The sequence below is a fragment of the Quercus robur genome, chromosome 5, assembly GCF_932294415.1.
Source record: "Quercus robur chromosome 5, dhQueRobu3.1, whole genome shotgun sequence".
In the NCBI taxonomy this organism is placed as follows: Eukaryota; Viridiplantae; Streptophyta; class Magnoliopsida; order Fagales; family Fagaceae; genus Quercus; species Quercus robur.
Window position 1 is genome coordinate 29,454,331 of NC_065538.1, and position 72,089 is coordinate 29,526,419.

The 72,089-nt window shown below is 34.8% G+C and overlaps 3 protein-coding genes across 3 annotated transcripts; 1 reads left to right on the forward strand and 2 right to left on the reverse strand.

The window, feature by feature from the left end:
* The first annotated feature begins 3,371 nt into the window (after positions 1–3,371).
* Positions 3,372–7,617, forward strand: LOC126725729 (26S proteasome non-ATPase regulatory subunit 8 homolog A-like). The gene is made up of 6 exons (XM_050430596.1): positions 3,372–3,728; positions 4,294–4,372; positions 5,378–5,480; positions 6,006–6,269; positions 6,565–6,676; positions 7,167–7,617. The coding sequence occupies exons 1-6, from the start codon at positions 3,624–3,626 to the stop codon at positions 7,305–7,307; spliced, it is 804 nt and encodes a 267-aa protein (XP_050286553.1). The 5' UTR covers positions 3,372–3,623; the 3' UTR covers positions 7,308–7,617.
* Positions 7,618–25,347: 17,730 nt separating this feature from the next.
* On the reverse strand, positions 25,348–37,541 carry LOC126725730 (uncharacterized). Its single transcript, XM_050430597.1, has 5 exons — positions 37,204–37,541; positions 35,641–35,773; positions 34,323–34,543; positions 27,236–27,409; positions 25,348–25,765 (listed from the first exon to the last, which is right to left on the reverse strand). The coding sequence occupies exons 1-5, from the start codon at positions 37,396–37,398 to the stop codon at positions 25,679–25,681; spliced, it is 810 nt and encodes a 269-aa protein (XP_050286554.1). The 5' UTR covers positions 37,399–37,541; the 3' UTR covers positions 25,348–25,678.
* A 3,027-nt stretch (positions 37,542–40,568) lies between these two features.
* LOC126728080 (probable polygalacturonase At1g80170) lies at positions 40,569–45,497 on the reverse strand. Its single transcript, XM_050433952.1, has 9 exons — positions 45,384–45,497; positions 44,046–44,177; positions 42,938–43,114; positions 42,798–42,821; positions 42,358–42,565; positions 41,783–41,864; positions 41,372–41,480; positions 40,963–41,079; positions 40,569–40,805 (listed from the first exon to the last, which is right to left on the reverse strand). The coding sequence occupies exons 1-9, from the start codon at positions 45,495–45,497 to the stop codon at positions 40,569–40,571; spliced, it is 1,200 nt and encodes a 399-aa protein (XP_050289909.1).
* Positions 45,498–72,089: the final 26,592 nt, after the last annotated feature.

Consider the following 72,089-nt stretch of genomic DNA (forward strand, 5'->3'; position numbering starts at 1 on the left):
TCTATGACCTAATCAGATTCCCTAAAAGCCTCTCTATTGATAATTTTGCAAAAAAGATAGAATGTGTTAGATTTGGAATGTAAGGTATCTGGGAAGAAGTACCTGACATGAGATTGGAGCAAGATGAGAGGTTGGTTTGTGGTTGTGAAGAAACCACATCAAGAGCACCACTAGGATCTCCTTCCATACCAACCACATTGGAAGCCCTCACAGTAGTTGCATGGTGTGCATCACCAACTCCAGATCCAGTAGTAAGATAAGCCAATAACTGCTCACATTGTGCCTTAGAGATAGGACACAAATTGCTTGTAGTTGAGTGATTCTCTGCTCCATTGCTTAGATTTGAAGAAACCTGACTTGCAGTGGCATTGCCCTTTCCTTTTGGCTTATATCCTGGTGGATATCCATGTAGCTTATAACACTTCTCAATGGCATGTCTAGGTATATTGCAATGAGTGCAAAATGGCCTCTCTTTCTTTCCATTCCCTTTGTTCCAAGTAGTGTTTCCAAAGTTGCTCTTTGAATTAGCATACATTGCTACTACATCAGCCTCAGTTGAACTAGAACCTCCATGACCAAAGCTTTTATGTGATTCTTCTTGAAGAACCAGAGAGTAAACTTTGCTCATGGAAGGAAATGGATCATACATGAGAATTTGACTGTGAAGAGTCTCAAAATTCTCATTTAGTCCCATCAGAAACCTCATGACATAGGCCTTGTTGTATGAAACATTCAACAACTTCATAGCACCACAAGAACACTCTAGAAATGGTTCATAATTGAGCAATTGATCCCAAAGCCTCTTGAATTTGGTGTAATACTCTGTCACTGACATCTAATTCTGAGAAATATGAGAAATTTCTCTCTATAAATTGTAAATCTTGGGACCATTGCCTTGTGAGAAGAGATTTTGCAATTCAATCCACATCTCCCTAGCTGTTTCACAGTACGTGATGCTACTGGACACTTCCACATGCATTGAATTGATCATCCAAGAAAGCGCCATGGTGTTACACCTCTCCCAATCTTCATATAAGGGCGAATCCAAATCTGGTTTTGTGATCTTTCCATTAACAAAACCAATCTTCTTCTTTGCAGTAAGAGCTAGAATCATTGCTCTGGACCAAGATTGATAGTTCTTCATTTCTAAGCAATGGTTGAGTAACCAAAATGTTGCCTAGATTTTCACTTGAACTAAGAAAATAGGGATTAGGAGGATTAGGAGTAGCAGAATCATTGCTTGAGTTCAAAGTAGATTGTGAAGGTTGAACGTGAGTTGGATTAGATGGATTGGTTGACTCAGTGGACGCCATTGTTGTGCTTCTCTGAGCTCTGATACCAAGTAAAATTCTAGAACCCTCTCTCTAAATAGAAATTCTGATCATATTGATTAAGGAAAAATGAATACAATGAATTGAGAAATAGATAACTACTCCTATATATACAATCTAAGCAAGTAAGGAAAGTAACTAACTCTGGAATTAAAGGAAAAAACTGTTACAGATGATCCTAACTATTTGACCACGTGTAAGTTGACTAAAACTTGTAACTGCTTCTTCTATCCACGTGGCATAGCTTCTTCAGAGGTATGGATGACGTGTTCATGGTAAGGGACTTCCTCAATCAAGTCTAGCTGCTCTGCACTAGCCCAATCAGTCCGTGTGTTAGTTGCTTTATCAGTGCTCACTTCTTCAATTCTGTTTCTATGCTTGCTGTTATCCTGAGTGCATCCCTTTTTACTTTCAACAATTTTGATTATAAAAAGTACAAGGAAGACAAAGAAAAGATAAGAAAATAAGGACTGAACATGAGAGAGAGAGAGGTACATTGTTTGTGTTTTGGATTTGGGTTCTCATGTTCTCCCCAAAAAAATAATGAAAAGCCAAAAAAAAATTTATAAGATGAACATGACCAGTCATGTTCTTCGGAAATTAAAAATTGGGAAGGCAAAAGATTCTTAGAACATCTTTTTGATATTAAACTTAGAGCATTAAATACAAATATCTTGATTTTCATAATTTGGAAGTTACTGGAGGCATTATCAGAAATACCTGGAGATGTGTTTAGTGGATGATAATGACAAATGGGTTAGCATTCATGAAGATTTGTTCATTTTCTTCTCTACCTCTCAGAATAAGCATGTTCTTCGGGAAAACTAATGAATTTTTTTTTAATTAAATTTAATTAGATTTTAATGTTTTTTTAATTAATTTTTTAAAAAACTTTTTTGAGATTTTTTTTAAATTAAAATGCTGGTTTAAAAAAAATTAAAATTCTGACATGGTATTTAAAAAATGTAAAATTATTTTTTAAAATATTTTTTTAATGACTACGTTAGCATTTAATGTGTCAGCAGTGTACTCAGTTTGCCACATAAGCAATTTCCATTAGTGGGCTAACGGTAAGGACCAATATAATTTGCGTTTTTCATTTTGAGGAGGGTCTGTTTGCGATCCATTTATTTTGCTGAAACTGAAAACTTTTTGCTGAAAGTACTGTAGATAAAGGTAAATGTTAGTTGAAATAATACAATGAGACCTATGAATAGTACCAAAAAATGCAATGAAGCTCATAAATAGTAACAAAAATAAGTTGAATAGTAAAATAAGTTAACTTTTTAATTTAGAGTTAAACACATATTCAAAATGGTAAAATAAAAAAGTAGGAACAAAATGAGGTTAAAATATAGGTACTAAAATCCCTCATTATAATCTTGTTTGATTTTGATTTTATAAATGGGCTGATAGCCTGATACCTCGATTTGTGAAAACAGGATAGGGATTTTAAGGCCAAAATGGCCCAATACCATGTTTTTTTGAAATATTTAGCAACAGAGCATTGTTTCGGAAATAATTACGGAAATACCACTTTTTCTGATACCTGAGCATGGTGAGCTCGAGTACCATCTTTTCATTGGTCAAACATCTTCTAAAAAAAAAAAAAGGCCGCTATAGGGCCTGAAAACGTCACTATAGGGTTTAAAAACGCCACTATAGGGCCCCTTGAACCTGTTATGGGGACTTATAAAAATTTTTTTGCAGGAAAACGCCGCTATAGGGCCCAAAAACGTCACTATAGGGCCCCTTAACCTGGTATGGGGGCTTAAAAACGCCGCTATAGGGCCCGAAAACGTCACTGTAGGGCTTAAAAACGCCACTATAGGGCTCCTTGAATATGGGGCCCCACTATAGGGCTCCTTGAATATGGGGCGACAGTGGATTAAAAAAACATGGTACTCGAGCTCACCAAGCTCGAGTACCAGAAAAAGTGGTATTTCCCTAATTATTTTCAAAACAGTGCTCTGTTGCTAAATATTTCAAAAATTAATGCTAATGGGCCATTTTGGCCGGGATTTTAAAGAGTTGCGTGAGTAGAAGAATTCTAACGAATTACGACCCAGCCCAATACAAGCGGGTGGGACCATTATTTTGCCTCAGTTTGCGGATTGCAGCTGAACAACCCAACCCGGGCCCAAATTGTTTTTGCTCTTTTTTTGATTAAAAACATAGTAAATAGGAAATTCTGTCTTCAGAACCAAGCAAACCTAAACAACATCAGAAAAAATTTTCAGAGAGACGAGGAGCGAGAGAGAGAGAGAGACACATTCACACATCACAACAGCAATGGATCCGAAGCTCACAGAGGTCTCTCAGCTCTTCCAGCGCTTCAAAGCCGCCTTCTTAAGGAGTGATTTCGATACCTGCACCACTTTCCTCTCACAACTCAAGGTTTAATTTCCCATTAATTCTATATATATATATATATATATATATATTTTTTTTATTCTATACATTACGGAATTTTGTGTGCTTTTGGGTATAAAGGATAGTGATCGATAATGGGTTTTTGTTAAATCTGTGTACAAAATTGTTAATCCGAAGATTTGGTGTTTTGTGATTTAATATTGGGTTTTGCTTTAGGGAGGAAATATCTTTTGGCACATTGCTTTGATATGGTATGAATTGGTGTTGTGTCTGAGTTTGTGTGTGTGTGTTTATATTTAACCATGGATTAGTGAATTGAGTATATGGGATTTTATATGGATTTATGTTTTCTAGAGTGGAGTTTTAGGCATTGAGTATTTGTGTTGTGAATTGTGAAATCATAATTAGTGCTGTGGCAATTTGGGTTAGGCGTGGGATTTTGTGTTATTGGTAGAGTGCTAGATGGGAGTGCTACTAGGACTTAGTTTTGAGCCTGTGGAAAGCTGTTTTGGATGTGAATTATGATGAGCGAATGCATTGAGCTGAAGGCCATAAGTTTGAGTCATATTGCTGTTCTCTGTTTTTTCAGGTCTCACTGACAAAATTCAGAAGCCTGCCACCATTGTTCGAAGACACACCCAATGCTATCCGTGAATTAAACTTAGCAAGTAACGTTCTTGGCTCAAAAAAATTATTGGTGTTGCAGTTGTTTTCACTTACCTTTAGATTTTGGCGATACAAGCGTTTCTAGTTACTCAATCATTAAAATATGTTTCCACTTCAATTTTTGGTGTTGCATGAAAAAATTTGGTCCACAGTGGGTTTGAGTATATGTTATGGTTTAAAAAGTATTAGAATTCATGTTTATGTGGTCATTATCTTGATATCCTAGAGTAGGCATGAATTAGTAGTTCTTAATTCATTATAAGATGGACAGAGTTTGGCTACAAATTTGGTTGTAGCCCTTAGGCTACAACCAACAATAAGAAGATGTGTGTTCAGTTTTCACTTAATAAACAACACTTAAGTGATTGTATATAGTCATTTTAAGTGAGTCATATGCAATGCACATGACAGGGACATATGTCATCTTCCTATTGTTTGTTTGTAGCCAAACTTTGTCCTTATAAGAAATGAAGAATACTCCAATAATGGGAAATCTTTTAGTCACCAGTGTAGCAGTGGGGTTGAAAATAACCTCTTTCACATTCTTGCCATAGCTGATTTGATTTACCTATCATCTAGAACAGGTAATATTAACATTTTTTTTATAAGTTAAGAAGAGGAATTAGAACAGGTAATATTAACAATGATGAAAAAGAGAACAATAATCAAATTTAGAGATAGAGAAACCATAGATGTATCTAATATATAAAATATTCAAGTTTGATATATGAAATAGACCCTCAAGTGTGTTTTGATGTGTGAAACATAATGTAATGAACATGAAATACACATTAGTGTAAATGATTTAAGTGAGAATAAGTTCCATTGTTTTTCTGCCATGTCAAGACACCGTATTATTGAAGCATTCTGTTCACTGTTAATTTAAACCTCGAATCATCTTGTATCTGAATGTATTAGATTGAAGTTGTGTATAGCTAATGTAGTTGCTTTTAATTCTTTGTTCCTAAGCTATTTCCTCATGATATATTGCGTCTGAGAACTTTCAGGGGATATATATGAGCATGCCGTTGTTCTCAGTGTGAAGACAGAGGATCAAGATGCATTTGAGAGGGATTTCTTTCAGTTGAAGCCATATTACACGGATGCTGGGTAACATTGTGTTGCCTTCAGTTATTTATTAAGTTTTGATTTGTTTTTTGGGAAAAAAATGAGTCTGGCGCCCATTCTATGCTTGTGGAGCCAAGCCATATCCTTGATTAAAAGAAAAATTTATATATTTAAGTGCCATGTTCTTTTAATTAAATATTGATGTCTATCTCCAACCAATCAGATCCTCCTATACGTTAAACAAGGGTAAAACTTAGGTATTGTTCCAATGATGCATGAAATTTAATTGTACTTGGAATAGATAACACAGTCTGTGCTTCATTTATCAATGTAACCATGTTTGAATTTAATTGAGAAAGTACAACACTTAAGGAATTGTACCTAAGTTTTGCCTTTCAATGTGAGGTTACTAGAACATAGAATTAAACATGAGGCAATAAAAAAGTATCTGGATCAAACATGCTTGTTGCTGAATTTTTTCTTCTATTTAGTCTTTCTGACTATTTTGGTAGTTTCATATATTTTTTTTGAGGATCTGCTAATGAATTTACATTTCTTTTGGAGCAGCAACCGTCTTCCACCATCCCCTCAGGAGTATCCAATCTTAGGGCTCAACCTGTTGAGACTCCTTGTTCAGAACCGAATTGCAGAATTCCATACAGAACTAGAACTTCTTTCCCCGACTGCTTTGGAGAATCCTTGCATTAAGCATGCAGTGGAGTTAGAGCAGTCCTTTATGGAAGGGGCTTACAACCGTGTGTTGAGTGCTCGACAGACGGTGCCGCATGAGACTTATGTCTACTTCATGGATCTTCTGGCAAAGACAGTCAGGTAGTTGGTCAATTGCTATCTTTGGGAATACTTTAATGGGTAAAAATGAATTTGAAGTGATATGTGATAACTAATAACAAAATGTAAGAGCAAATGAGTAATTTATTATGGAGTATTTAGCTCTAAAGTATTACTTAAATTTAACTCTTTTGACTGCTTGGCTGATGTGATTAGTGGAATTATTAAGCCTTTTCATCCTATTCCATCAGTTTTTAATTTATATGTTCATATTACTCTCTAAAAACATGTTTAATTTGGTGTTCTTATTAATTGATTTCTCTTCTGCCACTTTCAGAGATGAAATAGCTGGATGCAGTGAGAAGGCATATGATTATCTTTCAATCAATGATGTGCGGGAAATTTTGTTGTTCTCTTCTGAACGAGAATTGTTGGAATATATCAAGGAGGTACTCATTATTGTCAAATGTTTATTTCCCTCTCTTTTATATTTAACAATTCCAAATTTCTGACCAACTTGGGAGCAAAATAATTGATCTCATGGTCCTACAATTATCTTGTTCTTGCTGAAAACCTTGAGGCTTGAGTTCTGTGAGAAGCCATATCCAAACTCTTGCCACCAGCCCTTTGTTTAAATATGGGGAATGCTGCAACCCAAAGTGGAATATTAAGGAGTTGCCAATGGCTTGGGATGAATAGTGAATGAGGCCCTAGCTAGTTAAAGGGCTTCAGTTGGATCTTGGATATCTGAAGTGGCAGATATGCCTCCAATGCTTGGTGGCTCTAGTTTTCTGAGATTTGGTTTAACTATAAAAAGTACTATTATATGTTCTATCATTTATGATTTTCACCATAATAGAATGGCACCCTACCCACCACCAACTAAATATACCATTACTTTTCCATTTATGTTCCTTATAATCTTCTGCTTGAATGCAGGAGCATTCGGAGTGGGAGATCAAGAATAAGATTGTCTATTTCCAGAAGGCAAAAGAATCTGCACCTTGTAAAGAAATACCCTCTCTGCATTTGATTAACCAGACACTCAGTTATGCAAGAGAGTTGGAGCGGATTGTGTAAAAGAGAGCTTAACTGGCAATGGATATTTAGTCTGCTTTCAATTCCAGTACCCCAACAACTGATTCTGTTAAAATTACTATGAAAACCATTTTGGAACAAAGTGTGAGTCAATGGTATAAGTGAGACTGGCTTTAGATAAAGAGGTGGGGTGGTTGTGCACACCACGCTGGATGTTACAATGAAACTGTACTACTTGCCGTTTACAGATTAGGTCGTCGTTTACATTATTTCATTTCATTTTATTTATCTTACTGTTAGACTTATGAGTTACCCAATACATATATGAAAGGGAATGGAATTCGTTCTATAATTTAAACACTCTTTTCATAATTATATTTGAGCTTCACATTATTTCCTTTCTTCTTCTTCTTCTTCTTTCCCCCCATTCTTTCTGGTTCTTGATTATATTTGATATGAGAAAAAGACAAACAGAGAGAGAGAAATAATGAGAGATAAAAAGAATGGGATGATGGTTACAAGAAAAATAAAATTGGAAAACTGAAATGGATCTATGCTAAATTTGAAAAGAAAAGGGATCTATGCTTGTTATAATACCTTACCTCTTGTTGTTTACATCTTTTTTTATCCCTTGTTGGTAGACTTTTATATTTATATATATTTTTGCCCATATGGTTAGAATTAAAAACTACACAGGAAATATGGAATGGAATGGAATGGTATACAATGTTTTGTTTTTTTTTTTCCTTGATTATATAATATGTGATTTAAAAAAAAGATGCAGAGAAATAAATATAAAGAGGGAAAAAAAAAAAAAAAAAAAAAAGAGGAAAGGAAGGGTGGGATAAATTCATTTTTAGATTGAAGAGAAATAATATAGGGATTTTTTTTTAAAAAAAAAAAAGGATTTTTTCCCTTGCATACCATATACTAAGAAAAGAAAGGAAAAATCCAAAAAAAAAAAAAAAAAAACTCCATAGATTTATTATTTTATACCTGTATCAAATTAATTCCTATACTTTTTATTGTGCTATTTAAACCTCACATCTTGTTTAGTGTGAAAATCAAAACCCCTAACCCACTTCATTAAACTTTGTCTTAAACAACAAAAATTTTGACACAAATACACACAAAAATGGCGGTGTGTGTTGGAAGAGAGAGCAGTAATGATTTTCCAAATGAGTTTTGGTTTGATTATCATAATAATAATAAAAAAAATGTGGATTTTAAGCTAACACAAACAAAAGTATAGGGTTTTATTTATCAGAAGAATTATAGTTTTTATTTTTATTTTTATTTTTTGAGGATTTTCTCAAAAAACAATTATCATTTCTCCTTTCCTCGGTCCCTTTTCTTTCTCCCCACACCTCTGTTTTGGCATGTAGGTTATTTCCTTAAATCCTCATTTTTTATTTTTTATTTTTTACTATAGGTTGCAGATCAATTTGAGTTGTTATATGATTATCAAATACTTGAATTGAGCTTGTTTATAATTTTTAGGGTAACTCTATATGAAATTCTTAAAATCATAATTATTTATGATTAAATAAAGGGTCATGCTAATGGGCGCTCTTAGGACAATGGTTAACAATTCATTTTAGAAAAGTTTTGACACAAATTTTAAGAGAAATGGAAAAAGCTGTTAATATATATATATATATATATATATTTTTTCCATAAAAACTTTATTTAAATGGATTATTAACCATTGCCCTAAGAGCATCCGTTAGAATTTCCCAAATTATAAATTCTAATGAAATGAAATATGCCATTAAATATTCACCATGGAATGCATTAAAAGTAATGCCCTTAAATATTCACCATTAAATGTAATCATTTTCTACCAAATCTAACCATATTTAATGGAAAATTATTAGGTACTCTCGGAGTACCATAAATGCGTACTTCCTCATTTCACATGAATGGTGGGTCCCACCATGAATTTAATTAATGGGACCTACCATTCATGTGAGAAGAGAGAGTACATATTTATGGTACTCCGGAAGTACACAATAATTTCTTGTATTTAATACTAGTAATTTTCACCATCGCCCTTGTAGGGCAAAGTGATACCTCCCCAACCCATGGGTTTGCATGTTTGAGCTCGAGGTGGGGTTTAGGATATTAGAATTTCTAACCAAATTATATATAAAAAAAACTAATAATTATGGTTACAAAGATCTACACATTTTTGGCTATTTCTACTCATAGGCATAGTTGTCAAAATGTGAATCGTATCGCGAATCGATTCTTAATTTTTTTGTATCCTGTATCGTATCATATCGTGTATTGTAAGATACACAAGCACTTAATAAAATTTATTAAAAATTATAAATATACATATATAAAGGGTATATTCATTATAAATTTTGAATATATTCAACTAATGACTAATTTATTCATCACTTATGTAATAATATTTAACAAGCTAACTAAATAAATTAAACTAGCATGTGTTCATAAAATACACATTCAAATTACTTAAATTCAAAAGTGGCAATATATTACAAATGACTCCAAAATAATAATTTATTTTCATCACATACATCAAACTGCCTAATCAACTCTGTGGGGCCCAATAGTTTGTGGGTTCGGCCCGCTCGCTTATGGGGAGTCCCCAGACTCCAAACTGAAGGAGGCCAGGGCCCAAGCTCAAAAATAGTAAGCCCAAAGTGGCCCGAAGATACAGCCGAGGATAGCTTAGTCCTCGGCAGGCCTAAGATCCCTTTGACGAAAGTGGAATACAAGCAAACTTAAAAGATCAGAAAATATCTCGGGGAAATAGTCCTTAATACCCTTCATTGACATGACATAGCACCTAACAGAACCGGATTCCCAGGCTTTATTGACCATCTCCCACAATTTCGGGATTAGACTGATGGGACAAATATCTGGTCCTGGAAAAGTCGACCCTACACGTGGACGAGGGACAACGAACGTAGGCTAGTATAAAAGAAAACGTAAGGTAACAAAGAAAAGGATCCCCATCTCACTTCCTGGAAAAAACTCCAGGAATGAGAATGCCCGGATAGTATATGCGCTCCACCATGGAAAACCCATCGACGGGTAACCGGAGAAAAACACTAGTGCTCCTCGGACAGGATCCGAGGAGCCCGATCCCTCAATTTATAAAGTTATTTGGCTTGGATATCCGGGCTAAAGCCTTTTCTAGTTTAGGTTTATCTAAGGTCCGGCCTGTATTAACGCCCCGTGACCTAACGCTAGCCTTTCAAGCCCACGCTCTACAAATATTATTGTGAGGGATCTTTCACGTGCGAGCCCAACATCACCGTCGGGCTGCTCCAGAATCATGACCCCACAATTGGCGCCGTCTGTGGGAAGGCTTGCGCGTTGGCCCGGGTGGCGCATGAGCCAACTCTTTAGCAAGCAGAGATTCGTGAGTTTTTCCCATCTCCGGTGACATGCAGTTTTTGCTCTGACATAAGCTTCTGCTAGGGGCTACGCCTTGCACTGCTAACGGCGCGGGCAGCTTTAGGGGCTTCCAGCCTCAAGCCAACTCTCCCCTCCCTTGCCTAGGGGTTAACCTTCGAAAAATAAATAAGTATAGAAAAAAAAAAATTACTTAAGAAGAAATCTTACAAGTTTTGGACAGAACTAAGGCCTTGTATGGTCCTCGGATCCAAGCCTATGGGGAAACCAAGTACAAAGAAGAAATCTTACAAGTTTTGGACAGAACCAAGGCCTTGTATGGTCCTCGGACCCAAGCCTATGGGGAAACCAAGTACAAAGAAGAAATCTTACAAGTTTTGGACAGAACCAAGGCCTTGTATGGTCCTCGGACCCAAGCCTATGGGGAAACCAAGTACAAAGAAGAAATCTTACAAGTTTTGGACAGAACCAAGGCCTTGTATGGTCCTCGGACCCAAGCCTATGGGGAAACCAAGTACAAAGAAGAAATCTTACAAGTTTTGGACAGAACCAAGGCCTTGTATGGTCCTCGGACCCAAGCCTATGGGGAAACCAAGTACAAAGAAAAAATCTTACAAGTTTTGGACAGAACCAAGGCCTTGTATGGTCCTCGGACCCAAGCCTATGGGGAAACCAAGTACAAAGAAGAAATCTTACAAGTTTTGGATAGAATCAAGGCCTTGTATGGTCCTCGGACCCAAGCCTATGGGGAAACCAAGTACACAAAAGAAAAACAAAAAAGTTTTGGACAGAACCAAGGCCTTGCATGGTCCTCGGACTCAAGCCTATGGGGAAGCCAAGTACATATACGCAAAGCACAGTCGGAGTACCCTACTTCCCAGTCGACAGCTCGGATGGATTACCTAGAGATCATCAGCCTTGGACGATATTCACGCGCTTATCACAGGATATTCAACTGTTATCCCGGTTAGTTTCCTAAGTTTGATTTACTATGAATTATCAATATAATGCCTCGTAGTATTGGTAAATTGGAGTTAGATAGATTATGTTTCAAGCTATTTTGCTCTAAATATACTTGAAGAAACACACACATAGGGCACACCCATTCACGAAGTAGCGTTGTCAAAGGAACAGTATTCAAAACAAGTAAAGAAAGTTCCATTCTTATTAAAACAAAGAAATAGTATAGCGTAAAATGAAAAAGCTGGAATCAGTTGGTGTCAAAGCCTACTGCATAACCAAACAGAAAGGAAGATACAAGAGAATAAAATAAAGCTGAGGAAGTAGATCAGAGGAGAGGTTGGCTACAGCTCCAAGACCTTGTTCTTCCTCAGTGCTTTCACATGCCCATAACTCAAACAGCAAAAGAGACCCAACTTGAGCCTGACACCGCTGAAGGAAAGGTGCAGGGAGTGGGAAGTTGAGGGGCTTTCTCTAAATATCCGCCTGCCGCAAAGCAGAGGCGCTGATGGCGGAAAATCTTTCTTTTGACATACCAAAATTCTGGCATGAACAGAACCTGCTTCGGATTTTGACTGAAAGAGGGAGAGACACCCTTCCCCCCCGGTCGAAATGGAGTACTCTCCTGAACTTATGCTTCCTGTGCCCATACCTTACCATTTTGAGTCTCATGAGGACACTGTGCTTCTGCGGCGGAGAGAGTTCTTTCTTCCCAACCCTCGCCTTAAACATGCTGTGCTAAGGGAGGATAGCACCAGATATGGGATTTATGATGTGGGAGAAAACTAAAGGACTGGTTCGTATATAAAGCAACTCTCTCTCCCTCCTATTTATTTGAAAAGATAAGGTGGTGGCAGTCAACTCACGCAGCATCCCAAGGTACGCTACAGACAAAACAGTTCTGGTTCAACTTCCAACATCAACTGCCACCACAAGATTAAAGAAGCCTCGTAAAGGCGCACCTCGATCATTGTGACATCAGAGAGTACCGCGTGGCCAGAGGTTGCAGAAATATCTCTTAATTCATGGGCTAAGTGGATTCGCGGCCCAGGCCCGCTCTGCGTGAGGGCCCAGGGACTGCGACCCACGCCGAGCAATAGCCGTTGCCGAGGACAACCCCTGCTCGGCGCCTTATGAAATGCCTGATGAAAGGGAGAATCTGAACTCGAAGAGTTTTGGACAGAACCTAGGACTTGTATGATCCTCGGACTCAAGCCTATGGGGAAACCAAGGACATAAAAGTCTTAGACAGAACCTGGGACTTGTATGATCCTCGGACTCAAGCCTATGGGGAAACCAAGGACATAAAAGTTTTGGACAGAACCTAGGGCTTGCATGGTCCTCGGACTCAAGTCTATGGGGAAGCCAAGTACATAAAAGAAAAAGCGTAAGTTTTAAATAAAACCCAGGCTTTGCGAAGTCCTCGGACTCAGGCCTTTTGGGAAATCAACTGCTCGGATGGAGAAGTTTCTCGGCTCAAATATGGAAAAAAGTTAAGGCCAGTGTGTTAAGAAGATGGCGAAACGAACTGATGATCGTTAGCCTAAGGAAATTGTTCATTGGGAAGGTGACATGTCCTCGGATAACTACTTCTTACACCTTATCGAGCACTTAGTCCCCATCTCGACTAATTTTAAGGTAAGTCTCGTTCCTCATTGGTCGGATTGTTATGTCGAATAATAATTTTGTTAAAGTTATTATGGCGTCTTTTTATTAGCGAGTATTTAGCCTTAGTTGTCATTGGTTCAAATGCTGTACTACTGTGTCGAGCAGAACTTGCAAATTTATTAAAACATATAAACAGAACATGTGAAATAGAATAACAGTAATTTCTATTAATATAAAAAAATTATTACTACGTACAAAGAAGGGCTTAAGCAAGCCTATACAAAAAATGAACTGCCGAACCAGTAATAACATCCGTAATACAGCTAAGTAAACCGCCAGGTGTCCTTTAAACTCGCCTTCAAAGTCTCTCTAAAATCTCTGCCTCAGTACTGCTCATATCAGAAGAAGAACCTTATATAGAAAAGGAGAAGGAGAAGGAAGAAGAATTGGAACACATGGAAGCACTTCAGCAAGCTCTTGTCGCTGAGGAGAGCAAAGGGAAAAGAAGATGGAGGACATGAGCAGGAAGGAGGAGAAGAAGAGGGAAGAGATGAAGAAAATAGAAAGGAGCAAAAGAGGGAGAAAGGGAATCAAAGGATGGCGCCAGTGAACAAAGAGAGGAAGAAGCAAGGGCATTTAGTCCCTGCCTCAATCCTAACTCTTAGCACACTGGAGCCATATTAGGTATGCTCATGAGAGAGCAGGTGGAGATGATATTGAAGATTTTCGACTCAGTCACACCGGAAGTGAGATGTGACGAGTCCTTGCTTCGGATTTTGGCTAAAAGAGTGGGGAGGCAAATCTTGAGTCTCCGCCACCCTTGCCCTGACCGAGCCATCTCAAGTTTTGTTAGGACATGGCGTTTCTGGGGAAGGAAGGGCTTATTCATGGCTGACTGCTATGATGGACACGTTATTGGATAGGATATAACCAGAGGAAAGAAGTGAACTTGGGGAAGAGCCTGAGGGGTTCGAATATGAGAGAATCACCTTTTGTCTTCTCTCTTTATATAGGGGAGGAAGACAAGGGTACATGACACGATTCTAATCCCCAAGGAAATCTGCAGATAAATGTACATCCGTTTCGTTCCTCACGCTGTCATTAACCGTTAGATCTGGGAGGTCTCGTAAAAGGAAGACATTAAAGGCGTGCTTCGAATAACCAAACGGCATAAACGCATCACGCGTAAATTGAGGGAAACGTCTTGTAGACCGGCGCATACCTCTGGGAGGTGAAGAGTCGCCAACGTTGGTCAAAGGCTGAATTAAATGAACTGCAGTAAAGGCTTGGTATTATCAAAACCCACCTTTCCAACCAAGACGTTGGACAGCAGGGTTTTGAGGGGCTAATGTGGGGCCCAATAGTTTGTGGGTTCGGCCCGCTCGCTTATGGGGAGTCCCCAGACTCCAAACTGAAGGAGGCCAGGGCCCAAGCTCAAAAATAGTAAGCCCAAAGTGGCCCGAAGATACAGCCGAGGACAGCTTAGTCCTCGGCAGGCCTAAGATCCCTTTGACGAAAGTGGAATACAAGCAAACTTAAAAGATCAGAAAATATCTCGGGGAAATAGTCCTTAATACCCTTCATTGACATGACATAGCACCTAACAGAACCGGATTCCTAGGCTTTATTGACCATCTCCCACATTTTCGGGATTAGACTGATGGGACAAATATCTAGTCCTGGAAAAGTCGACCCTACACGTGGACAAGGGACAACGAACGTAGGCTAGTATAAAAGAGAACGTAAGGTAACAAAGAAAAGGATCCCCATCTCACTTCCTGGAAAAAACTCCAGGAATGAGAATGCCCGGATAGTATATGCGCTCCACCATGGAAAACCCATCGACGGGTAACCGGAGAAAAACACTAGTGCTCCTCGGACAGGATCCGAGGAGCCCAATCCCTCAATTTATAAAGTTATTTGGCTTGGATATCCGGGCTAAAGTCTTTTCTAGTCTAGGTTTATCTAAGGTTCGGCCTGTATTAACGCCCCGTGACCCAACGCTAGCCTTTCAAGCCCACGCTCTACAAATATTATTGTGAGGGATCTTTCACGTGCGAGCCCAACATCACCGTCGGGCCGCTCCAGAATCGTGACCCCACAAACTCCATCTAAGTCAACGCTATCATCATGTTTATAATTTTGCAAATTTATTTCTTCATTAAAATTTTCTTCATCGCCATTCGTCATTAACATTTACTATCTCTTCTTGTTCTTTTTATTTTAATAATTTTTTATAAATTTTTTTTTGGCATTCTAGTTTCCTGGACTTATAACAATAACAATAGCAATAAAAAGAAAAATAAATTTTAAAATATTAAAGTGAAAGGTAAGTGTTTACTGTGTAGTCTAATTGTAGGAGAGAGGGGAAAAAAAATTTATGAATATGTTATTTTAGTAGGCTACATTAAGTAAACTAATAATAATTTTGTGTTCAAAACAAGTCAAACAACTTGTTAGATTCAAATAAGAGTACAAATTTTAACAAAAAATCTCATTTTAAAGCATTTGTCTATATATCGTACGATACGTTCGATTTTATGATACGATACAATTCATACGATACATATACTGTATCGTACGATTTATGAATACTTACGATACGGAACTTTTTACACACGATACGATACGCATCGTATGATATATATCGCATATCGTACGATATATATCGCATATCGTACGATACTGATAACTATGCTCATAGGAAACGTCTAATCCATTAAAAAAAAAAAAAACCAAATTGGAAGTTTAAAACACCCCCAGTTTATTTCATAGACTCACAAAACAAAATAAAAATACAACATAAACACCCATCTATTACAACCAACAAATTGAATAAGAGATTTGGGATTCAATTTCTGCCTACACCAAAAACTGATTGGTTTCTTGATTTGATGATAAAGAACTACTATCAAGAGCGAATGCCATAGGTTGAAATTCTCTCAAAAAAAAAAAAAAAAAAAAAAACCAAATTGAACCAAAATAATTTATATAAAAAATTTACTCTTTCAGCTGTTCTCACTTGTTTCTTTGTATTGTCTTCACGTCTTCAATAAAATCACTTAATATAGTAACAAGACATATTTCATGATATTATAGAATCCCATTTCTCAATTTTTCTCATACCAGACTGAGGTTCAGTTCCCAATTGAACTGGCTAATTAGGTCCAATTTTTAAAACTATGACAAGAACATTGGAAAAGCTATTAAAATAAGATTTATTAAAAAAAGGGGGACTAAGACTAAGACTGTGTCTATCAAACTAAATTGTTATCACATTCCTAAGTAATTTTGTGATTGGAAAATGCATTAAACCCAAATTGGGAAATATAGAAACTATTGATATTACCATTGCACACTCTTAGTGTAATGGTCACTTCACAAGTACACGTTAATGTGGGGTGTGGAGGAGTTCAAGTCTCTAGGAGGGAACTCACACATATACATTTAGATTAGGCTAGAGTGAGATTTTTGTCTCAGATATAAAAAGAGAAACTATTTACATTAATACACACACACACACACACACATAGAGAGAGAAAGAGAGTCTAGTCTAATATATATATATATATATATAAGACTAAGACTGTGTCTATCAAATTAAATTGTTATCACATTCCTAAGTAATTTTGTGATTGGAAAATGCATTAAACCCAAATTGGGAAATATAGAAACTATTGATATTACCATTGCACACTCTTAGTGTAATGGTCACTCCACAAGTACACGTTAATGTGGGGTGTGGAGGAGTTCAAGTCTCTGGTAGGGAACTCACACATGTACATTTAGATTAGGTTAGAGTGAGATTTTTGTCTCAGATATAAAAAGAGAAACTATTTACATTAATACACACACACACACACACACACACACACACACACACACACATAGAGAGAGAGAGAGAGAGAGAAAGAGAGAGAGAGAGAGAGAGAGAGAGAGAGAGAGAGGCCTCAAAAGTCTAGTCTAATATATATATACACAGGGTTGGGTTCAAGTTACTTTAAGTTATATTATACCACCTAATATTTTTTAATTGGATCTAAATATTGACAAATCCACCATTAGATTACATTATCTTCGCATACTCTCCATGTTTACAAAATTTCAAGGTGATCAAAGATTAATAGTCATATCATCAATCAATTGTTAAAATTCAAGTTTTTGTAGTTTAAAATAATGCATAAGCTTATGGATCAAATAATAAATAACATCCGATTAATATGAAAATTGACATGCATGTTAAGAACATATAAAACATGTAATTTAATGATTGGATTTTCAAAATGTGTAACATTGCTTAGAGTTACAGCAGGTGTAACTTGAATCCAACTCATATATATATATATATATATATATAAAACATGCCATTAAAAGAGTTGGGAAATGTAGATTGTTAAGATTAACATGATTAAAAATATGAACATACTAAATTTAGAAATATTTAATTATCAACTAAATTAAGTGCACAATTATTTTTAAGGATAAATATATATTTTTTCACTTATAAGGTTTTCATGAAGTTTTTTTTTTTAGTTAGAAAATGACAAAATGTTACCCTTGTTAATTTTTATCATGTGTCTAGCGAAATTTTTAAGTGGCCCTATACTTAGTATTAAAAATTTGACATGGACTACTGAAAAAAAGAAAAATGCTAAAAGTACTTAAATTTTTTTTTTTTACATAAAACTTACAAATTGATGTGATGATGTATGTGATTGGTAACACGTTAGTTTGTAAACTTTTTGTTATAAAAGTTGTAGTATCCTTAGCATTACTCTAAAAAAAGAAAAAAAGAAAAGAAGAAGAATTAAAACACAAAATAGGAGACATGGCAAAAAATTATTGGTCCCCTGCACGAAGAAAATGAATTTACAAAAATGCCTCCAAATCATCTAAAATAAAACCCCATTCTGGGCTCATACATCCCCTGATCCACAATCTAAAATTTTATTTATTGAAACAAATATCACATTCCAGTCCAGCCTATGTTATATTTACAAAACTAAATTCCTAATAATCATAATTTTTTTTCTCTCTCTAAGTGCTAGTTCTTCTAGATTTATATTTTTTGAAACAAAATATCAAAATGCAAACTGCAACCTCTCACCTATTATCCTATATATATACAAAATTGAAGTCCTCTTTTTGATAAGAGAAATGTGAAACACAATTGTACGGGGTATGATCCCAGGCCCATTGAACTTTGGGCCCCGGCCTTATGGTACCGTACATGATCCCATGCCCATTGGACCTTTGGCCTTTGTTTGGACTCCCTCCAAGGCCCAATCTAAGCCTAAAAGCCATAATGAATCCACTTAGTCTTAAACGTATCAGGAGCAAGCCCATATCGATCAATTATAGCTTGATCGGGGATGTGCCTGCTTGGGCACATCCCATATTCTTGGCAGCCCAGTATTGCCTTGGAGAATATCATTGTCGAGTAATCTTTTGGAGGTTGGAACTAGTTCCAATGCTATTACCACCGTTCCCAACAGAGCATATTCATATCAGGAATAATTAGATTGGACCCTACTCACATGAGTGGGATCAGAAAATAATTATAACACCTCCACCCATCTCAAGTTATAAATAGGAGAATAGAATGAGAGGATGGGGTTGGCAATTTGAGGAAGAAAATAGAGAGTGAAAGAGAGAGATAGAGCGGAGATCACAAAGGGTGAGAACAGCTTAGAGAGGAGAAGAAAGGGAGTTCGTGAGAGCTAAAGGGTGTTATTGGCTTACTTGACAAGGAACTACCCTTAGTAGGAAACACTAAGCCCATTATACAAGTAAGTTGTGAGCCCAATTTTAAGCTTGGTCCATTGAGCAGAAGTTGGGTATGCACAACAACCGAATAAAAATCCTGAGAAATTGAGGAATGAAGATCGATTACCTTTTTCATGCCTTTCAAATAACGTTTGTCACTGGGGGCGACCGGATTTTCATCTATCTACTTCTTCTTTGTTTTGTAAATATCTTTATTTCATTATTTAGTAATACATTTTTAACGAATATTCGATTGTGCATATTAATTTTTATTCTTTTTTTTTTAATTTGACGTGACACAATATTATTGGATGTTGTAAATTGAGTTTTTAACATCTTCTCCATATTCAATTTAATCTTGTCATTTTTTAGGGGTCATTCTACCGTAACCCCTACTATTTTAGTGGGAACGGTACCCACCCCAATCTCTAACCACAAATTTGGTGATGTTTTAATCTTGGCCTTTCTTTTAACTTTATTGGGATACCAGATACTGACACAATAGGTAAGTGAATAAAAAAAAAAAAAAAAAACAACGTTCTCTCTGAGCGCTCTTGTTGTCTCCGTGTTTTCACTTGCATTGTTGGGTCTGTTTGGATTGAGTTTATTTTTGCTGAAACTGAATATTGAAACTGAAAACATTGTTGGGTCTCCGTGTGACCCATTTTTAATGAAAAAGTTGCTGAAAAGTGAAGTTTGTGGGACCTATGAACAGTACACGGTGCACTGGTCACAGGAAAAGTCAACGTTAACGGCTAAAAAAAAAAAAAAAAAAAAAGAAGAAGGACACGTTTACTGCGTGCAACTGTAGTGTGGGTCTCATGCCCAAAACGCAAACGCTGAAACGCAGTAAACGTTGAAACCAAACGGATACCTAGTCTTCCAATCCCTCTATGGTCTCTCTGGTGAAGGCTCTCAAAATGCTCAATATCTTTTTGATATTGTTAAAGGTAAGGCTCAAAACGATAAAACCCTGATTTTAGTGTCATTGTTTTGCTTCCCCTTTTTCTTTATTTGTTTTTTGGGCAACACATTTGTAAAAGTAGATATATGCGATTTTAAATTATTAGAGTTGACATTCTTGAGGGTACGGGGTGGGTGGGGAGGATTCCTTAACCTACTCCATGATTTTTGAATTTGATTCTATTTGTTCTTTTGATGTAGCACGTGTATGTGGGTTTGTGTTGTTTTTTTGGAATAAAGTTTTTGTGAATTAAATCAATAATATGATTTTGTTTTTCTATGCCAATAGAATTGGCTTTATTCTTTCAATTATGACTGCTTGGTGCTTAAAGATTGATTTTTTTAAGGTATGTGGACTTAAAAAATTGCATCAATTTTATGAGTTTTAGGCTGTGTCGGTGTGAATAGTTATTTCTTTTAGAAAGGGTTTTCAATCCTCAATCCCTTCATTGGAAAGTGATTAAAGTGTTCTAAGCATCAAAAAAAAAATTCTCTTTAATGAAGAATTTCTTCAGTTGCTTTATTTGAGAATGGTGAGGTCAACTATATCATATTTGAACTAGATATATTCTATTCCTGTATGCAGACAATATAATTGTGACAAAACTTCCGCAAACAAATCTCAACATTCTAAAGAAAATAGAACAACAAATCGGACTAAGATAGTTTGGGGTATGAAAACATTTACCACTTAATTTTGTTAAAAAAATTCTTTCCATTTCTTCTAGAAGTAAGCTGAGACAAGCTGACTTGAGTCCACTAGCACTATAACTTATTTCACTATATATATATATATATATATATGAAATAAATTTTCCACTCTATTGTGCCACATTATCCTCTTATTTTCAACCTCTATTTTTTATATTCCTTTTTAAACTTTTCTTCTCCATATCCTTATATATATATATATATATGTATATATATATTTAAAAAAAAAAAAAAAAACTGTTCTTCTCTCTATTAGTTGACATTTATTGTTACACTTTTTCCAACATTTTCCCTTTTTCATTGTCTCTTTATCTCCTTGCTACTTTTTACTTTATTGTTAAACTTCTTTCATCATTTCCTCTTTATTTTATTTTGATTCTTCTTTTCTCTATCTTATTTTGTATAAATTTGATATCATTTCTTCTATTCAATCTTTTTTTTTTTTTTTCCACACAAAAACTATGAGTACTCTCTCTCTCTCTCTCTCTTGGTGGATTTTTGTTCTTTTTTTATAACTCTAATTTAGATTAATGGTTTTTTTTTAATATGTGTTTTCGTGTTGTGTTTTTTAAATTTTCCATCACAAATCCCACTTATAGTTTTGATTGAATTTTGACTTGGGTTAATTCTTACCCTTTTTTATTTTTGTTTTTGGAAATAGGAATTTGAGTTAATATAAAAATAAAATCTACATGGCTACGAATTCGAATGTGTCTACCAATTTTTTGAGTCATAAATCATTATAAAGTGTATCTTTTATTCTTATGGTTTCATTTTAATTTTGGTTAAGACAATATTATAGTTTTGTGATAAGTTTTGATTATCATGATAATCCCCTTATTCCTTTAGAGTTAAGAGATGAGAAATTTGAATAATAAATTTGAAACTTATAAAGTTTAGTTTTATATTAGGCAAATATAACCAACTATAATAGAAGTTAGAAGAATATGGTTCAACTTAAAAAAATATTAATCAAACACACCAAAAATAATAAACTTATTTGTAAGGATTAAAAAAAAAAAAATACTTGTAGAAATCTCTTATATCAAAAAAAAGGAAAAAAAGAAGACTATACTTAAGTAATTTTAGCTTTTAATATATTACATCTCATTACATAATATTTACATATTCCTACGCATCTCCTAAATCTGCGACTAGTATACAACAACATGCAGCACAATATTAATTATACCAAACGAAGCAGGCAAATCTTTAAACCGTGACAACCATATTTCCTTTGAAGTACAAAAGGTGCAACCAAAATGACTTGGTGCAAGTTGCCCAACCAAAGTGCCAGGTTGAACACTTCTTTAGCTTTCCGTCTTTGTATAGAATATATTCCATTATGGTCAACTAATTGATGCAGTTGACAAATGGAAGAAGGAAAAATAAATGCAAGACCAAGATAAGGACTAGGAAATTTAGTCAGAGGGACAAAATTATGTAAGGATCCCAATTTGATTCATTCATTTCCTATAAATAGAGACTCTAAGATGTAGTATTTGCAGGAACCACTGGGTTTATGGAATATTATTTGCGAGGAAGAGAGATCTAACATGAGGATAAGTTAGTCTTGTTTGGTAGCCAGGGATGAATTGCCTGCTTCTCCTAGAGGTTTCAAGTATTGAGTCTAGAAACTATCTGTGGTTTGTAGGCAGTCTCCTTGGCTAGTCTAACAGGCTCTTCTTTCTCATGCTGGGCCTTCTCTTCTTCTAATTAGCAAGCCTTCAACGTTATTTTGCAATTCGCATGCATGATTTATACTAGAGTGTAAGCAATTATCCTACTTATATGGGGCTAGAGTTTAAAGACCAAGAATAAAGGGTATATAAAATTGAAATTCTTTTTAATGGCTTGCAATGCCTTCTCCTCCAAATAGGTTTAAGTGTATGGTTATGTACTAATTACTCTTTCTCTCACTGAGCTAACAGGCTTTTATCAATCTCTAATGTTAGGCCTTCTTTCGCAACAAGCCCTGGACCTTAACTCTAATGCGCTAGAAAACCATTTGCATGCATGGTAAATACGAGAAATTCTAGGACCACAACCTTTTGTGCCACAACTTTGATGTGATAGATTATGATTGGTGGAGAAAAAATAAAAATTCATGTGAAAGTAACAAGCAATTTGTCACATAAGATAGTTGAAAAAAATAGTGTGATAAAAGTTGTAATATATACGAAGAATTAGCATACAAACACATGACATAGTACTTGCTGGTTTTAGTTGCATTTGTTTTTTTTTTTTTTTTTTTGGTAGTCTTAATTAATTTTCATTGTTGCTAGTACGCTCTGATTTAGTACCTGTAATTTATTTTCTTCAACTCTTCAAGAGGGCTCAAATGCTCACTGCTGCTACTTAATAATCATTTATTTTCCCTTTTGCAAGGTACTGGATAATTTTCAACCCACACACATTGCAGAATGAGTTGTCCTTCTGTATAACTTGGGAAATATGGACCGAAGAGCCCACAGGAAGTTGTGCGAGAACCTACTATATAAACAATTTTTATTCAGCCCTAGATCCAGACCCTGAGTATATACGTGCACCACTCCAACAAAGTGCATGCAGATCAGTTGGCGGGATCAGCTACTGCAGATTTTTATAAAATGCGTAACCCTTTTGTTTTTCGCTTGCTAAATGTGGGGTTGGAAGATTTAAATCCAAGCTCTCCCATTAAGAGAAATTGGCAATACCATTGAATTATAATGCCCTTTACAAATGACAAAACTTAAGTATAATATTTTAGATATAGTTTCTTAATTAAGTTCTCCGATTAAATCACTACACGTGGTTAATTTATCCACATCAGCCTAAACGGTGTTTACTCATCCCGAATCCTATTAAATATTTTTGTTGCTGAATAAAAAACAAGACCAAGCAGCCACCGTTTCTCAAACCTCCACCCCTTCTCCTTTTTCCCTCACAACCTCTCCAAGTTCCACCACACCGCCGCCAACATCCTCTTCCTCGCCAAAATCAGAACCCACTTTCAATTTCAAAAACCAAGTAGCCCAAATATCCAACTGTGTCAACCAAGCCCGCCGCATGCACCGGCCAGATTATTAACACCATGTCTCTTCCTTGCATGGACAACAGCCATTGACAGCAATTGCAAACCCATGATTTGTAACAAAAACTTACGGAAGCACGAAGCTTTTCCAGGGGCTGAACCTGGGTTTCAGCCATGATGTGGAATGATTGTGAATATGCGGTGCTTGTGGCTGTTTGGGTGGTCGTGGGTTTCTGGGTTTGGGTTTGGTGAGACAAAACTGGGTTTCGACAGTTGTAGATTGTTGAATTTGGGATAGGGTGACTATGGGTGATAGTGTTTGGGATAGACTAATGGATAAATGGCCATGGCCATGGACAACTTGGTTTAGGTTGTTGAATTTGAGTTAGGGTGATCATGGGTGGTAGTGTTTGGGATAGACTAACAAGCCAAATGGCCATGTACCACCTGGGTTTAGGTGGCAGTGACGTACGTCACTAGGTTTTTGATTCAAGCACAAGGGTTGAGCAATCATGGAGATGCCATTAAGATCAAATTTACACGGTGAATAAATTGGCCCAAGTGAGGTAATTTAATTACAGAACTTAAGCCCCGTTTGGATTTTTTTTTTCATCACTCGTCACTCTTCACTCAATTTTCGTCACTCATTACTCATCACTCATCACTTAAAATACTCAACTCCTTACACGAAGTTTGTTTGATACCATCACTCAACTTGTCATTGCTCAAATTTTTCAACTATTTGTAGATCCCATACTTGTAACTTGGTGTAGCTTTTATTTATTTATTTATTTTTTTCCTTCAACCCCTAGTGTCCAAACTCACTGAACCCAGTGAAAGAAGAAGAAAAAAAAAAAAACCCAGTGAAAGAAAAAAAAAAAAAAAAACCAAAAACCCGAACCCAGTGAATGAAAAAAAAAAAAAAAAAAAAACCTTAATGAAGAAGACCAAGAAGCAGCGTGAAAGGGAAAAGAAAAAGAAGAAGAAGCCATCTAGCGTGAAAGAAAAAAGAAAAAAAACAGAAGATGAAGAAACCAAACTCATTGGACCCAGTGAAAAAAAAAAGGTCAAAAGTTGCAGTTGACTCTGACCATGAGACCCAGTATGTAGTTTTAATTACAAAAATGCCATTGAAAACAGAATTATGGAAATTGAAAACACCTAATTTTTGAGTGATGAGTTATGGAAACAATAACTGGAAACAAAATCCAAACAAGCCTCTCTGTCATGGGTCTTACCATTTTTGAGTTATAGGTGATGAAAATAAGGTTATGAATTATGGAAACGTGAAGTCTAAACACCCCCTAAGTAATTTAATTAGAGAAGCTAAGGAATTGGCCCAAGTGAGGTAATTTAATTAAAGAACCAAAGTAATTTAATTAAAGAACCTAAGAAACCAAGAAACCATAATTTAATTTGAGAACCTAAGGAACCATACCTAGTACTGTATCTAAGCTTTACCCCTTTATTACAAATAGCTTGAACTTGGGAGTATATTTTGCATAGTAATTAGTTGTTATATCTTTTCGTATAATTTATCTGTTCCTGGGAATGCTGGGAAGTGCTTGTAACTTGTTAGCTTTCCTCTGTATCTATTTTCGAGGGGGAAAAAAAGGAGAGACTGAGAGAGAGAGAAAGAAAGATAGGGAGATATTGTCTAGGCCACCAAGATGCAAAAGAAATGGAGCCTAAAGCGCCAGTAATGTATAGTTCAAGTATAGGGAACTTTCTTCAGAATCTACGAGAGTATTAGCAAGTACCGTTACAACTTTCAACCCCGTAGGCAAGCCCATAGAACAAAATAAAGCCAGTGCCCAGTTGTATACCTTCTCCAGTAATGTATTTTATGATCTAAATTTGCAAAAGATACAGAAAACTTCATCTAATACATATTATACCAGATGTAAGTACTCATTGGAACCAGAAATTATAGAATGATTTGTTGAGCTAAGGATGCAGCATAATTCCTGACCCTATATTATTAAATGCTAGTTTCAGTCTCTTAGAAGACATCAGGATGGAAACGTCCAGGAATGGAGCTGCTTTGTTGCGCCTGCTTCAAATGCATTGACAAGGCATAGTTGTTCACCTGCTCCAGTCACATAATAATTGAAACAGATTAGTATGCATATAAAAACAATTTTCTGATAGATTTCACAAGGCATGAAATATATATTCATTGATCTACTATTCTTAGTTTCATGGATCTAAATTTTAATAGTGAGGGAAGTGCTTCGGTGTTGGCAAAGAAGACCCCTTATTTCTTTCTAAAAGAAATAGGGTATGGTTCCACAATGTTTGAAGTGGAAAATTTGGAGGAAAGGGATATGAGGATTTTATTTGTTCGGACTCTTTTCATTTGGATGCCTTTGGATGAAAGTAGGCCTTCAAAGTTTGACTTCTTAGATTCCTTGTACTCTTGAAATTGTAAGGGGCCTTTTCAGTATATTGTTGATGTCCTCCATTACCCTTCATCTTTCTTCTTCATACATCTTTTTTTTTTATGCTATTTTACTAATAAAACATATAAAATATTTTTAGGATCTTTGATTTGTATCACTTTTCATAATATTGTCAAATTGAAGAAAACTAGAATCTTTTAATTAATCTTTACTGTTTTTTTAGTTAAAGGAGGATGCTTACTTTACACTGTAAACTAAACAAATGAGTACAATGTTGTAAATGCAAAAAGATTGTACACTTTTTACAAATATGTACAACATTGTACACATTTGTTTAGTCTACAATGTAAGAATTAGATTGCTAGTACAATGTAAACCTATAATTAACCTTAGTTTAATATATTTGTTCATCCTAAACCATGAAACATTTGCAAGAGATGCCCTAAACTTTAATGTACACCTGTACCTTCCATATGAATTTCTAAATTAACAAACTATTGGGAAAATTTATCTTGAAACAGAGTATTGATCATATATTTTTTTTTTGATAGGTAGAGTATTGATCATATAATTTTACATTTTAAGATACACATTACAAATGCATCCATATTTTTGAGGGTAAATAATTATCCATTAATCTATAATTTAGAAACTAATATGAATGATAAGAGTACATTAAAAATTAACCCCGCCCAAAATATAGATAGTGTAGAATTTTGGAGTTTAGGGTTGATGACTTCAATCACTCCTATCTTTTTCTTATTCTTTTTCAATTCACATAACAAGATTTAAAGGACTCATTTCAACACAATTCAATAAATATATTGCTATGGAACATTAAGATTAGTCAATGTGTATCTCATTCAGAAAAATAATTTTTTTAATCCAATTTTTAATTTTTGTATTAATTTTTTAATGTTATGGATTAAAGTTGTAATTTACATATCCATATGAAAGCATAAGAAATTTTGCAATTTTTCATACCAAACACCAAAAATGTTCTCTAGAGCATTGTGAGGGATGTAAGCATAACACTGCAAATAAGCAACTTTCCAACAAAAAACATTTTAAACCAAAACAAACAAAACCTTAAATTGAAAACAAATAAAGAAATGATTGAGGGGAGGAGGGGGGGAAACAAAGGTTTTAACTCTAACCTCAAGTGCTCTCAACTGCTCTTGATACTGAGACAACAACTGCTTCAAATGCTGCAGCTCGCGGTTCTTATCTTCATACTCTTTCTGACGTTCATGCTGAATAGCCACAGCACGCTTGAGAATGGAATTCTCCCGCATGAATGCTTCAATTTGCTCCTTCAACATCACATTTTCCTATATTTGGAAACATTTCAATTTCACAATGCCAATCTACATTACAATTAGATCTGAGAAGTTGCAACGAGAATCATGGGTGAGGAACGAGAACAAAAAAAAATCAGGTCTAGAAAATTGCTTGCAAATCCTTATGTTGTGTGAGGGTTGGGGTTCAGAAAGTCCAACGCCTTTGTCTCTGCTGGGCAAGTGGTTAAGGGAGGTTTACTCTAGGGAAAAGGTCATTTATGAAGAAGGTTTGATACAGAACAAATCTGGCAGAGCTCTCTTGGGACCTTGCTTAGTCATTCTAAAGTTGAATTGAGTTATTTTATTGTTCTTTTTTGTTTATTTGTTGCTGAATCAGTTTTAATCCAGATTTACTAGAATAAGGGCAATTTAGTAATTATAAAAAAAAACTGGGTATTTTATGTTTTGAGACGTTTTCCTATTTGGTTTATAAGTTCTGAAGTACTTTTTTTTATTTGTTATTAATAACGTAGTCATTCTAAGAATAGATTATTTAGTCCTAATCCTTCTATGAAAGGATTCAACAATAATCTATATAAAGGCTTTATTGTAGGAATAGTATTGATAGAAAGATTTATTTTAATAAAACTCTAGCAGCTTATTTTAAGCTTTGAGGGTGTGATTGCTTTCTCCTACCTAAGTGTGATTGCTTAAGAAAACCTAGGTGTGATTGCCTATTGTTTTTTTTTTTTTTTTTTTTTATAAGTAAGAATGATATATATACGAAAGGCTACTCTATGCATGAAGAAACATAGAGCGAACCTAGAAAATACAAGAAAAGGAAAACAGAGAAAAACAAAAAAGAAAACCAAACAATAGAAAAATTACAAAAGAGAAAGGGAGCAAAGAAAAGAAGGGAGGGAATCACTAGACGTAAGTCCCCAAGCCCGAGACCAATCAAAAAGAGTTCCACTAAAAGAAACAAGCATCTGATTGCCTATTGTTTTCCTTTTTATTTCTTCTAATATTCACTGTTTTAACACCAAACAACCATCAAACTATTCAAGATTCAATCTTTTCTTCACCCAAGTCCTTAAACATCAATCCATATTCAAGAAACCTTTAAAGATTTCATCAAAGAATCTTTTTTTGAGTAACTCAAAAAAAAGTTACTCATCAAAGAATCTAATTTAGTACTGAATTCCCACATATCCTACATTAAAATTTGTATCAGAACCCATTAAGCTTTCATCCTGCATCAAAGTTAACAATAATAATATCTGAGGTAGGAGAAAGGGATTGGACTCTCCAATTCACATGGGCTATGAGATTGACTTTGTGGATGGTAAAGATCATAGAATTCGATTGGGCATGATGAGTCTGAAAGTGTCTTATTGTCTTTATTTCCGAAGCTCTCAAGATTGGTAGTTAGAATAGTTTGCTAATTATTTTGACCTGCTATATTCAGCCAAGATCTAAGTGGGAATGGTGGATAAGGTATTTGGAAGCTTAATAAAAATGGTATTATTAGGCTTTAATAGGGACAATCATGTTTAGCTTTCCTTGAAAGACTATTTGAAATGCATTAGTTTCCTTGGAAGGTCATTTGATATGGATTGTGACCTTGGGGAAAGTTCTCACCATAGATAATCTTATTATTCTATCTTATTAAAAAGGGAATGACTTTGACGGATCAGCATTGTATGTGCAAATGGAAGGACTGAGTCTATTGACCATTTTCTTTTTTATATTGTCCAATAACTAGGGAGTTTGGGACTTTGTATTTATGATGTTAAGAGTAGAATGGAAAACATGAACAGAAAGCTCAATATGGAGGCAAAATCGCTCTTCCAAACTTATTGTATGGAATATAGTTCCAACATGCTACGTGCAGTATGCAGATAGGACATTCTAGGAGCAAGATTTATCTAGAGGAAGGATGAAATCATGATTTGATGGGTCTCTTGTAATTTGATGTCTTTGGATGTAGACCATCTGGTGTGTATAATTTCATAGACTTATTGTATTACAGGCTTCTTAGAAGAATTGTTGGGCAATATACACTTTGTTCCCCATTGTCTTTAATGAAATTACATGGTTCGGATTTATTTGTTAAATGGAAGTGAATGACTAAGAAACCAGGGTAATTAAAGGTTGCTAATAGCCTCTATTGATTCAAATTAAGGGAACAAAAAAAGGAAAAGGAAGAAAAAAAATCACGTTAATAGAAGTAATAAAAAAAGAAGCACGTGTCTATCAAAATACCGATTTGCCCAAAAGCTAAAGCCCCCCTTAATAAGCCAAATGAATGGGATTTTTAACATTTTAAATGAGAGGTAGAGTAAAACCAGGGATAGAACTCAAGATCTCTTGCTTTGAGACCATGTTAAAATACCGATTCTTCCAAAAACTCAAGTTGTTAGGAAATGGTGAATTTGATCATTTAACCATATTTCTAACAATGTCAATTAAGAGAGTAATAGAGAGTATGACTTTAAATAGGATAGAATGGAGAAAAAAAAATCCATATGACCGAACCTAACTAATCTGTAGAGATTTATAGCTAACTCCAAGTATTGGGACTAAGGCATTGTTTGTTGTTGTTTTAATAGCTTCTATTGAGTCCCTTAGAGCCTAGAAATTGATATTTTATTTTTCCAACTTCATTCATATTGGCTTCTCTTTGCTATATTCTTGTCCAACTTCAAGCCTATTACCTTCTCTTTGATATATTCTCATTTTATGGTGGGGCTTTTGATGTAGGACAATTAGGAAATTTGTCTACATGTGATTGTGTAGGTTTAGAGTAAGAAGAGTTGATGCGAGAGATGCAAGAAAATTATTATTTAATATTATTTATGTTTGCAAGTCAATTGTATTTTTATGTTTTAGGTCTTAGTAGTTTATTGGGCTATTAGTATTTTAATTTAGGAAGCAAGGTTATTTTCGTAATAAGGCAATTAGGGTTTCCTAACCAATTAGAACTAGGGTTTAGTAATCCTTTATAAGTAACCTATTGTACTCCTTGAGGAGATAGTTGATATTTTGATAAATGAAAAAAATGGCCGTTTGGTCTTTCTTTGGTCTGGTGTTGACTCTAGGTCTACCCTAGGTGTTGACTCTTAGTGGTTTTCCCGCTTGGTGCTGACTCCAAGCAAGGCTAAGGTGCTGACTCCTATGTCATATCCATTTATTTTATTGTTATTTCAGTTTTGTTTTGGTTGTTCTGCGTCATATTTGGTATCAGAGCAAACACCGATCTGTTTGAAGCATCATCGCAGTCAATCCAAAACCAAAAAAAAAAAATCCTACTAGCACCACCACCATGTCGCCACCATTGACAATTTGACACAAACATCCCAATCACTCCAAGACCCCAACCCCACGGCCACAGATCCTAAGCCCATTCACCAAACCAGTTGCAACCACGAAGACAAAGAAGTTCTATCACTGCTGACCCTGGTTCATCAATTTTTGGTCTTCCTCATGCCGGAGATCCACCTCCATCGGTTCTCGCTTGCCGCCGTGACTATTGCCATACACATTCGCAAGCCCCAGTTACAGCGATTCACTGCCACAAACCACAAAAAAAAAAAAAAAAAAAAAGGTGACCCACGCAAACCCATCAGCCACCACACCAGAAACAGAGGAGTTTGAAAGTCAATGAGAGCCGCCAATGGGATCAGGCCGCTGAGAGCCACCTACGCCAACTCGCTGTCGACGCCGCTCCCACCATTCCGCTTCATGCTTCACAGGTTCCATCGAGCTCCGATCTGCACCATTGAGCACCGCCGACAGCGACTGCCGGTGAGCCCATACCGCCTCTCAGCCATTGACTCCAGTGCCGCTCGTGATTGCTCCGCCACTTCCCTTCTCTTTAGTTTCTTTTGCTTCTAGTTTCTAGTTTCGGTGTTTTTAATGTTTGAACTTGGCAGATTTAGTTTTAAGTTGTAACTCTTTCTTTATTGTATTTCACCCAAAAAAAGAAAAACTGACCAAGCAGATTCCAGGCCCGTGACAGACCAGTCCAAGCCCAGTTCCAGCAACTATTCGAGATAATAGTCTTAGAAGCCCATTCCAACGACCTGTCCAGAGAACATCACAGCAGCCCAGGTTCTTGTTCCAACTCCCAACTATTTGTTGACGCACTATTTTAGAGAAGCATGGAAATATTAGAAGCACCTTATTTTGATGGTTATTATCCACGAGATTTTGTCAACTGGATGAATGGGATGGAGCAATTTTTTGAGCAAGCAAATTTTGCAAATAACAAAAAGGTTAGGTATGCCAAGTTGAAGTTAAGAGGTAAAGCACAAACGTTTTGGGAGAATCTTGAATATTTCCACTATATGCAGTATGAACCTTCCATTACTGTGTGAAGATATGAAAGAAAAGCTTTGTGATGAGTATTTGTCACCATAGTATCGAGCTAAGTATCTACCCCAATCTCAGTGTGGTACTTTTCAAGTTGAAGCAAACACGATGAATCCTCATTCTCATCCCATTTCATGTCCTCAACACACTTTTGAACAATCTACTAAGAAATTATCTACCAAGGAATTAAAGGAATTATCTGTAAAGCTCATGAAAAATGTCCAAGATAGGATTGCTCAGATGAAGCAAAAGAAGACTCAAACCGATTCAATTGGGAAACCAAGGATACTAGATCACAATGAACTTATTGCTGCCCCAATAGAAGACAACATTGATGATGATATCTTGGTCATGGAGAATCCTCCAGCAACACCAACGCCTAATGTTGACACAGACGTACATGCCTCAACAAGTGTTGCTTCAACATGCGTGCAAGGAAATGAATCTATTGAAGAGCAACAAGGTGAAGAGATGGTGCCTAAAGAGAGTATTATGTTAGAGGGTGCACATGATGTGAAAGTTGAAGTTGTTGAATGTGCTTTTGATCAACCCTCCACAGTCCTTGAAGATCTACATCTTGGTGAAGTCGAAGAGGTTAAAACCACAGTTCTTCCTATGGTTCATAAGGTTCAAGAAGAGATTATACTAATTCCACACATTGATTTTGTTATTCTAAATGAGTTTGATGTGGTGGAATTTAAGGCTTTTCTTTTCCCTATGCTCCCTATGGTGATTTCAGACTTGAAACAAGTGTTATTTCTCAGCATCCTAATCCTTCAATGCTTTAAAACTCGAGGTCGAGTTTTCTCTAACTAGAGAAGAATGATGTGGGAGATGCAAGAAAATTATTATTTAATATTATTTATGTTTGCAAGTCAATTGTATTTTTATGTTTTAGGTCCTAGTAGTTTATTGAGCTATTAGTATTTTAATTTGGGAAGCAAGGTTATTTTCGTAATAAGGCAATTAGGGTTTCTTAGCTAATTAGAACTAGGGTTTAGTAATCCTTTATAAGCAACCTATTGTACTTCTTGAGGAGATAGTTGATATTTTGATGAATGAAAAAAATGGCCGTTTGGTCTTTCTTTGGTCTAGTGTTGACTCCAGGTCTACCATAGGTTGCTGACTTCTAGTGGTTTTCCCGTTTTGTGCTAACTCCAAGTAAGGCTTAGGTGTTGACTCCTAGATCATATCCATTTATTTTATTATTGTTTCAGTTTTGTTCTGGTTGTCCTATGTCAAGAATTTATACTCTTAGGTTTAGAATTATTGAAGAATGGGTTATGGGGTTGTGATAAGCTTGCTCTTGGGTTGTAAGGAAGAAGGAAAAGAGATAATTTTGTGGTGTTTGGGGGATATATGAATAGTACTCGTGAACAATACCACAAAGAAGAGAATAAGAAGAGAAGAGACAGGAAGAATGCAATACGAGAAAGCCAACATACCTCAATACTTAAAACACTCAATATCTTTATTACTCAACTCCTTTTAGTAGAATAGCAAAATAAATATACAAGGACTATTTTTTGTTCTAGTAGTATTAGGATTCCTAATTTTGACCAACAAACTAATAAAGATATCCTTTTTTTTTTTTTGGATAGGTGATAAAGGAATCTTAGACCCAAAGTAAAGAAAACCTAAAATACTTAAGATTCCTTGAAAATTCTAAAATTGACACCAAAATCCTCAATTTGTAGGAATTGCAAAGATTAGAATTTTGCCCCTGAATTCAAAATTTACCATAACTTAATGATAAAGAACTGTTTTAACACATAACTAGACCTTTAAAACCACGACTTTTACTTCAATTTGAAATTCAAATGTGGACCCCATAAAATAAGTCTTAAATAGGTGAATTTGAATAGCAGTAACAAATTAATCTTCCAAATTGAAATTCAAATGTGGACCCCATAAAATAAGTCTTAAATAGGTGAATTTGAATAGCAGTAACAAATTAATCTTCCAAAGTTGCATCAAATTTCTTCTTATACCCTCTTGTAAGGGTCAATTCACCTAAAGGCAGGACCTTAGTTGGTTCATATTAGATGCACCAAATCCAAGTTCTGCTTGCCACATCATAATTTTGGAACTATTTTAAAATATAATGTTGGGTAAAATAAATGCCACTGTATGGCACACATTTCCCAACATTTTCTATGCATGCTTCACACTAACACATGACTTTTGATGTGAATGGGAGTTTTGTTGAAAAATCATCACAACCAAGAGCTTCTATCCACATTAAACACCATTAATTACGTTAATATCATGGTTAAAAAGGTTTCAACTATAATATAATAAATAATTTTGCAAATTTCATCATATTATTTTTTTTATAGAAAATGAATCCTACTACTACTGATTCTAGAGTTTCCCAGAATCAAAAAACAAGGGACATATGGCTCAAATCATTAGTCCGGTATTGGAAGTAGCTTTTCCCCCGAGAAAATTTTTAATATTTACAACACTCCAGTAGTTAAGGGTGTCCTATGTAAAAGTTTCTTCTCGACACTGGCACGACCGATTGCTACCATCATATATTGCTAATATCATATATAAAAAATTAACTTTGACACAAAATTATACATACCTTGTGGACATTTTGTGTTGCCTCGGCACAGGCACGTGAGCTGATGGACCTCTCTAAAATTTCTAGCAATCTTGTAGCACGTGCTTTGGCATCGTCCATACTAGAAGCACACGTCATTTCCCTTACAAATAAGTCGATCCATTCCACACCTTCCATGGGAAGGTTGTTTGGCACTGACGAATTATCAGGGGCAACAAAATTATCATCATCCGGCAATCTACCTGTTAATTTTGCAAGCAACTATCAAATTCTTTCCTACCAAGGTCCAAGTCACCAATCTCCATAAATAATGCAAGTTAAAGCAAACAACTCATAGACAACACTATCTAATACAAAGTCATATAATTATAAACAATGAAGTTCTTGTCGAAGACAAGTTACAATTGGAGAGCTAAGAGTTCAGATGACAATGAAAAATTCTTCAAAAGAAGAGGTCTTCAAAAGCAAACCATGAATGAAATTGATTATTTACGCAATAGGACATTTAAGGCAATGATTGGGAATATCACCAAACATGATTTTTTTAACATGTAAGCTTTGGCCCCAAGAGGAGGGGAAAGGGGAGATTCAAACTAGTGACCCCTACTTCGTGCGAGGTTGTCCCCACTCCCCAACCTATTGATCTACCCCTTAGAGTTAACATCAAACATGATATTAAGATGAGAGAAATTTTTTTTTAAAGTGTAATGCCTAATGGCTAGCAAGAGACTTCTTAAGGCATTCAAGGTAAATGGGTATAGTTAGAGAGCATGTGAAGAGGCTGGCATATCACTATTTTTAGACAGTCTCACCAACTAGGGCCTCCCCTTATTCTAATTCTTTTGCCTTCACAAGCCCCATCCCCCTAAATCTGCGCTTTGATAAGCAAACTCCCTTGACACAACATAGAAATGAAAAGAACCATACCATCCAATTTAGCTTGCCTTGTATCTCTATATATATATTATTGGAAAAATCTTTTTCATGTCCACTTTTGTGTACTTCAATATCTAATTGAAAATGATTTAATAATAAGGCAAATTAAGAATATAAAGGTAAATTTGAGAGATTTAAAATTCAAATTCCTTAAAAATAGCACACATTATATACTTAACTATAACTATTTGCGGTTACAATTTAATATATATATAAATATATATATATATATATATATATATATTTATGTTTGTTGATACAAATTCAGATCTCAAAACCACACCGAATGGCTAATAGGTAGAATGGTTACTGACAAGACTAGTGGCAATTAGCAAAAACTCACCATCTACTTGAAGGTGTTAATTTTAATGAAAGACTATGTAGATGGTAGCGAATTACATACCCTTCTCCACATTTACATCTGATACTTCAGCAGAAACTGAATTTCCCTCTGCAGATCTTAAGCAAAGCTCATGCAGGCTCTTGATGGCAGCATCCAAATCATTACCACATTCTTGCAGAGCTCTCTCAAGAATCTGAACAGTAAAATCATCATATAATTAGAAATATGGAAAAACAATATTGCCTGACAATGGATCAACAACCATGTGGGAACACTTTTTTCCAATATAACAAATTAAACATGGAAACAGAATATAGTTTCGACAAAATTATTAGATGAGCAAATATACGCCACATAACGACAACCAACTTAACAAGGATGCAGCCTTTAATGGATAGAAAAACCATAAGAGGATCTTTCCAGCCCAAAGCAACTCTTTTCAATAAGCACTACATCTTATGCCCTCTAAGTAGGGAGTTCATCTTGCAATAATAATGCCATACGGGAAAAGAAAAGGAAAGACTATGTCTCTACCATTATACACACAAACGACTTGGTGACCATGACAGATCAGAGACCAATCAACTTGAACATATAATGCAATCATCACTTTAGGCTTTTTGCTCAAAAAACTTCAAAACCTATCCCACAAACTCTAATTTAATATCTACACAACCCTTGATAAGAAAAATATTTAACAATATTCTCAGAGAAGAGCCTAAGCATACAAGAAGCATACTACAGAGTATCATTAGGAAAAAAAATTTACAATAGTCAATGACATCTAAAAAAGAATGAGAAGCAATAATGCTAAATGCAACAGACTACTCGGTACTCATACAAAGTTCTTAGAAATAAAAAGTACACGACTCCACACCATTGAAAGTGTGATTATTTCTATCTCTGCAAACCATTTATATAAGACAAAGGGCTGCGTTCCAGATCACACCGCTTCTTTGCCTTCGAAACATATTCCTTGACAACAAAAGTACATGTTAGACACCTTTTGGGCCATTATTTGGATAGAGACTAATTTTTTAACAGTGATTTATGAGTATGATGCATTACGCATGTATTAATCGTTTGTCACAAACATAGGCTCTGTTGAGGTTTGAACCCAAAAACTGGTTTTATAGACCAGCTCCTATCCATCAGGAACAGAGTCAGAGATTTGTCTATAATATTCTTAAACATCAAATAGATTAGATTGGAACTCTATATGCAAAATAACTATATTTAGAATTTGGCACCTCGCTTCACTCAAGGCGCCTCATCACCTTGGGCGATAAAAGTCCTTGGCGCCTTAAGGGCGCCTTTCACCTTTGACTACACTGGGACCATCACCCATTTAACTACAAAATACTGTGAATACAAAAGACCAAAGGTTTTAAGCAACGATTAATTGAAGTATCAAGTGATCAATCAATTTGACATTTTAACCTTTTAACATCAAAACAAACTAAAAAATCTATAGACTTCCAATCAATACAATGTTAAAAGTTGATTTTTTTTTTTTTTCTATCAAAACCAACAAAATAAAAATAAAAATCTAAGAATTTACAATAAATTAGTAAAAGATTAATAATAATAATTGAAGAGAATAAATGAGATGAGAAACAGTACGTGAAAATCCATGTGAGGAAAGACAGAGCGAAGTTGATCAATAAGAGAAGGCGGAGTGAACCGAGTTGGGGAAGAAGATGAAGGTGAAGATGAAGATGAAGATGAAGAGGCACAGCGTAGCCTCTTGGATACAGGAGGCGATCCTGGAAGCTCTTCGAAGAACGATCTCTTGCTCCCACACACAATAGCAGACATATTATCTTCTTCGTCTTCTACAATCTACAGTCTACGATTACAACAAACAACAATCCCAATTACTCTGATTCCAGAGGTTTTTTTTTTTTTTTTCCAAAGAGTTTAGGGTTTTGGGTTTGAATATGAATGAATGCTAAAAACTTTTTTGAATTTGTATTTAACTTGGGGCTTCGGTTAAGTATTTGTTTTTTTTTTTTTTTTTTTTTAAATGATGGAAGCCATAGAGAGAAACACGTCACGATGACTCATGACTCATGAGACACAAACACAGCATTTAAAAATTCCACGTCACCTTTACTTTTCTTTTTAAAGAAACTATAAAAATAAATATAAAATCTTCGTCGGAAATTCGTGCTCTGCTTTCCGTATACATATAGAAAATCTTAGTTGTTCCTCAAAAATAAAAAAATCTTAGTTTCCATATTTGGGATAAAAATTACTCTAATAATTATATTTTAATGTATGACTTGTGTAATTCTTCTCAAATACATTGGTTAAAAAAAAATTAATTCTTAAATGTTAGAGCATTTGACTAGCCTCATATTAAAATTTTAGCTAAAAAAACTCACAGAAAACCCATGTATCAGTCTCAACAAACTACTAAAAAATTTAACATTGATCATTACCTTGCCACTGCTAGCAAGTCAAAGACCTCGCTACTACTAATAAAAATATCTTTTTTACTCTCTCTCTCATCCACAAATCTGTTTAGTAATGGTGGTAGATGGGTTCTAACGGTAGGCAATAATTTGTGGGTTTGGTGGTGCGATTGGGTTTGGTGCTTGAAGGTGGGTTTTGCCAATGATTGGGTTTGGTGCATGAAGCTGAAGTTGGGTTTGGGGTGGATCAGTGATGGTGGAGTTTCTGGCAAAGCTCGATAGCAGGGGTTTGGAGGTGTTGCTGATGAAGGGCCCACTGGATAGCTGTAGAGTTCACTCTAGGTTGCTGGGAAAGAGAAAAAATGCCCTTAGCCTTATATTCTCTTTAGAAGTGTCATAATAGTGACATCAATTATTGAACTGCTAGGTCATAACTTTAATATGCAACTTTTTGTATAATTTTTGTGTACAAAATAAAGTTTTGTCAATGAAAATAAACCATCAATCAAAAGTACTAATATTAAATTTTTTTTTTTCTTCTCAAAGACAATGTATCTTGGATTGTAGAACTGTAGAAGCTATAGCAACTGCAAGAGCTTTATAATTGGAAGTTGATGTCGTTTTAACAATGTTGGAAGGAGATTCAAAGATCGTTATTAATTCTCAAAAGACGAGACTAGCTTGACTACCTCCTTTGGTCATTTGATACAAGATGCAAAGTTCATCGTAGAGGCCTTTAGGAAAATTAGTTATTCTCATGTTCATTGTGAAGGTAACATTGTATTTTATAACATTGCTAAACATGCAATATAATGAATATATGACACAGGGTTATTAGTGTGGATAGAAGATATCTCGATCACCACACATTTCAACTATAATTCAAGCCAATTCCAATCTTATTGTGTGTGCAAGCAAAGAAATCCTAATTCTAAATGTATATTTTTTTATTTAAAAAAAATTGAGAATCAATCCTAATTCTACTTGTTTTGCTAAGTCTTGTAACTCTAGCAAGTCTAAGATTTAGACTGCCATAAATATATTTTTATGGGTTCATTTTAATACACAATTTATATAGCAAGTATGTAACCATCAAGGATTAATTTTCGGTATATGTATAGGCCTTTAGGCCAAATTACATAAATTCATTGCATTTACCTATTTTTCTCTTGCTTCCACTTTGAAAAGCTCTCTAGCTAGCGGGAAAAAGTCTCACTTTAAGCTTTTTCTTTGTTTATTTTGTTTTGTTTTGTTTTTTTTTTTTTGTTTTTTGTTTTTTTTTGTTTTTGTTTTTGTTTTGTTTGTTTGTTTGTTTGTTTTTTTTTTTTGTTTTTTTTTTGTTTTTGTTTTTGTTTTTGTTTTTGTTTTTTTGTTTGTTTGTTTGTTTTTTTTTTTTGTTTTGTTTTGTTTTGTTTTTGTTTTTGTTTTTGTTTTTGTTTTTGTTTTTGTTTTTTCTGTTATATAAGTTCGGAAAGAGTTATGCAATTGGGCTATTGTTTGGTCATTCGTGGTACAATCTACTATACTTAAACTTATGCTGCCTTTCAAAGTTCAATTATATATGAAAAAAAAAAAAATAGATGCACAAGGAAATGGTGTAGTATAGTATAGGTCAATGAGTCTAAAATTTTTTAAGACAATAAATGTTCGAATTTTTTTAATTTTTTAGAATTGAAGGAGTTTTTAAGACGGTGTTATTTTTGGGGGAGAAGTGCATTACAATCAAAGCATTTAACCTAGTTTCCTATGGGATTTTTAATAAATGGAAAAAAATACAATTTATTTCTCTGTGATTTGGCTCAATTACAATTTTTTACTCAAAATTTTCAATTGTTAAATTTTGGATTAAAATGAAATCATTAGGATTCCGTCCAAAGTATTCCAAACAATTTCATTTTAACTTAAGAGATCAAAATTGAATACTTAAAAAATTTGTTGACATGAGGTGAATTATAATTTACCCCAAAAAAAAAATATAATAAAACAATAACAAAACAAAATGTAGCGTTGAAATTGTCTCTTGCGTGAATTTTAATGCAGTCATTGGGCAATCAAATGTGGTCAAATATATTCATTCTCAACATCCCCAATCTAGGATTCTGTCTGGTCGACCGCATCAATCTAGTGAAGCTTTTTGTGAGTGATTTGATGCATATCTTATGAGATTAATGAATCTATGAGAAATAAAATGTCTGCCTAGCCTTTAAGCCCAAGAAATAAAATAGGTTTTTACTGATTAGTTATACGAAGACATTAATAGGAACTGGGTTGTAAATGTGTTTAGGCGTAATAACATCTAAAAGTAGTAATGGAGAGGTGGTGAGTGAGATACTCATATTAGTTTCCAGGCTTTTTTCTGTTTGTGCTAAGTTTTAGGAATGAATCACTTGACATTAAAATTAAGAAAATTAAATTGAATACATAACATAAGATTAAACAACAATTAGAAACTAACTTGAATTTTTATTTTGCTTCAATTTTAATATAATATATATGACTATAGCAAGATAATCATAATATCCAACAACATTATTCAATGTTAAAGAAAAGAAAGGGCAACATTGGCTACTTTCAAGTTTTCGAATTTAGACAGGACTTGGGTTCAATCGTTCCTTTTGCCTCTCCATAAGCATTGTTGCAACTAGAAGTGACTTGCTTCCCAATTGTTGAAGATGTCAAGTTGATATTTTCTAATTTGATGTCGGTGCAAGCAACATTTCCACTGCAATTAAAATTGACTGCTACATCGGCCTTTGATGTCCCATACATGTCTGTGTAGCTCACATTGCTTATTTGTACTCCAACATTCTATTAGTACACAACAAATACCACAATTCTTTCTAGCGTTAAGATTTTGTAGCTCAAATATTTGTTCTATATTCAGTCAAACATGCATATTTCTCAAAACTTAGTAGTACTAATAGGTAAGGGAAAATATGATGCAACAAGAGCTAGATTGACTTACTGTTGGTGGGCAGCCATTGGGGTTGCCACAATAGTATTGGTCGATGATTATTGGATTTCCAGCGTCTATGAATTTTATATCTGAAAACTCAACATCCCGAACTTCACCTCTCCCAGTCTAACAAAAGATTGAATTAATATTATCAATCTGGTACTCTAAAAGAAAATAAAATAAAAACATCAAAATGATTTTTTGTTAAAAATATATATATATATATATATATATTATGCCAAAGTTTATATCATTGGTAAAACCTCTATCTGCCATTTGTTTTGGTGTTAAAAAAAGAATCATATATAGTTGCAATATCTATGTTTATTTTATAGTTTGCTAACTGATCACATTATTAATCATCTTTATTGCAAATAACTGGTCCATATATAGACTATAAGTTGCTCTCCAATCATACCTGATATGTCTTGATTCGTGCCCCATTTTGTGTCCCATTGAAGATAGCATGCCTCACATGGATGTTTGATACATTTACCACATTTCCACTTCCGCCTAAACTTCCAATGCTATCACCAATGAAGAATCAAACGAAAGATCTTAAAAGCCTCTTGTAAATAGAAATCTTGCAAATTAAATTTTAACAAAAGGAAAATAATATAAATGAAAATTTTCTTTTTTTCTTTTTTGAAAAGCATGCAATAACAATAAAGACAAGTAATAACGAACACAAAATTTTACATAGTTTTGCAAATACTACACTGCCAAAGAATAAGAAATATTTAAGCCTAAGGTGTAAATTTGAAGATAACTAACAAATTATCATAGAAATTTTATATATATTAATATAGTGTGCTTGCCCTTCTCTTACCTTATTCCATGACCCGGCCCGCACGTGACATAAGTGATGTTTACATTTGAAATTCCATCTCCAATAGAGACACAATCATCACCTGCTTGTCAATATTAACAACATGAAGTTATTGTTTTTATATCTAAAATATCAACTAATAAAATAGTGGACACTAGCAGCCCTATGGTTCCATATCATTGCTTGATTCTCCCATAAAACAAAACGCAGGTTCAAATTCCTCTTCATGTAGGCCTCATTTGTTTTGGTTTAAAACATTTTCTAGAAATATTTTTTCTCATTTTTATAGCAGTAGAAAAACATTACATTGTTTCCAAAATCTTTAAAATGAACAAAATAACCCCATAAAATCTCTAAAATAACAAATATCCTCATTTAGTTGCTCTGTATTAATATTTTAAAGTGTTGAATTGAAGGTGTTATTGAGTAATTACCAAAAAAAATTGGTTTAAGAGTGAGTCCAAACCAGCTACAGCTTTATTTTGATGCAAGCAGTGAAATTAATGCAATCTCACGTATATACAATAAAATAAAATGAAGAAGTTTTTGAAGAAGCCAAGAGGAAAGACAATTACCAGAGCCAATAAAGGAACTGTTGATGAATACATTATTTGTAGCTTGAATATGAATTCCATCAGTGTTTGGGCTTCCATCTGGTGATTTTATGAATAGGCCTTCGAATTCAACATCATTGCATCCCAGTAAAAGAATATGGGTTTGGGGACTATCAATTATTCTAATCTGGCTCATGTGGATATCATTACTCTTATGAAATCTGAGTGCCTGCAAAAAGAGAATATAGACCGCCACACAATTTTGGTATAAAAACAAAAATAATAGATGCAAATTAAATTAAGTAATAATGTTAGGTTTGTGATTCGAAGTTTATTATAATAATTTTGTAAACTAATGTGTTACTAAAACTTGAAATATTTATAACAATTTTCATACTTTATAATCAAAAAACTTTTTTAATAATAATAATAATAATAAGAAGAAGAAGTTTGAATCGTACCGTGGGTGCACCTTTGCCACATTCCTGTTGAAATATTAACCTTGTTAAAGTGTGCAAAATATATTTAGATAACAAAATTTTGAATTTACCAAAAGTATATAGTAGAGAAAAGCAAATGTACCAAAAGTGTAGTGATATACCTTAAGGTCAGGATGATATCTGCATGAGATATCCCACCAACCCTTTCCACGACCATTTATTAGGCCAACCCCATGTATATAGAGCCCATTCACATACTCAAATTCTATAAATTTCACAGTATCATTCAACTCTTTCCATTCCTTTGGACCAGAAGGTGCAAATAAAACTCCCAAAAACTGCAAAAGAATCCCATCTCTATGTCATCCATTGTCATGTACGTGAAATTTTCTCTAAGTGTTTTTATTTTTACTTATAAAAAGTTTTCTAAAATACTTTTAATATATCTATTTCCATTGTTACTGCATATGTATGGATGCTATTAAAAAAAAAAAAACAATTAGATACATTTAGTAAGTCAAATTAATGTTAAAAATATTCGTTTTAGAACTTTTTGTCAACACTTCCAAAAACCTTGTAATGCTATCATTTCATTGAAATTTATACCTAAATTAATAATAAATTTTAATAAGAAAATTTGAATTAATTTAAAAAATGGGAAGCAAGTAGTTTTAAACGAGCTTTAAGAACAATAAGTTAGAAGTAGTTTTAAATAGACTATAAATAGTTTTAAATTTGGCAAGATGTTTGGCATAAAGTTAAAAAATGCAATTAGAATCTATTTTAGATTATTTACAAATTTTAATTTTTTTTTAATATTTTATATGAATTTATAATTTTACATCAAGGGTAATGAACTTATGGTATACGGTAATGCTCACTCTTGTAGGAAGTCATTATGTTGAACTTTCTTTTGATAATGGCAGAAATATAGAAAAATTTAAAAATAATTTAGGTTTTGCATATATACAACCATTGGCTACCCATGACAAAAAAAAGTGACAGTCTATGAAGGATGCAAAGAGTTAATAATTTGCTATTTTGACAACTGTAAAATATTTTGTAAAATTTTTTAGGACTCTAATTAGCTTATTGCTAAGCAACATAATATTTTGTTCTAAATGGGAAGCCTTTTTGAGACACAAGAAACCTCTTTTAAAAATATAATGGAAAAGCCCCTCATTAAACTAGATCATAGAATCGTTTTCAAAAAAAAAAAAAAGATCATAGAATCCAAGTATGCAAATTTTATATTTCGTTTTGACTTACAGCAAAATGAACTTTAGACTTGCAAGGACCACGAAAGGTTGTGGGTCGCAAGAAAAATTGCCTTCTTGGAATAACCATAGTAGGTTCATCGGTCTCGGAATTACATGTATCATTCCATGCCTTTAAAAATGCCTACACATACAAAAGTATCATTGTATTAATATACAAAAAAAGAAAAAAAAAAAAAAAAGGAATTTTCGTAAATATCATGCATGCACCCTCAAGTTTTTATGTGAGTGTCAATTTGGTTATTCGACTTTTAATTTAAACTATTAACTCCTTAGATATAAAAGGTTTGTGACAAATAAAATCTTCTATATATATATTTTTATTAAATGTATTTAATTCCGTGCATGGCTGGTGTATATATGATTTTTTTTTTTTTTAATTATCAATAATTTTTAAATGCCATAAGATGTTGGAGTATGTGTGTTTCAAACTCTTAAACTGTCCTTGTGTCTCACATCGATTAGAGATAAGTTCTCATGTATGTTTATAAACCATAACACCACTAAAGTGATAGATTGAAAGATAATGGGCTAAGGGTTAAAGTTAGATTTAAGCTTGTCTCTATCTCTCTTGAGCCTCATTCATTTCCCTTTTCTTTTCCTTTTAGCCCAATTTGGTTCTACTCGTTGGGCATTAAACAAGCAGCCCGTTGGGGCATTTAATATGATGCTCGTTGGCATGCATTGTGACCGTTGCAGCCCATAAGCCCTTACATTGGTTGGTTTATAAAACCCTTTATTCTTTATTCTCTTCAATTTTTCTTTTTTTTTTTTAGCTACACGACCGCCTCTTCCCCTCTATTTTGCTCTATTTTTTTTTTGCTCATCTCCACTGAAAATTTTAGCGTCAATTTTTAGTTTTAAGGAAAGGCAAATTAATGTTGTTCTTAGTTCTTCTTGCTTGAGTATGTGATTAACTTGAAAAAATCACTATAGTCTAATCTTAGGGGGTTGTTCAATTAAGAGAGCCATTCACACCGAGTTTTACTCCGGGTGGCACGAATCAACCTTTAAAGACAACACATTTTGTATGATTCTATAGTTTTTGAGATCTTTCTAACTCTATCTATTTATTTTTGTCATTGCTAATTTTTTAGGATTTGTATTATTGAATTAAACTTGTTCATTTAGCCTTATTTTCCTACATAAGATACTAAGAAAAATTACACTAATGCTTAGGGGGTTAATTATTTAAATTAAAAAAAGAAAAGAAAAAGGAATCAAATAGACACTGAATTGAAAGTTCAAAGGTGATAATTAATTGAAGAAACCTAATATAAAGGGGGTTCAAAATTAATTTCTCATGGACCAAAGAATATGAAAGCATTACCACAGAATCGTCTGTAATGGCATCTCCTTTGGCTCCATAATCCATAACATTAAAATATTCAACTTGAGCCGCTTCCCCAATACCACAAATTATTGTCACTAAAACCAAGATCATGATACGTACAATAGCAAAGGACTCCTACATGGACATGTATATATTATCAGCTTTTTCTAAAAAAGGGAGTTTAGATTAAACTTGAGCTAACCATATCATAAAGCAAAAAACAAAAAAGATTACCATCGCAAATGTCAGTTGTTGAGTTTCCTTAACTTTGTGGGATACAACTACATGGCTGAACGGAGCTATTTATAGAGTCATTTTCATTCATGTGGTAAGGATATGAATCTTCCCACAAACATTTGTCATATTTTTATCTGCAAAATTAGATTGTCTGATGACCCAAAAACAAAGCTCTTAGATGCCACTTTTCTATTCTTTAGATAGGATAAGATATGAAATATCTATAGGTTCTATTATGTACCCTAATAGATGGTAGTAAAACTTTACCATTAACTCAAGACAGCTATGAATTTCTTCTTGGTGTAGGATGGAATTTAACCTATATTCTTAATTCGAGGATAAAAAACTTTATCTATTAAGCTAATTGAAACTCACTTAAAATGCCATTTGACAAAGAAATCTATGTAATACAATATGCAAATTAATTTCATGCTATAAGCCTTACAAACTAATATTAGAGAAATATTATAAATTTTACTATATAAAACTTATAAACTGATGTGTTATTAATAATATAAATATTATTTTACTTATCGGTTGTTGATTGAACTGACATCATTAACATTTATTACCACACGTTAATTTAAAAATCAATCTTCTGTGATGACTTTATCATTTTTATTTCGTGTTGTCATGATCCAATCATGAGCTCATGATAAGAACGACAACAACAGTCCCACGAGACTCATCTTAGCCACCATAACCACCCATGTGATCATATCCAACGATCACCACCTTCAAATTTAGCAATGTGGGAAGATAGCCACATCTTCCACACTTTGCAAAGATCGCAGTCTGTAAAGTGTTTATACGTGTAGGTCCATATGTCTAAGTTAGTCATATGACGTAGGTCCGTTGCATTCAAGGTTTCCTTTGCTAGATAGCTCGTGTGTGCATCATTACATAAATTTTGGGCATGTATTATTATATCTTGGATCTCAAAAAATCATAAAATTGAATAAAAGTAAAAAATCTGATCCATGCAAGATAAGAATTTCATTTTTCGCGTCATTTAGGATAGATCCATGCTTTTTGTTTTTTGGCATTAGAGTGATGTTGATTGAATTCAAATGAAATCATGTAAAGATAAATTAGATTGATAAATTTCCATTTGTAATTCAAATTTTCATGATTGTATGTGAAGTATGTTCGATTTATCATGTAGAAAAAGCATATAGGGATTGGATATTCATAATTTCATGTTCATGCACTCTTAGGTATTTTCATTAATGTCAAAACGAGTTTTATTTAATGATTTTACCTTCGCTAAATAGAATGTGTGTGCATCATTAGATCAATTTTCAACATGTGTTAGTATATCTTGCATCTTATAAAAATGAAAAAAAAAAAAAAATAAAGTATAAATCTAATCCATTTTAGATAAGAATGTTCACATGCATGTCCTTTAGGATAGATCTACGAATTCTTTTGCATAAGAATGATGTTGACTGAATTCACATGAAATTTATATAAAGATAAGTCAGATGTGTTTTAACCTAAATTTTCCTGATTGTATATGAAATATGCTCATTTATCCTATAGAAAAAGCATCTAGGATTTGCATATTCATATTCTCACGTGTTCATGCATTCTTAGATATTTTTATCAATGTCAAAACGAGTTGTGTTGCATTCTCTTACCTTTTTTTACTGTTTTCGTTCATCATCTTATCATGTGTTTTGTAAAATAACTAAATTGTTTGTATCTTGATTATTTAGCTATTTCTATAATGTAAACAACGTGTGCATAGAATTATTTTCAATTTATTTATCAGAAGATTGTATGAAAAGTAAACTGTTTATATTGGTCACAGTACCTTAGGAGACCAACTTAGGTCGATTGCTTTTGTGTTGAGTTGTGATTTTTCTTGTATTATGTTGGATTTCGTGTCAAATATTTAATAATTTCCTGCTTAATTTCTATGTATTTTGTAAGCTTTTAATGTATTTGGGTTGGGCTTAGAAATCCATGAAGAGCAGCTGGACAGTGCAACTCGCGAGGTTACTTGCAAGACCAAGCAATCCGCAACTGGACTGCACGTGAGAGTTCAAAATTCAGTTATATAGAACAAAGTGACCCACGACACTCACGAGATGGGCCAACTAGCAATTGACTCATGAGTGGTTCGATATTGGAGAGAATTTTTGGATCACCTGCTGTACCTTCTAACTCTTTTATTGAATGTAATCGAAAATTTTAAGATCCTTTTGCGAGAAAATATTAGATCTATGAAAAATGCATATGAAATTGTCCTAATACTGTCCACTACAACAAATAAATTAAGGAGCGGTTGGTTCATATGATGTGACATATCATTGCAATATTATATTATTGTAAACTTATATATATTAATTGAATCGCATTACAGCAATATTACATTACTATGTTTGGTGCATTAGTTACATTCCTAATATATATACCATTGCTTTGATATTACAATTTTTACAATGGATTTCCAAAAATGTCCATTTAAAAGTAAGTACATTTTTTTTTTTTTTTAAATGATAGCATATTGAAGAAAAATTTATTTCACTTTCTTCTCCCATCTCATTAACCAAAAAACACAGTTCTCATTAAACAAAAAACACAGTTCTAAAAGAATAAAACAATTTTCTTCCCCTTTCTCATTAACCAAACTACACAACCATACAACAAATCAAAATGTTTCAAGAAGAAAATCATAAAATCTCATTACTGAACTTGGTGCCATTGCCGGTGGTGCAAAGCTCTTCGGAACTCAAATATCGATGGCCAAGATCGTGTAAACCAATATGACAACGATGAATCCAATGACTTGTTGTCATTATCATCATCGGTGGTCTCAATTATGTTGTGCAGTATCGTTGGACCTAGTGCGACTTGAGTATTTCATGAGAGAATAGTGTGTTGAGGAGTAAGATTGGGCTCATGAAGCATTAGAGAAAAGTTCTCAATGGTGTGGTGAACAAACTGAAAGGTGGAATTGGCTACAGAGATTTGTTGAAGAAAACCCTAAGGTTTGAGGATTCCATTGGAGCAGAGATTTAGAGTTAGATTAGGGTTTGAATTGTAAGAGAGGGAGAGAAGGAAGTGGGGGGGGGGGGGGGTTGATTTAGGTTTGATAAGAGAGAGGCTAGGGTTTGAAAATATATTAGGGCAATTTTTTCAATTGGATAGATTATTATAACAATAAGTAATATAAGATTACCCCAATTTAGTACGGTAATGAGATTGTGGTGATGTGATATATTTTGTAATCTTAGTTTATTATAATCCTAGAAACAATGAAGTGAACTAAACAAATGGTAATGTTCACATTACGGTAATGTGACATTGATGTGATGTACATCACGGTAAACCAAACGCTCCTTTGAAGTAATTTACCCTATAAAAATTAGGAACTAATATAGGCCACAAGAAGCTTAGCACAATAGTAAATGATCTATAGATATTATAAAGGAACATAGGGTCAATGTGTCTTGCACTTTAAGAGTGAAGGAAAATGTCAAATTGCAAAAGATAACACCAAAAAGCCAGTCCATATTACCCCAACAAGCTTGTGCAAGTTAGTAATGAGCCAAAAGATTCAACAAAATATAAAAAAAAAAAAAAAAAGAAAAAAAAAGAAAGAAAGAAAGAAAGAAGACACTTGACTAACAAGAAGAAAAAAGAGAATGGCCTCTTGCCTAAAGAGACACTTAGGCCTTGTTTGGTTTGTGGCAAGTGTGGATTCATTTTCTATACTCAAATCTTATTCTCATTTTTTGTTCCTAACTCATTTTTTTGTTTGACATCAACTTTCAGTTTTAGTCTTCCCTAACCTTTTTTTTTTTTTTTTTTTTTACAAACCCAACAGATACATACACAAATGAAGCTTTTTGCAGTTATCCCACCCACTAGAAAACACTTCCCTCGTACAAACTAGTACAAGTCAGAGCAAATATGCCTAAAAATAAACACCACACAACCATGGATCCACCATTAGATTTTAGCAAACTCACCCCTAAACTCCTCAAATCCACCTTTAGATAGAAATACAGAGAGTATAGAAGAGCATACTCCCACCTCCATCACTACCACAACTAATCAAAACCAACAACATCACCACTACTAAATCTGAAAACCATATACACACAGCCACCCAACAACCATCCAGAGAGGGTGGAGAAGAGAGAGAAAGAAACGGCCATAGCCATACCCAAACCAAACCAAAACCCAAACTAATCACCACACCTACACCCACACCCACCACCAAACCTACTATCACAGCTACAACTTGGATTCATCATCACCAAACTTAAAAGAAAAAATCAGACCAATGTTAATCTAGCTAAAGAGAGAGAGAGAGAGAGAGAAAACAAAGCTACAACTTGGATTCACCATTGCCAAATTATCCCAATTGGTTTAGTGCAAAAAAAAAAAAAAAACCCAAATTGAACTAGCCAAAGAGAGAGAGAGAGAGAGAGAGAGAGAAAACAAATGATCTTGTTGAAGAGAGAGAGAGAGAACATTCTTGTCCAGTAGAGAGAGAAATCATTTTCAAGGATTTTGATTTTGAGACCAAAGAGAAGGAAGAGGCGAAGAGCATGGAGAGAGAGAGAGAGAGAGAGAGAGAGAGAGATCTGGTAATCTGTATATGTGGAGAGAGAAAGAGACATTGGTGGAGTGAAATATAGCTAAGTGTGGGGGCCACATATTCTGGTTTATTACAAAAATGCCACTGTTCATTTTTGTTGAAAATGAAAATGCCCAAAAGTTGTTTTCATTTTTTGTATTCAAATGCACTTTTTTTTTGGGTTTTGAAAAGGAAAACTAATACAAATTTGCAAGCCAAACAAATTTTTTTTATAGTAAGTCCCACAAAAAACTGAAAATGAATATAGAAAATAACACTTAGGCCTCAAAAATGGACCCACGACTACATAGGGAGGCTATGGCCCCTTGCAAATTTTCTAAAGTGTTTGTTCAAAAATATTTTTACTTTGGCCCCCCAAAATTTAAAATCAACCCTAAAATTTAAAGTTGGCCCCAAAAAACTCAAAAATTAAAGTGATCACCTAGTCCATATCTATATCTATATATCTATATATATATATATATATTTTTTTTTTTTTTAGTTGAGAAGAAGTCCATATCTATAGCTGGTATTCCCTTTCCAAAACAAAATAAAAATAAAATTATATGTTTTCTAACGAAAAAAACCTCTTATAAAATTTTTTTGCTAGAAAGTCTCTAGTTAGTAAGTACACATAAGTTTCGCGTATGTAAATAAAATTCAATAAAACTCCCATCTTGTGTCTCCTTTCCAATCATATTAAATGTGTTTGTCTCAGACCAAAAGAACACACACATGTTATTAGTAATGCATATCATTTAGCCAGATAAAAATATATGAAGGATAAATATTAAGAGCAATTACATCAGCTGGTGGAAAGTTTTGCAAAATAGAAAAAGGTAGTCCTTTTACACATTTTGGCCCAAAAAAACACCCACATCAATGGGTGTAAAATTGTGCATTTATGCACAATTGCTACTGTAACTGTGCATATATGCACAGTTACTATAGCATTTCCATTTATTATTTTAATGTTATCTTCGTATAGTATAAAAACACATTTTTCACACTTTTTTTCTCCATCCTCTCACTGAGCAACACCAACGCCTCTCAGCTTGCCTCTCCCTGTTTCATTCTTGAGCTCTTCCTCTCATCTTCTCTCTTCGTCTGCATCTTATCAGCTCTTGCTCATTGTCATCACCAAGGGAAATAATGTGATTGGTTTGGGGTTTTTGCAACCCCGTGAGGAGGGTGGATCAACTTGAAGGTATCTCTATCAGGCTTTGTGGCAATTTTCTCTAAAAAGGTATGAGTTTTTCTCATTAAGATTTTAGGGTTTTTTTTTGTTTTTTAGTTTCAAGCAAGATTCTTGGGAGTTTCTCTAAACTAATTTTTTTTTTTTTTTTGGGTTTCTTGTTTCAAATTTTTTCTGGTTTGGGGTTTTTTTTAGGGATTCTTCGGAACAACCAGAATTTCTATTTCTCCCTTCTTTTCGGATTGCTTGAATAGGGTATATACGTTCTTGAGGAAACTTAGGAATGGATATAAATTTTTTATGCATTATTTCATGGTGGGTTTGTGCATTGAGGAATTTTTTTTCTATAACAGTTCGTTGTTGGTTTTTAGTTTTTCAAGGTTAATATGCAATGTTGCAGTTCTTCCAATTTTCATGAACATTGCCAACAAGTTTGTTTTTTTTTTTTTTTTTTTTTATTAATAAATTGCTAATTAAATTTGCAAGTTTTTTTTTTTTAATCAGTAGCTTGTCCTTGGAACTTATGCATTATGTATGAGTGTATGTCCAATTATATATAGGAATCTTTGCTCATTTGTTTACTAAAAGCTTTAATTTTGTTGTATTGAAAATTTTTTTATACTGATGCTTTTGCTAGCTTATTGGCCAATTTTAGGATCTATACAGGCAATCCTAAGTAATCTATTTCTTAATGTTGTTGCCAGGTACTAGTGCTAACTATTAAAATTTGTTCAATGTTAATTTGGGATTATAGGAATCATTACTTGTTAGTCAGAACAGGGTTTACAATTTAGGTTTTAGTTTCTTATGGAAATTCTTGATCTCATTCAAATTGGTCATATTGTATACATGTTGTTGATTTGGAACAACATCTCTGATCATGAATTATAAAATGCTTGGAGATCATATTAGTTACTGCCAATATAGGTTGTACTTGAACTTAAAAAAGTGTGATAATTAGATTAGCTGGTGACATATGCTTTTTACACATGTGGATTTTTTGGTGCCTGATAATTACTTTGGTGTTGCTTATTAGTGCTGCTTCTAAATTACTTTGGTGTTTGTTAGGTGATGGACTCACAAAATCCCTTTTTCCTTGACATTTTACAAGACAAGGAACAAGGTTTTGAGTCTTTTGACAGTAGTATTTTGATGTCCACTCCGCATTTAGACGTGAATGTCCATTAATCTCCACCCAAAGTTGAAATGGGACAATCTACACCCCTCATTGCAAAAAAATCAACTACTAAGAGAAGTCAACGGGGAAATAGCTTCACCGTAGATGAAGACATTAAGCTAGTGTCGGCGTGACTCAATGTTAGCTTGGATGCCGTGACATCGACGGACCAAAAACACAACATTTTGGGATAGAATTTGGTCCACCTTCCACAATGACAAGAAATTTAACCACTCCAAGGATTCTTTATGTAGTCAATGGTCAATAATTCAAAGGGAGACCAACAGGTTTTGTGGATACTTGGCCCTAATTGAGAACCGAAATGAAAGTGGTAAAACTGAGCGTGACAAGGTATTTCGATTCAACATCTAATATGTATTGTACATCAATGCACTTTTAGTTTTATGATTCTCATTATTTTCAATTTTTTACTTTTGTAGATTGAAGATGCAAAAACTATGTATAAAAGTAAAAGCAAAAATGCATTTCAATTGGAACATTGTTGGAGAATTTTGAGGAATGAAGCTAAGTGGTTGATTCAAAGAGATAATTTGAAGGTCCGCACTAGACAGCCAGCCACACAATCTTGTCATACTTTTGCAAGATGAAAATAATGATGAGATGAACTCTGGCGAAACCTTGGAGAGACCTATAGGCAAGAAGGTGGAAAAGGAGAAATTAAAGAAAAGAAAGAATTGTGATGACGTGGTCCCAATACTTTCCTCCCAATTGGGCGAAATCAAGGAAGAAAAGAGGAGAATGCATGAGGAGAAAAAGGAAAGTATGCACATTGCATTTGAAGAACGAAGAGAGTTCATGCGCATTGCATCCAAAGAATGAAGAGAGTTGATTCGTATCAAGGAAGACAAGAATGAAGTAGAAAAAAGGAAAGCGGAAGATGAAATTATAATGAAAGATACAAGAATCATGGATCTTGAGCAAAAAGAATATATTTGTCTACGTTGTTTGGAAATCTTGGAGAGGTTAAGATCTAATTTTCCATCATAATTTGAATATTATTATTGATAATATCTAATCAAGTAATTTTTTGTATAGTGCAAAGATACTAGCACATGGTTGACATAGATGATTTGATGTTAGACATCACTTTTGTAGTATTTACTTGTGCAAGGAACATGATTATTCAATCTCTAATCATGTTAGATATATTTTTGTAGTCTTCACTTGTGCAAGGAAACAGATGCAATGTTGTAAATTTTGTATTGTGCATGGACAATAGCACTTGATTTTAATTTGTGATTCTGTTCTTGTCATTCTATTTTGGGCGAAGCAATGTCTCTATTTTAGGAGTGTAAGCAAAGAGTTGTTTAAAAGCTTATTTGGAGATACCATTTGTGATTTGTAGAACTGATTAGCAGTGGCCATTTTGTAGAACTAATTAGCATTCTGTGATTTGTTCATCTTTTGTTGCTTGCAAATATTTCAATGACATAAGGTAACCTATAACATAGTTATGACGCACTAATTCAAAAGGATAAGTGGTTTCTTTTCTTGATATCTCTTTAACTCTTTTTTTCCCCCTCTCATTGTCAGCATATATATATAGCATGTTTTATGTTTTACAAGTTTTTAGCATAGCCCTTGATTGTGACTTGAATCAAGGCATCTCAATCATCTTTGATTCAAGCATAATTAAGGGCTTCACAGGGCAGTGGTCATCTTCTGAAGGGAAGACAACCCGAGTGTGTTAGCGGTCTTTCTTTTTTGAACAAAGTATGGTTCAGTAGCTTCAACTCTTGAATGAATACGTAGAAAAAGAGAACAACTCATTTGAAACCTCCTTTGAAATACATTAGGAGGATACATTGTTGTTTCAGCAAAATAATCTTGGAAAAGCCTGTCATGATCTTGCAAAGGATTACACCAGATAAACCTACGAGGTTGAATAGAACGACGACGTGATGTTGATGCTCCTTCATTGTTTAATTCTTCTATGACAATAGCTAGAGTAAGTTCCAACTCATCATCAGAAGAAGATGAGTCAAATGGAGGCTCATCATTTGGAAAAACAAAATCAATGTCATAATGGGAATCCATCAAGAGAGAAAAAAACCGAATGGAAGAGATAATTTTGTAGAAGTGGATGGAAATTAGAGAGAAAATGGTCATATTTATAGAGCAAGAATGTGACTTGAGTTTGAATTTCAAAAATTTGACCTTTAGGTTTGAATTTACCATTGGGTTTAAAGTTTGAAAAATATGACCTTTAGGTTTGAATTTACCATTGGGTTTAAAGTTAAAAAAAATGACCTTTAGGTTTGAATTTACCAATGGGTTTAAGTTTCAAAAATTTGACCATTATGTTTGAATTTACCATTGGATTTAAAGTTAAAAAATATGACCTTTAGGTTTGAATTTCTCAATTATGACCAGTGGATATAAATTTTAAAATTATAATCGTTGGGTCAAAATTAAAAAAAAAAAATGACAGTTAGGTTTGAATTTACCGTTTGAATTTCAAAATTATGACTGGTGGATATAAATTTAAAATTTATGACTGTTGGGTCAAAAAAAAAAAATGACCATTGGGTTACTTGACACCAATCAAACGATGGTCATCGGAGCCACTATTCCAACGGTTCGGTCACCTATTCTAGTAATTTGGTGGTCGGAGACATCGATTTGGCAGCGGTTGTCAGAGCCACTATTACAACAGTTGGCCCACTGATGATGGTAGTACGATGGTTGGAGACACCAATCTGCCGGTGGTCACCAAAGCCACTATTTTGGTAGTTTGGGCACCGGCGACATTCGTCGAAGCCACTATTTTAACTATCCACCCACTAGTGGGTCACTATTTGGTGGTACGGTGGGCGGTGAGACCAATCCGGTGGCGTTTGTCGGAGCCACTATTTCGGCGGTTCGGCTATTGGACCTCTACCACAAGCGGCTCCATTGGCCGAGCCACCGGTATTGGTTGTTTACTTAAACTATAAGTTTAAATTAAAAAAGTATGACCATTAGGGAAAATAATAAAAAATTGATGAAGAATGAATATTTTATTGAAATATCTTGTAAAATAGATAAACTGATGTGGGTGTTTTGTAAAAGTGATGGTGTAAAATAGAAAAAGTAGGTTTTTTGTGTAAAATAAACAGAATCTTTTGCACAGATTGATGCAATTGTTGAGTCCAAGTAAATATAGAGACTCAAAATTAATCTTCTGCTATCCTTTTATTGTTTTAAGAGTATCAGCATTGGTGGTGTCAATATTGAAAGTTCAAAAACGTGTACAAAAACACTTTTGAACGTTTAGACCCCCAAAAACCAATTTAATCAACACACGCAATATGTTAAACAATAGTGTGCGGAAACTTAACATATGCTATAACATGGTATTGATTAAACAACTATCTAAGCCACAACAAAATAAACCACAGCAGATAATGTAAAGGCAGAGATAGAGAGGAAGGAAGATGCAAACACAGCGATAACACCAGATATGTTATCGAAGAGGAAACCGAAGACCTCGGCGAAAAACCTCTCCGCCGCCCTCCAAGCGGTAATCAATCCACTAGAAAATACAGTTGGGATACAAGGACAGCAATAGACCCTCCAAGCCTAATCTACCCAATGCACCTAAGCCCTCCAAGCTTCTTGCTCCAACGAGGTTGCGCCGAACCTTTTTCTTTTCTAGCTTTCCGGATTCCGCTACTACACCGTAGCATCAACCAATGAATATTGGCTCCTTCCTAACTGCTTCCCAGAACTCCAAACGACTGTCTCACAGAGATGATAATGGTGAGAACCAGGTTTGGTATAAAGGCCTCTCAAGGATTTGACAATGGAGAGGAAGAGAGTGAGGGAATTTGATGAGACTCTAAGGTAGAGATTGTAGGTAAAACAATCTGGTTTTTCTTTAGGGTTTCTCTCTCAAAATTCTCTCTGGAAGCTCTCTTTCAATCGTGGGTTAAAAGGGTATTTATACTGAAGAGGAGTGGAATGCGAAACGTCAGATTTTTCCAAAACAGGGGTGGCTCGCGGCTTGACCTCGCGGCTTGACTAAGTCGCGAGTTCCAGTCGCGAGTTAACCGTATGGCCAGTTGTCCTGTTTTGTCCTGTAGTGCTCCAGCTAGCATGACTGTTCATCTTCCAGCATGCTTGGCACGTGTGCAGATTCTGGCGGGTTGAAGCCGCGAGTCCCAGCCGCGACTCTCTGTTTTCTTGCACACTCTTGAGCAATCTTCACACTATCTCACTCACTACCCTTACAACAATCCCACCTAAATACAGGGTTACTAAATGCTGAATTACAAGCAAATTTGGCACGGAATAAAGCCAATTAGATGGTTGAATAAATTCAACCTTACAATCTCCCCCTTTGGCTATTCCGTGACAAAACCCTAAAACAGACTCTAGACTTAACATGTGAGTTGGGAACAGTTGATCAAAACTCACTCACACCTAATTCTAGAAGCTGTGAAGCACTTGAATCATATGAACATAAACTCCTGAAACACAACAATACACCATGATCATTGTAAGCAGAAAATTATTAATGCATATGAAACAGGCAAAAAGAGATCAAGCATAAGATGGAGTTAATGAACAAAACATGGCTTGATCAACCAAGTGAACACCACAAAGTAGTGATCACAGTGTTCATTCACACTTGGAATGAACACAAAGACATACAAGTTAACAAGCACAAGGCAAGACACTTGTATGCTCAACACTCAACCAATGCATAGCTCACATGGCATATGCATCTAGGAACAATCCTACAAGGGCACAAGAGTGACAGTACATAAACCACAATGCAGAACATTTAGATTTAAAATACTGATTTCACATAGCATAAAGGCTGCACTTAAGCATGGTACAAACCACAAGGCCTACAAACTATGCATAAAACATAAACCCTCAAAGCTTACAAAAGCATATGGGTACAAACCAACAAATACCTGAATAACATCATCAAACATATATAAAAGTTTATCCAAGAGTATATGAGGAAAGTTAGAAACAGTTATACACCAAAACACAGTGTATCAAAACCAAAATAACCATAAGTTTTGAAGATAAGACGAAAGACAAAAATATGTGTGTGATATGTGTGTGTGTGTACTCCCCCTATCACTATGCACACTTCCCTTTGAACTTTTTCTCCCCCTTACTGAATGCTCTCCCCCTTTTTGTCACGAATAGCTAAAGACTCTCATCCAACTTCCGTTGAATCTCATCTAGCTGAGTCTCCATAGTCTCGAGGCGCATTTGGACATGGTTGTTTGTGGAATAGAGAAGTGCCACAAGCTCATCAACCCGTTTCTGAATATGCTCAAGAACACTGCCAACTCTGTCAGTAGGAGAAGCAGTTTGTGCTTGCGGAATACCAGCCGGTGAAGCTTCAGGAGCATCACGAGATGCAGATGTGGTATGTGCAGGTGTCTCTGAGTCAGGAGCAAATGAAGGACCCGGAGAGATGTGAGCATGTCTTAGTGATTTGGAGGAGTGACTTCTGCTCGCTTGAAGAGTTAACAAAGAAATGGGACGTTGACGAGTCAACATTTTACCATCTGCAGGAGGAGTAATGCCAGCACTAAGGATGAGTTTCATGACTAGACTGCAAAATGGAATGATTCCTCGAGCTGTAGATCGACAAGCGGTCTTCCTCAAGTTGTAGTAGATGTGAGCACATATATCAATGGGGGCTCCGGTAATGAGATCACACAGAAATATAGCTCTCCCAAGATTGATGAATGTAGTGTTGGACAGTGGGTAGAGATTGGTGAACATGATCAACTTCAGTGTGGTCAACTCAGGTGCAAACTTTGCGGTGCTGATGGAAGTTCCTGCACTAGACACCTCATGATCGTGTCCTAGGATTTGTAGAATTTCCCCAACCTCTGGATTTCGTTCATCATAGGGAGTTAAGTTCACATTCTGAGGTCTGGTGATGCCGAGAAGATCTGCGATGGAGTCTGGGGTAACACTAAACTCTGTTCCTCTGACCCAGAAAATGAGGATAGGTCCAAGATCAGATGCATTGGAGAAGCATTCCTTGACCAGCTCATCCATTGGATCATCAAAGTTTCCGAACAAGTTTGCCCAGTCTCGTTTCTCAAAGATTCGAGGGATGAAAGTAGTCCCTAAGGTGTTGAACTCTACTACCCGCTCCACTATAGTTGTTGACTTGTCAAACACATTTGAGTAGGCGTGTGAGTTCAGGGGAACTCTGAATCTATCCTCATTGGGATCTTGAGATGCTTGAGATGAAAGACGAGTCCTTTTAGCAACTGGGGTTGCTGGTTCGTCAGAAACAATGTCTTTACCCCTGGAAGATCGACGAGACATCTGCAAGAAAACAGGCCAACAGAAAAGAACCAAGCAACAATACCCCACAAAAGATTGTCAACAAGAGTCAGTATAAACAATATGTCAAAAAAAAAAAAAAAAAAAACTGAATATAGTGCAGTCCCAAACAATCCTTCCAACCAAAGACGCACAAACTAATACGTGTAACAAACTTGGTGAAAGTGCACCAAGACAAAGAAAGGCATCACAACTGACAATGAGACACGTTAACATGACCAGGATATGCAATAAGAAACAGCATATGAACATTTAGAACAGATAACATGAATCACTCCATCAGAGACATGAACATGGGGAAAATATTGCAATCATGAAGAAACCAATCATTCACACATCAATATTCATGTAAGAGTAATGAGTAAGTCACATGGACACCAAACCCATTTTAGAAAAGATTCTCAGATTCAAAAATCAGCAAAATTTCAGAACAATGAAAAACACATTGACTGCTCAGCATGAAAACGGGTGAGAACAATATCAAAAACAGGATACTCCATACCCATTACACAAAGAGAAAAGAATAAAGAAAACAATACCAGTCCAAACAGTACCAGAAATATGCAGGATAAAAGAAACTGAGATTTAGAAAGCAAAAAAACCATACCTTTTCTTGATGATTTGGAGAAGAGATGAAGCACCAAAAGGTTTTGACAAATGGATTCACGAAGAGTTTTGGGAGAAAACAGCAGTTTTAAGAAAGGATGAACAGTTACAAAAGTTCGAGGGAAAACTGAAAAAGGTTTAAAACTGCTCCTGTTTCTGCAAAACACGCGATTTTCGCGACTGGTTCAAGTCGCCACACAGTCGCCAGTTCAAGCCGCCAAAGCACTCAAGAGGAAAATTTTGAAAAATTTTTCTAAGTGTTTTTCGCGACTGGAAGGTCTACCCGCAAGTGAGTCGCGAGCTGAGCCGCGAAAATCTCTGAGTGAATCTCGCGACTGGACCTTCCACTCGCGAACAAGTCGCCAAAACTGACCAGCGAAGATGCGACTGATTCTCGCGACTTGACACACCCGCGACTGAGCCGCCAAAACAGGACAAAACTGTATTTTTGAAATTTTCAGATTTTTCAGCAAAACACTTTCCAAAAACACCTAAAACACTCAAAAATCTTTTTGTGCTTGAATTAACAAAGATTGAGTATGTGAAAACACATTTTATCAAGTACAATCACACAAATGAATATGGCATTTATCAAACATAAACTTGTGTGTTGTGTGTGGATATCAACAATGAAATAGTCCTTTGTCTAATGTGAAGCTTCAATGATCAATTCAACCAAGGCATACACAGTTAGCACTAGATCATGTGACCAATCTCAATTATAGAAATATGAATATATGACTTCCCACACAACTTGATAACATAACTAGGAGTCTTTCATTTGACTCCACTTTCAGCCATAACATTTGATCTTTTGAGGCAATCATCTCTCATTGTGAGAGGGATAAATAACATTTTTCTTTGAAGAATAGGCCTTTGGCCTTTTTGAAAGAAGTTTCACTTTTAATATAAAGTCGCTTACCCTTTTTCCTAGTCAAATACTAGAATGTGCGACAGGCTTTTGCAGCTCAATATCTCTTTTCATTTGGAGATTTACATTTAGTGAGCTCTTTTTAGCAAAAAAAAATAAAAAATGGGAAGAGATATAGACACAAGTCTATGCATGTTTCAAGATCAACATAACCATTCACTAATCATTCATGACAAGTTTGAAGATCTATTTACAACAATCACATAGATTTCAAGATTTTTCCCAAAGTGATATGAGTGCATGAAAACAAGCAATGCTCGACAATGCACAAAGCCATTAGCACAAAGGTACAAGGCAAAACGAGTTTTAAGACAAAAACTCAACAAAGTCAATCAAATGTTTAGATTTTCAAATTCTTTATGTGATTTCTGGATTTTTGACTCAAGAAACAAAAAGAATGATAAAACACAATTAAGAGATATTCACAAACAAACAACCAAAATCAAAAACAACAAGCATACCAAACAAACATAGTCACAAAGCATAGGAAGTATTAATGCATGGACATGTTGTAATGCTTATGCATGAGTACCCCTTTTCACCCACACGACACTTGCGTTTGGGGTGATTTCCTTAGAGGATTGGGTACGGGAGTTAGGACTTTCAAACCTTCGTGAGAAGCTTTCCAAGCAGTTGGTGAATGCACCAATCATCTTCATCACGTCCATCATTCCGGGATCTCCATGTTGCTCTCTAGGTTGATCACCTGCCCAAGTTCTCCTATCAACTCTTGGTCCTCCTGACCTTTGAGGAGTAGCACTGTTCATTGCCCTCAGCTTTTGGCAATTTGGTCGAGTGTGCCCTTGAAGTCCGCAATAATGACACACATACATTCCTCTAGGACCTCTTTGTGGTCGAGGACGTGACTTGGCACGAGACTCAGACCTGCCCACATACTGATTATGATGATTCAGCATCCGTTGGTCCACCACATTCTTCTTCTCCTCCACCTCGAGGTTCACACTAGTAGAGTCAGCTACAACTGGATCTTTGGACTTCACAAACTTCACTTCTTTAGTGACATTTCCAGTTGAGCTACTTCCTCCGGTATATCCCAGTCCGGATTTGTCTGAGAAGCTCTTTTGAGATGATATAACATCATCAAGCTTCTTGGTGGTGACCCTCTCTATTTTTGCATTTGCTTGAACAACCTCATTCTCAAGGAATCTCACTTTAGTGTAGGCTTCGGACAGCTCACCATTAAGAGTTTCAATCTCGCATTTGGCCTCCCTATACCGGATTAGGAGACTTTTGTAGTCCTCCTCAGCCTTCTTCATCTTTCTCACAGCAGCCTTGGCTACCCTTGTGTATTCACCAGATTTCTCCAAAAGTGAGTTGTAATTTTCTTGAAGAGTTGCAGTGCATTCTTCTTCTTCAGCTTCCGATTCTTCAACAATTCCTAGTGAGTCGTCCTCACTATGTTCTCCAAGGTCTTGAACAAGCAAATTCAATTCATCTGAAGACTCAACATGAGCGATAGTCATGAAAGCTGAGTAGTTCCCTTCTCCATCACAGCTCTCTTCAGATTCTGAGTCGGACGAGTCTGAATCACTCAAGGTCGTGGCATACACCTTGCCTTTTGATTTCAAATAGTTAGGACATTCCCTCTTGAAGTGTCCATGCCCGTTGCATTCAAAACAAGTAACACCTTGTGTGGATTGGGATTCTTTTCCGTCTTTCCTTTGGAAATCCCTCTTCTCCCTTCCAGAATTTTGGAATTTTCTCTTATCATCAAATTTTCCATTGTTTTTAAATTTCAAAAACTTCTTGAAATTTTTAACAAGATAGGCTACATCCTTGTCCACCATATCTTCTCCCGATGTGCCTTGATCTTCCACCTTCTCATTAGTGGTCTTTAGAGCAAGGGATTTACTCTTCCGTTGATTTGGCAGAGTCATCTCATAGGTTTGTAGAGAACCAACCAGCTCCTGAACCTTGATGTCATCAAGATCCTTGCTCTCTTCAATGGCTGTCACCTTAGTACGGAAACTTTCCGGCAATGATCGAAGGATCTTCCTTACAATCTTAGAATCCTCCATCTTCTCTCCCAAGTTAAACTTGCTGACAACCACTTCATTTAACTTCCCATAGAATGAGTCGAAAGACTCATCCTCACTCATCTTGAGCTCCTCAAACCGAGTGGTCAGCATTTGTAACTTGGTATCTTTCACCTTCTTCGTGCCTTCATAAGTTGTTTCCAGAATCTCCCATGCATCTTTTGCAATAGTAATGTGAGAGATCCTGTGAAATTCATCTGGAGACACACCACAGAAAATAGCATTTAGTGCTTTACTGTTAGCATTAGATGCAGTAAGTGCTGCCTTATCCCATGTGGATTTGGCTGCTTCAGGTTTGGTCCAACCCATCTCAACAGCATCCCACACGGATTCATCAATAGAGCATAGAAAGGCTCTCATACGAACCTTCCAAAATGCATAGTTACTTCCATCAAAATATGGAGGTGCATTAAGGGATTGAGACCTATCCATCTCAAAAGAAAGGGAGTCAAGGATCACACAATGGTAATAAAACCAAACAGATGTGAACCCGCTCTGATACCAATTGAAAGTTCAAAAACGTGTACAAAAACACTTTTGAACGTTTAGACCCCCAAAAACCAATTTAATCAACACACGCAATATGTTAAACAATAGTGTGCGGAAACTTAACATATGCTATAACATGGTATTGATTAAACAACTATCTAAGCCACAACAAAATAAACCACAGCAGATAATGTAAAGGCAGAGATAGAGAGGAAGGAAGATGCAAACACAGCGATAACACCAGATATGTTATCGAAGAGGAAACCGAAGACCTCGGCGAAAAACCTCTCCGCCGCCCTCCAAGCGGTAATCAATCCACTAGAAAATACAGTTGGGATACAAGGACAGCAATAGACCCTCCAAGCCTAATCTACCCAATGCACCTAAGCCCTCCAAGCTTCTTGCTCCAACGAGGTTGCGCCGAACCTTTTTCTTTTCTAGCTTTCCGGATTCCGCTACTACACCGTAGCATCAACCAATGAATATTGGCTCCTTCCTAACTGCTTCCCAGAACTCCAAACGACTGTCTCACAGAGATGATAATGGTGAGAACCAGGTTTGGTATAAAGGCCTCTCAAGGATTTGACAATGGAGAGGAAGAGAGTGAGGGAATTTGATGAGACTCTAAGGTAGAGATTGTAGGTAAAACAATCTGGTTTTTCTTTAGGGTTTCTCTCTCAAAATTCTCTCTGGAAGCTCTCTTTCAATCGTGGGTTAAAAGGGTATTTATACTGAAGAGGAGTGGAATGCGAAACGTCAGGTTTTTCCAAAACAGGGGTGGCTCGCGGCTTGACCTCGCGGCTTGACTAAGTCGCGAGTTCCAGTCGCGAGTTAACCGTATGGCCAGTTGTCCTGTTTTGTCCTGTAGTGCTCCAGCTAGCATGACTGTTCATCTTCCAGCATGCTTGGCACGTGTGCAGATTCTGGCGGGTTGAAGCCGCGAGTCCAGTCGCGAGTCCCAGCCGCGACTCTCTGTTTTCTTGCACACTCTTGAGCAATCTTCACACTATCTCACTCACTACCCTCACAACAATCCCACCTAAATACAGGGTTACTAAATGCTGAATTACAAGCAAATTTGGCACGGAATAAAGCCAATTAGATGGTTGAATAAATTCAACCTTACAAATATTTTAGCTTTTGGCACTACAAAAAGTTATTTTATCTATTTTAACTTACTATTTCACACTCACTTTACATCAATGCTCTTATTTTCACATCACAGTTAAATCCTATTCATTTATGGGTGTTGTACAACACCCGTTAATATGATAAAATTTAAAATAAACTATTCATGTTCTTTTAAGGGATTTGAAAAAAATTGAATATGTATTAAATGTGTGTTAGTTTAGATGGAGAAAGTCAAATCCTTTTGTAAAATCACAGCTGAAAAGTAAAACTTTACCAATTCCCTATGCAGGTGAGATTCGTGATAGATCGTAAATGAACCACAACTGGTTCATTAACAGGTGCTGGCCGGCACCTGTTAACAAGGTCCTTCATTTATTTATTATTTTTTTCTCTTTCTTCATCTCTATCTCTCTATCTTCTCCCTCTCTTCAAACCCAATCCACTCACGGCACCGCTACCACCGATTTGCCACCAGCCACGATCCACAATCACAAACTTGACAGCAACAACAAAGGGTGAGGAGAGGCGCATCGAAGAAAGATGGAGAGATAGAACAAAGGAGAAATGAGAGAGGAGAAAGAAGAAAAGAAAAAAATGTGTGTGTCAAGCATGAGACACTAACAAATGAATAAAACATTAATAGCAATTTGCTACAGTAGACTAGTACTAGTACCAGTTTACTGTAGCAACAAGCTAATTTTTTTTTTCTTTGGCTCCATTGATGTTGGGCTTTTTTTGGTGTTTTGAGGTGGTAAAATAGCTATTTTACAACCACCAATACTCATGCTCCTATTCTTTGAAAATTGAAATCAAATGAAACCTCACACTTTTCAAAGCTGCAAAAGTCATTGTTTAATGTACTTTTCTTCTTCTTTATTTATTATTATAACTCTATCTTATATGAATACTTCCTTTATTGAATAGAACCGATTATTCAATTAATTGAGTATTTTCTATCAAAAATTTTATTTAATTGAGTATTTTTTTTAATATATAATATTTATTCTATAGTTTTTATACTTCCTCAAGGATTGATATTATGGTAAAAAATTTCATAAACGAATTTTGAGTATATTTTATTCCATTGAATATTTCATAATTGATACTGAAATAGTTTTAGTAAGAATTATTCTATTGAATATCTTTGTTGATATAATCATGATTATTTCAAATTAAAAATTTAAGAATATTTCCTATTTAATACAAACATGATTGTATTTATCTTTTAAAAAGTATATAAGTATTACCATATATTTGATCACGAAGTTTTAACTAACCACCCATGATTTGTTGTAAAAATGTTGTAAAAATGTTGTAGACGTAGCATCTCTCTTTTAAAAAGAAATGTACTATACCTGTATTATACACATATCATTAATTTTCCGTTTGCATATTTTTGTGACAAAATTTTTAAACGAACTTTTCATAAAGATACCGAATAATACCCGTCCATACACTTATCATATTATATACATACAATATTTTACTAACTATAGACACAATGACTTATGTTTTTTTGACTATATTTGTTTATATAACACTTTTGTTTTTGTTTTTTAAGGACAGAAAATTAAAACTATAAAAATTTGGCATTTGATGGTGCCACACTATCTAGCTACACCTAAAGGATTTTTAGGATGTCACCTTTAGCAAGATGACTTCACAAATTAGTATCATTATCGACTAAATATTTTAGCTAAAAAATATATTTTCTACGATGTTATAAATTATCATTTACAATAATTGAATCATTAGTTTATTGAGTACGTAGTGGAAGTTACTTATTATAAACTCATTTTTGGATCCCCATAGGCACATGGATCTTTTTATAATTGATGATATTTGTTTGATGCTAAACACGTATAATTAGTAGATTTCATAAATTATGAAAAATTACTTTTAAAAAATAAAAATTCACCATTATGAGAATAATGTAGTTTGACATCAAGACTTCTTTTTTTCATTATATGGCTAGCAAGGGCTAGAAAAAAATAGCCTACAATTTTTATTTTTTATTTTTTATAAGATGATTGTACTTATACTAACTCTTCTGAATTTACTATTATTATGGAATGAGTATTTTTAATAATATTGTCTTTTGCAACAAAATGGAAGATAATATTCTAGTAAAATCTTTGATTTTTCATATTAAAAAGAAAGCTACCATAAAGTTTAAGACATAATCAACATAGTAGAATTTTGGTATTTAAAAATTTTTGAGTTCTATTCTGATGGATCATATATAATTTAGTTGATTTGTGTTAAGAAAAGATATTTTGCATTTTTTTAAGAGTTGATTATACTTTACGAACTTGTGGTTTGGGTCATCTTAATGTTACATACTCTTAATTTAAAATGTATCACCTTATTCATCCGAGACTGGCATCGTATATAGCTGTTATACACCTCATCACTTTCACCATTGAAAGTATAAAAAATATATTAAAAAAATAAAGTACGATCGCTATTTGTAATTGTGAAAGTTTCTTATACTTTTAGCTCAAGAACACTGAAAGAAACCAGACCAAGCAGTACGAACTAATTTGGTTTAATTTCAAAACAATAGACCTAGGCGAGTGGGTTTTCTTATGATACCCAAATGTGGAGCTACACCTTCTTTATAATGTTTAAAAAATGGGCAACATATGAGTGATATTCAATTTATAACATGCAAATATCACACCCTGCAATCATCTGTGGACAATGTAACAATTTTTTAATGTAAGTTTTTTTTTTCAAAATGAAGATCTCTATTTTATCTTCTTTTAAATCAATAACATTAACAAAACTGGACTATTTAATCCCATCCATTTACGTCCTCCTCTCTCACACAAACGAAACTACCATGCAAACACATCCTCCTCCTTCCACTTTTCTCTCTATTAGATCTAAATCTCTCTCTCTGTTCATCGATTGTTTCTAAAGTTAACTGACCTCTTGTTCATCTCAGCAGCCTCCTTCTCAAACCAATTGTATTTCTCAGAGTTTTGTCTTGGAGAAATGGGGTTGTGTTGTGGACCTTGTGGTGAGTTCCAACTCCTGTGTGACTCAGCGAGTCTAATCTGATTTTGTTAAGGAAAGAGTTCACGGTGGCGTACGAAATCTTGGGTTGTGCATGCGTCACTGCCGAGCAGAATTATTACACCGTTCCCACATGAGACTGTGATCTTTGTGAAGTGAGGAAGATGTGGCTATCTTCCCACATTGCTAAATTTGAAGGCGGTGGTCGTTTGGATGTATCATGGGTGGTTATATACACGGGACCGGCTCACCTCCCGTTAAGAACCCTCCCATTACCTCCCGTTTTTAAATAGATTTGAATTATCGTTAAAAACTAAATAGACACCTGTCAAATGATAAATCTAAAGGGCAAAAACAAAACCACGTCACCCCACCTTATTTATCACACGTCTACTCTTTTTTTTGTCTCAAACTTTCTCCCTCTGCAACGTTACTGTTGCCTCACCATCACTGGAAAGGGGACCCTCAGCGGCAAAGAGCATAAGGAGACACGGTCTGGTGGAGATCTTTCCATTGCCATTTACCTCTCCTTAAAAAACCCAGAATCTAACAGATGGAACTTGACCCAGAGATCTTTGATCCCAATCTTGTTTTATAAGCTTCACTTTCATAGGTTTGCTGGAATTTTATTAATGTTTGGGTTTTGCAGAATTTGAAATAAAATTGGCTCATGTTGTTTATAGATTTGACTTTTTTGAATCATTAAAATTTAGTAAATCCATTCTCCATCAAAAGAGAGAGAGAAAGGTACTTGTACTTTGCTCCATGGCCTTGTGGACTTGTGCCTCCGCCAGCAACTGAAGCTTTCTTCTGTCCACTGCGTGTTCTGGTAGATCTTAAATTTGGCCGCGGTGATGCTGCAGAGAGAGGAAGTTTAAGACAAAACAGAGATGTGTGATAAATAAAGTGGGGTTGACGTGGTTTTATTTTTGACCATTAGATTTATTAGTTGACAGGTGTCTCAAATCTATTTAAAAACAGGAGGTGAGCCGGTCCCTATATACGCTACTAAAAATGCAGGCTATAGCCACGTTTTTTTAGCTGTATTTACAAAAAAGTGACTATAGTTAATCTATAGTCGTATTTTTAAAAAACGTAGTTTAAACTACTGATCTATAAGTGTTTTTAAAACACAACTATAAATTAAGTCTACAGTCGAGTTTTTAAGTGTTTTTAGCTGTGATTTTTTGAATATGGCATATTGCAGCGTTCAAGAAGTATGGCTATAGGTCAAACCCTATATTTGTTTTTTTTTTTTTTTTTTTTTTTTTTTTTAAAAAGATCACCTATACCTGCGTTTTAAAAACATAGTCATAACTAACCTAAAGTCGCATTTTTAACAAACATGACTTAAAATTTTGAACCATAACGGCGTTTAAAAAGCACTGCATTAGGGTGAGCTCTCTAACAGCGCCACAACAATACCATGCGACTGATCTTTGAAGATCAGTCGTGTGGGACTGTTGCTGTCATTCTTATCATGAGCTCATGATTGGATTCTGACATCACGAAGCCATATTTCATGCAAGGAATTGGTTGTTAAGTTATTACTGATAGATTGATTTTTAAATTATCGTGGTAATGAATGTGAATGAGGTTAGTTCAACAACTAATAAATAAATATTTAAATAATATTTACAATATTAGTGACACATTAATTCATAAGCTTTATATAGTAAAATTTATAATATCTCTTTAATATTAGTTTGTAAGTCTTATAGCATGGAATTTGAATATTGTATTACATAAATCTCTTTGTCAAATGGCATTCTAAGTGAGTTTCAATTAGTTTAATTGATAAAGTTTCTCATCTTCGAATCAAGAATATAGATTATAATCCAACTACATCAAGAAGAAATTTCTAAGTGTCTTGACTTAATGGTAAAGTTTTACTAACATTTATCAGGGAACATAGAACCTATAAATATTTCATATCTTATCCTATCTAAAGAATAAAAAAGTGGCATCTATGAGCTTTGTTTTTGGGTCATCAGACAATCTAATTTTGCAGATAAAAATATGACAAATGTTTATGGGAAGATTCATATCCTTACCACACGAATCAAAATGACTCTATAAATAGCTCCGATCAGCCATGTAGTTGTATCCCACAAAAGTTAAGGAAACTCAACAACAGACATTTGCCATGGTAATCTATTTTTTTGTTTTATGACGGTTAGCTCAAGTTTAATCCAAACTCCCTTTAGAAAAGGCTGATAATTTATACTTGTCCATGTAGGAGTCCTTTGCTATTCTACGCATCATGATCCTGGTTTTAGTGACTATAATTTGGGGTATTGGTGAAGCGGCTCAAGTTGAATATTTTAATGTTATGGATTATGGAGCAAAAGGAGATGCCGTTACAGACGATTCTGTGGTAATGCAGTTTCATATTCTTTGTTCCATGAGAAATTAATTTTTTAACTCCCTTTTTCTAGGTTTCTTTAAATATCACCTATGAACTTTGAGTTTACACTCCATTTATTTCGAATTAAAATATTTTCAAATGTTTTCATTTTACCATATTTGGATGTTTACATGAAGATGGTAAGAAATCATTTTCAAGTGTTTGTTTAATAGTAAAATGAAAAATATTCCTAATCTCACAGCCTATCAAATCCAAGCAACTACCACCACAACACAGCCTCCACAACAACCTACAAATTAACCATTTTAGCTATTTATTGCAACCCACAACCTAGCCACCACCACAACCCACAACCCACAACACATCCTTCGATATTTATACAACCACCGTTAGATTAAATTCTCTCCTTATGTGGCACAATCAATAGCTTCTAGTGCCGGCAATTTGCCTCTCTCCTATTCCACAGCAAGAGGCAAGAGCATCAAGCAAAGCAACAAACTTTAACCCAAACCCTAATACTATAGTATAAAGACACAATAATTCCGACATCGTCAAAAAATGGTATACACACTCTATTCTAGAGCCAAAGCAACCTCCACCCTACTCTCTTCCTCAATACTATGACATCGTTTACCCCTAGTCAGTGCTGTGTTTTGTGTGCTCAAATTTGGCCTCTCCAATCTCTGCCTATCCTCCACCCTTCTCTCCCACCACCACCACCACAACCCACAACACATCCACCACAACAACCCACAAACCATTTCAGCTACACACTGCAACCACAACCCAGCCACCATGACCCACCATCCATCCCAACTATCTACAGCAACCCACAAAAGTAGCCACCCTTGACCCATAAGCCATCCAAACCCCACAAATCGGCAAACCCACTCGACAGTAAAGGAAAAAACAATCAAAACTAAGAACTTGTGGATGAGCAAATGATAGTTGAGGTGGCCAAGAAATGGTGGAGCTGACGATGGCAATGGACGATAACAACAAAAAAAAAAAAAAAAAAAAAAAAAAAGCCTCAGGTGGAACTGGTGATAGTGGAGCTGGTGATGGGTGCAAGGTGTCGGCGAAGGGAGGAGTCGGTGAGGGTGGTGTCTAAGGTGGAGCTGATGATGGGTGGGAGAGAAGGACCATGGTGGGTTGAGTTTTGGAGAGAATGTTGATAGAGCGTGAGAGTGATAGAGAGGGGTAGAGTATGTGGAGAGGCAAAGTATCGGGATTGAGAGAGTGCACAAAATATAAAATGTTTTACCAAAATATCAAGTGTAAAATCGTTTACACAAATTTGCCTTGATTGTTTTTATTGACTAAAAATATTTTATGTTTGATTAAATATTTTACTGCAAAACAAACACTATAAAATATGAAAATATTTTCTTGAAAATATTTTACTTCGAATGGAGCGTTAGTGTCAATTTGGTTCCAATATATATTTTTTTTACTTAAATAATTAAACCCCCAAACATTAGTCTATTTTTTTTCTTACTATCTTGTGACATTTTAAAATTATTGATATTTTGACAAAAATAATATATACTCCATGCACGTAATTAGATTCATTAAGTTGAATGAAAAATATAAATAGAAAATTTTATTTGTCACAAACCTTATTATATCAAAGGAGTTAATTATTTAAATTAAAAGTCAAAGAACCAAATTGACACTCACATAAAAACTTTAGGATGCATGATATTTATGTAAATTCCTTATTTATCTTACATTTCAAGTATTTCTAGTATATTAATACATTGATACTTTTGTATGTATAGGCATTTTCAAAGGCATGGAATAATGCTTGTAACTCCGAGACAGATGAACCTACTATGGTTATTCCAAGAAGGCAATTTTTCTTGCGACCCACAACCTTTCGCGGTCCTTGCAAGTCTAAAGTTCATTTTTCTGTAAGTCAAAAAGATATATAAACTCTATCTACTCGATCAAAATGTGTGATCTAGTTTAATTAGTATGTAATCCGTATTTACGTACGAGAATGGTGAATTGTAGTGGTATTATTGATGTTAACTTAGGTTATTAAACACATAGGACATTAGTTTGATTAGGACATTTGGATGTACTAAAATGATTTTTCTTTATAATTTTCATGATATTTGTTATGCCAAGTTTCTTATTACATTGCAATTATGTATATAATTTTGAAAATTATTATTGGAAACTACGTATTCAATATCAATTCACAATCACTATTTGTAAAATTCTACTAAATACAACACAAAATGAAAGAATAAATTGATTCAATAATATCTCCTAAATTGAATGAACCATACATAGTCATAGTATATTACATAAATGACTTATAAATTTAAATTATTTTTAGTAACACAAAAAATGGCTCATAAATATAAAATCAGTCAAATTCTTTCTTCCTCTAATTTTATATATAGAGTTAGATATATGATTAGATTTAATATATATATATATATATATATATTTATTTATATTGGACTCATCGTTTTCTATATACATTGAGTTAACTTACTTTGTACAAAAATTACAAAAACTTAAATTAGAAGAGACATGTGGCGCAAAATTAA

Coding starts and splice junctions, on each gene's coding strand:
- LOC126725730 (XM_050430597.1), bottom strand. CDS start 37,398: ATGTCTGCTATTGTGTGTGGGAGCAAGAGATCGTTCTTCGAAGAGCTT. Junction 35,774..37,203: donor TTCCTCACATGGATTTTCAC/GTACTGTTTCTC, acceptor TTTACTGTTCAG/ATTCTTGAGAGAGCTCTGCA. Junction 27,410..34,322: donor CAACACAAAATGTCCACAAG/GTATGTATAATT, acceptor TTCCAAATATAG/GAAAATGTGATGTTGAAGGA.
- LOC126725729 (XM_050430596.1), top strand. CDS start 3,624: ATGGATCCGAAGCTCACAGAGGTCTCTCAGCTCTTCCAGCGCTTCAAA. Junction 3,729..4,293: donor CTTTCCTCTCACAACTCAAG/GTTTAATTTCCC, acceptor CTGTTTTTTCAG/GTCTCACTGACAAAATTCAG. Junction 6,270..6,564: donor CTTCTGGCAAAGACAGTCAG/GTAGTTGGTCAA, acceptor TGCCACTTTCAG/AGATGAAATAGCTGGATGCA.
- LOC126728080 (XM_050433952.1), bottom strand. CDS start 45,497: ATGATCTTGGTTTTAGTGACAATAATTTGTGGTATTGGGGAAGCGGCT. Junction 42,566..42,797: donor GTGGCAAAGGTGCACCCACG/GTACGATTCAAA, acceptor CTCTTTTTGCAG/GCACTCAGATTTCATAAGAG. Junction 40,806..40,962: donor CCAATGGCTGCCCACCAACA/GTAAGTCAATCT, acceptor GTGTACTAATAG/AATGTTGGAGTACAAATAAG.